The following is a 72,089-nucleotide window of genomic DNA, read 5'->3' on the forward strand; positions in this document are numbered from 1 at the left end:
GGGTAATGTAGCAATTGTAGGAGTCGAGAGGGGAGTCTGAGGAGGCGAGGTGGGGTGGGTTGGGGGTGGGTGGGGAAGACTGGGGAGAGGTGGGGGCATGGAAAGGGCGTACATGACGGTTTCTGTAGGTGCGGGGAGTGTTATTGTAGTCTATGATTACTTGGTAGGGGTTGGGAACGTGGCTGACTGTATAGGGACCCATGAAGTGTGGGGCGAGTTTGTGTGGAACAGGTAGCTTTGCCACTGGCTTGTAGGGGTTGGAGGGGGCAGCATCAGGTTGGAGGTCTAGGCCATTTTGGAGGTGGTGGAGTTGCTGCTTGAGGTGGTGGAGGGGGTCGGACGCAGGAGGAGTGGAGGGTGGTTGCGGGTGTCGCCACAGGAGAAGGAGGAGAGGCACTTCCCCAAACACACACTCGTGTGGGGAGATGCCGTCTTCCTGGGGGCAGGAGTTCATCCCCCATTGGACGAGCTTGACGTGGGCCAGCCAGTCTTCTTTTTTGTCTCCTCGATTCGGGCCCGTACTTCATTCATAAGGGTACGGTGGCTCTTTCGCAGACTCCATTTCCTTGTGGCCAATACAGGGAGGAGTGGGAAAAGTGATAGCCGACTAGGTCAGCTAGCTCTTTCCAGACAGTACTTGTGAATTCGAGGGTGTTGTCCGAGTGCAGGGCCTGAGGGATTCCAAAGTAGGGGAAGATGTGGCAGACTAGGGCGTCGGCTATGGCCACAGCGTGGTGTTCTTTGGCTGGGCACATGATGAGGAATTTGGAGTAGGTATCGACAAAGGTGATAATATGCCAGTAGCCCACCTTGGGTGGTAGGGGCTCTACCATGTCCATGGATAGCAGCTGCCAGGGTTTGTGGGCAGTGATGCTCCCCAAAGGGCCAGAGGTGTGGGTGATGTCCTTGCCCAGCGCACATGCCCAGCAGGATTGGATGGTCTGTTTGGCTAGCTTGGAGGGGTTGGGAGTCCAGTAAATACCACTAAAAACTTGGAGTAGCCTTTTCATCCCGAGGTGGATCCCGTTTTTGAAGTGAAGGTGTTTCATGGTGTCTAGGGTGGTATCGGGGGCAAGGATGATGTGCCTCAACAGGGTGAGTAAATGGTGGCCCTGCTGGTGGAGTTTGGTGAAAAAGTGGGGTGGAATCCAGGTGGCCAATCTTCGTTGCGCCACTGTACGAGGAACTCTGATCCAGGTTGGAGGGTGTGGACTGGGAGACGGGAGAACACGTCGGCGTTAGTGTGGAGTTTGCCGGGGCAATAGGAGATCTCGTAGTTGAACTCCTCTAAGGTCTCCCTCCATCTAATAAAATGAGCATTGTGAGTATCAGACTGGCGAAGCCATTGGAGCGACTGGTGGTCAGTGATAATTGTGACATGGGTCCAAGAAAGATATGCCTGGAAATGTTCCAAGACCCAGATGATACCCAGGCACTTCCTCTCGGTGGCAGCGTAGATCTTCTCCGCCTGGTTTAGGGTGCGACTGGCACAGGCAATGATGTGTTCTTGCCCCTCTTGCACTTGGGCGAGGATGGCACCGATGGCTATCAGAGAAACGTCTGTGTATAGTCGGAAGGGTAAGGTATAATCGGAGAAGGCGACGATTGGGGCGGTGATGAGTTTGCGTTTCAGTTCCTGAAACGCCTCCCGTTGTTTGTTGTTCCAGGTAAAGGGTTCTCCCTTCCAGGTCAGGTCATGAAGGGGCTTAGCGATATCAGCGAATCCCTTAATGAAGTGTCAATAATACAAAGTAAGGCCCAGGAAGGCCCAGAGTTTGTGGACGTCTCAGGGTAGGGGAATGTTGGCAATGGTGCAGTTTGTCCAGGTTGGGTGCTATTCCGTCTTTTGAGATCACATGCCTCAGTAAGGAGATGGTCCGGGTGGCAAGGACGCACTTGGAGGGGCATAGCTACAGACTGGCTTGACGGATGCGCTGGAAGACCCTCCTGAGGTAGTAGAGGTGATCAGCCCATGTCTTGCTGAAAAGAATGACGTCGTCCAGGTATGCCAGACAAATTTCCCAGGTAAGGCTGTTGAGGACAGACTCCATCAATCGGGAGAATGTGGTGGGGGCGTTGCAGAGACTAAAGGGCAGAACACTGAATTCGTAATGTTTCCTGTTGCTGGTGGAAAAAGCAGTCTTCTTTCTACCTTCTGGGTGCACCGGAACTTGCCAGTATCCCGACTGGGGGTCTAGTGTCGAAAACCAGGAGGCGCCATACATGGAGTCAAGGGAATCGTCAATCCTGGGAAGGGGGGTGGCATCCTTGATGATCACGTTATTGAGGTGGCGATAATCCATGCAGAATCGATTGGTGCTGTCCTTTTTCTTGACAAGGACGATGAGAGAGGACCAGGGGCCGGTGGACGGTGAGATCTCACCAGATTCGAGCATTTCCTGGACCTGCCGGTCTTCCTCCATCCTTTGTTTCGGGTTTTTCCATAGGGATGGCTGGCAATTTGGTAGTCCTGTGGTGTGTATCTGATGGGTCAGGTAGGTGGTGTGGCCAGTGTCGGAGGGGCCTGATGCAAAGAGGTCCTGAAAGTCCAGGAGGAGGTGGCAAAAAGTGACAGTTTGGTGGAGTGACAGATGCTTGGGTAGGGGGGGTAGGAGGTCAGGGGTGGAGGAGGTGGTTGTGGGGCATGGCTCTGCTTCTTCCATCTCTCCCACTATGAGCCCCTTTGGTAGCGTGAGTGGGGTCGTGGTAATATTAATGATCTTGACCGCCGCGATGTATGGGGGAAGGAAGGTGGGGGATAAGAAACAGGCCGAAAGCATTCCAGGCACCAGGTCAGGGGAGAAGAGGACAGATGTTCTGGTGGGCCTGTTCAACGGGAGCCAAGCTTCGTGTTGCGGGGAAATCGTCATGGTGGAGACGATGATGGCGGGGAAGGTGGGGGTGGGGGAGGGAGGAGGGGAACAAAAATGGGAGGAGGGGAAGGGGGGAGGAGTGGGGGCACAGGTGCATATTGATTGCCGAGGATCGGGGATAGGGGCTGGGGTTCTCCTGAACTGAAGTTGCCACTTGTGGCAATCGATGGTGGTTCTTAGTTTTTGCAGGAGGTCCAGCCCCAGGTATCCATCTTAGTTATGGCAGGTGGAATCAAAGTTAATGAACTTATGTTGAGTGGAGATGCGCTGGTGGGTGTCAGCACGTAGGGCATGGGTTTTTCCATGGATGGGCAGGGGGCCATCCCCAGCATCTACAAGATGAGTCGACGCAGGAAAAACCGGGCCGAAGGCCAACTTGTGATGGGAGTAGAAGTGGCTGTAGAGGCAGGATCTGGCTGCTCCCATGTTGACCAGCAGCCTCACCTTTACCCCATTCAGTCTCATCTTGTCATAGACTGGGGGGCGGTATTCGTGGGAGGTGGCCCCCGCCACCGTGGCGAAGTGCAAGGGTGGGCCTCAAAATCCAGCTGTTGGGGAGTTTCCTCCTCCTCTGGCTCTGGTTCCCCGGGGTCGGTGTTTTCTACTGGTGGGGCGTTGTCTTCAGGGCCCTCGTCCTCCAGGGATGAGACTTTGCGTTGGCCTGGGGTGTTTAATTTTTGCCTGGCAGTCTTGAGTTGCTCACGCATGTCGTGGAGTAGGCATCTGTGGCTACATGTGGAGAACTCCCAGGGGTTGATTGAGATGAGGTTTTGGTTCTCCTTCTGGCTGGGGCATTTGCTCGAGGGATAAGCCCTGGGTTGGTGGGGTGCCGGTGTGGGGCTGATGCGGGCTGGTGAGGGTCGAGGCATGCCTTGCGGTGCTGGTTTATTTTTCGGAAACTTGCTAACCATGCTGATTTGTTGGGGAGTGGAGTGGAAAGTCAGGAGTCATCGTATCAGCTGGGTGTCCCTGTCTAGATCCCCTGTTGGGTCGTGTATGGTGAAGTGCTCCTTGACCATGCTGGGGAGGATTCTGAGCAGGGTACTGAATGTATGTTGCTCCCAGGTCTCTGTGTCTGGTTCTGGATATGTGGCGGTGACAAGTTGCCATGCCTGGATAAGTGTATTGTCCAGGTTGCCATTGTATGTTAAGTTATCCAATTGTGATAGTGCCACTACTTTTCCCAGGGAGGGTGTGATGGCTTGGGTCACTATTTTCTTGAAATTCACCCATGTTAGTTCGGGGACAACTTTGGGCGCAATACTGGCTGCTACTTTGCCCAGCAGTGGTAGGGTTACAGCTATTTTCTGTCTATCATCCTCAATCCCAATATTGAGCAGTGGTTTGACGATGGATAAATATGTATGGATGTCATACTGTTCCTGGTCGAATTTGGGTAATTGAACGTGTAGTTTTGTCGCCATTTTGATATTGTCCCTGTTTGTTCCTCTCGTAATCTTAATTCTGCCCCGGTCAAGAACCACCACTGTCCACAAGTGTTATGCTAGGTGTTTTTAGGGTGGATTTCCATCCTAGAAATGCCTAGCCTGCAGTTGGGTTCATTTCTACACTGGGGCTAGACCACAAGCATAAGAGGAACAGGGCATAAAAACTCTAGGCAACAACCTACAAGTATATTCACAAATTCTTCAATACAGTAACAGGCAGACAATCTCACAATATTTATGTCACATCAATTCTTGGGCTGCTGAATCTGGTTGAGTATTTCTCGCAGGATACAAGGTAGACTATCTATCTATCTATCTATCTATTGCCAGACGCCTCAATCCCGTTTGGGGTGGCCATAAACAAATCGCCTCCAAGTCGCCCTGTCCCCCGCCATTTCACTGCCCAGCTCCCAACTCACACACCCCTCTCTCAAGGTAGACACAATAGGTATATCAGGGGAAGTGGGTGTGGCACTGTTCACTGTCTTTAGGCTCGCGCCATATTATTAGGAATGAGAATTCAGATCTGGTTATTTCACAGTACACAGTATATCACTTTAGTGGCTTTTTGTCGTGAGAGGACTTACTGCTTCACCATTCTACACTCGTTCTAGGAGTTCACTAAGGGTGGATGAGATTACAGGGGGGCAGGGGAGCTAAGGATCACTATAGGTTGGCACAATCACAAGAGGGGGGGTGTTGGTTATGGTTAGACACTGTTGCACTGGATGTCCATTTTTTCTCTCGGCACTGTCCTCCACTTTAGTTCACTTCATCACACACAGACTGGGTCACTATTTGTGGGCAAGAGTGAGTGTCGTCTCCGTCCACGGACTGTGGGTGGGGTGTGGTGAAGGGTCCCTCATGCTGGGGGCTGGGGATTAAGTCTGGCCTCCAGGATACGGGGCAAACAGCCTCTCTGGGCGTTTCCGTATGCGCCTGGTGGGAGAGCAACGTTGCTTGGGCCGGAGGCTGGGGAGGCCTCGCCCCAGGGTGCTGGGGGCACTGTCGGGGTCCCGATGGCTGCGGTCCCCTTCCTGGTGTCTCCCCGTCAGAGCAGGGCTGCAGCGGCGTCCCAGGCAGGGGGCCGTCAGGGGTAGGTCTTCTCGGGGAGCCGGTTGTAGGGAGAACAGCCCCAGGGACAATACAGGGTCTCGCCACCAGTCCACTAGCTGGGAATCCTCCGTCTGGGGGCTGCCTCAATCCGGGCAGGGATGGGGACACCCGGCTCCACTGCCAGTGGATGGGGAGGGGCAGAGGTCACCCTCACACTGCAAAGTCACAGGGGGCGAGGGGCTTTGGAAGCGTTCCTCCCTGACGCGGCTGAAGGCCTTTGCCGAGGTCCCTTGGGCTACACGAGGAGGGCGGCTAGGGGCCGTCCCTACCCTGTCGGAGTGGCTGGAGGCCATTGCCAGGGCCCGACTTCCTGATGGGGCCACAGACGGGGTTCATCTGGAGGCCGTCACTCGTCTACAGGCACAACTGGAGGTCGTTGCTGAAGCCCCATATAAAGGGCGACGTGCAGGCGAAGAGCGGCTAGAGGCCGCCTCCCGTCTATGGGCGCAGCTGGAGGCCGTCGCTGGTGTCATGCCCTCTGAGACTACTGCAGGAGGAAAGGGGACATGCCTTTCTTTTCCTGTGTGTGGCTGGAGGCCGTCACAGGTCCTGCAGGGGGGATAGGCAGCCAAGGTGGAGTGGCTAGAGGCCGTCTCGGGCTGTGAGCAACCAGAGGCCATCTCTGAGGGTGAGCAGCTAGAGGCCATCTCTGGGGCATTGCTTAGGGTGGAAAGTTCAGCTCTATCCCGATCCTGACACAGGCCGGCCTAGAGAGAGAGTAATGCGCCTGGGATGAGGTGTTCATGCCGGGCCGGTTTCGGGGAGTAGGGGCGTGCGGTTCCAAGGGACTTGCACTCATATTGCACGGACATCCCGCTCGCTCTAAGGAGTAGACTGTAGCACCAGTCGAGCAGGGCAGTACTCCCGAGGTGGATGGAAAGCTGATGACAGGGAGTGCTGGAGCTCTCGTTTCATCAGCCCTCAGGACTAGTTCCTGACCATCCCCCTTTGCTGAACTTTTTCAGTGTCTCCGTTACACAGAGAGTAGGCCAGCATGCTCTCCAGTACAAATTTCTCTAACTATCTTCACCAAACTACATGCACATTACACACTACACTTCCTATTCAAAATTCACCAAAAATGGCGTCGATTCTTCAAGCCTCAGAGTCCCCAGGGGGGGGGGGACCATAAATGCCCCCGCCATCTGCCCCTCTCCCAGTGACGACTCGAGGTGCCTGGAACCACTGTCTGACTCTCTTCTTCTTCATTTCTGCAACATTCGCGGCCTTTCCTCTAACTTTCGCTCTGTTCAGCACCACCTCTCCTCCTCTAAACCTCACCTTCTTTTTCTAACTGAGACTCAGCTGTCTGAGGCAACTGACAGCAAACCCTTTTCTGTATCCTCCTACTTTCTCTATACTCATTTCAAAGCCAAAGGTGGCTGTTGTGTATACATACGCAACGACTTATCTTGCTCTCGTGTTCCTGAACTTGATTCTTCTGAATTCTCCACACTCTGGCTTCGGCTTTCCTGTCATTCTCTGACTAAATATATCTGTGCTGTTTACTTATCCCCTAATTCTACTGACTATCAAAAATTCTTCGACTATCTTACTTCTACGATGGAACACATTCTGTCCATTTCTCCTTTCTCTGAAATCTCCATTCTTGGAGATTTCAATGTTCACCACCACCTTTGGCTCTCCTCTCCTTTCACGGATCCACCTGGTGAACAAGCCTACATCTTTTCTATCCTTAATGACCTAGAGAAGCTTGTACAGCACCCTACCCGTATCCCTGACTGCCTTGGAGAGAGCTCCAACATACTTGACCTCTTCCTCACAACTAATCCTTCTGCTTACTCTGTTAATCTTTTCTCTCCGTTGGGCTCCTCCGATCACAACCTTATTACCTTAACCTGTCCTATCACTCCGATACGGCCTGTGGACCCTCCAGGGAAACGTCGTCTGTGGCATTTTGGAGCCACGGACTGGGAGGCCCTCAGGCAGTACTTCTTTGAATTTCCCTGGAATGATTATTGCTTCCATGGCCGTGAGCCATCTGAGTGTGCCTTGCGCATTACGGAGGTTATTCTCTCGGGCATGGAAGCATACATTCCTTTCTCATATCCTTTGACTAATGCAAGAAAGCCTTGGTTTAATCACGCTTGTTCTAATGCTGTCCGCAACAAGGAGAAGGCCTACAAAAGGTACCGGAGCCAACCCACCCCTGAATCACATCATCTTTACGTTTCTGCCCGGAATCGTGCTAAGTCTGTTCTTCGCTCTACTAAAAATAATTTCATCCATACTAAATGCTCTCAACTCTCCAACTCGAATTCTTCCCGCTCCTTCTGGCACCTTGCCAAAAATCTTTCTATCAACTTTACCTCATCATCCTTCCCTCCTCTTTTCTACTCTGATGGTTCTGTAGCTATTTCTTCTAATGATAAAGCAGATCTCTTCACACAGACTTTCTCCTCCAATTCCACCTTAGACGATTCCGGTGCTGTTCCTCCATCACTTCCCCCCTCTGACTTCCTCATGGCTGACATTAAAATTTCTTCAGTTGATGTATTTTCTGCCATCACTGGCCTCAGTACTAACAAGGCATATGGGCCTGATGGGGTCCCTCCTGTTGTTCTCAAGAACTGTGCTTCTGTGCTTACACCCTGCCTAGGCAAACTCTTTCGCCTTTGTCTGTCAACTTGTACCTTTCCTTCTTGCTGGAAGTTTGCTCTCATTCAGCCAGTCCCAAAGAAGGGTGACCACTCCCAACCCTCCAACTATCGTCCAATTGCTTTAACGTCCTGTATTTCAAAAGTTTTCGAGTCAATTCTTAATAGAAAAATTTTAAGGCATCTTTCCTATCACAACCTTCTTTCCGATCGTCAGTATGGGTTCCGTCAGGGATGCTCCACTGGCGATCTTCTCACCTACCTTTCAGACTCCTGGTCATCCTCCTTTCGGGACTTTGGCGAAAGCTTTGCCATTGCACTTGACATCTCAAAGGCTTTCGATCGAGTCTGGCATAAATCTTTAATTTCCAAACTGCCCTCCTACGGTTTCTATCTTTCTATCTGTGCCTTCATCGCTAGCTTCCTTTCTGGTCGTTCTATAGCCGCTGTTGTAGACGGCCATCGTTTTTCTCCTAGATCTATCAACAGTGGTGTTCCTCAGGGCTCTGTCCTATCACCAACTCTCTTCCTTTTATTCATCAATGATCTTCTAAGCTGTACATCTAACCCTATCCACTCATACGCTGATGACTCCACCCTTCACCTTTCCATTCGGTTCCCGCAACGCCCATCTCAACAGTTACTTCAAGAAACAAGGGATGAGGCTATGGCACACCTAATGTCTGACTTGGCTCGTATCTCTGACTGGGGTAAAAATAATATGGTTGTCTTTAATGCATCTAAGACTCAGTTCTTACACCTATCAACCCGACAAAATCTTCCACAGGTATACCCACTAATGTTTAATAATATTCAGCTTAATCCTGCATCATCCTTGAACATGCTTGGGGGTTCATTTACTCGGAACTTATCTTGGAAAGATCATATTACATCTCTTGTAAAATCTGCTTCCAAGAGATTGGGTGTGATAAGTCGACTCCACTCTTTCTTTACCCCTGCACAAATGTTGACTCTATACAGGGGTTTTATCCTCCCCTGTGTGGAGTACAACTCTCATGTGTGGGGAGGCTCCCCTCATACAGCTCTTCTCAATAGGGTGGAGTTAAAGGCTTTTCATCTCATTAACTCTCCTCCTCTTACTGACTCCCTTCAACCTCTGTCTCTTCGCTGCACTGTTGCATCTTTATCTCTTTTCTATCGCTACTTTAATGGTCACTGCTCCTCTGAACTGTCTGCTTGCATTCCTCCACCTCTACGACGGGCGCGTAGCACCCGTCTGGCAGCAAACTCTCATCCCTTTTCTGTCCAACTCTCTAATGCAAGAGTTAACCGTTACTCCCAGTCTTTCATTTATGCAACAGGTCAGCTCTGGAACTGTCTCCCTCTGTCTGTATTTCCTGCTGCCTATGATCTACAGTCTTTCAAACGCAGTGTGTCCAGGCATCTCAAAATGATCGGATCTTGAATTTGGCTCTCTATTGTATTTTGTTTTTCTCTTGGAGGGAACTGTTACTGCGGGCTCATGGCCTTTGGTTCCTTCTTCCTCGCATAAAAAAAAAAAAAATCCGTTGTCGCCTCCTGGGGGTGTCGTGTTGTCGTTGGATGTCGGTATTTCAATAGGTTAATTTTTATAGAATTGTGGTAACAACCCATATCAACAGGAATGTTGATAAAGGTATGCTTTATTGAAAGGAGTAAAAGGACCTTACCAATGAAATTCATATTCCTCCAGCTTGTTTTGTTTTGTTTTTCTGACAGTTATCTGGGTTGTATATAACCTATTTCTGCTGCTTCCACTGCTTCAACCTTTACCTTACCAAGAATGTTTTTAAATGGTGTAACAGTAATAATTCAATGGTTGTATAACGCCACAACAATACTCAACTAGTATGATTAAATTTGTGAAACTAATTGGGATGCTTCAATTGTATGCACTGCTTTAAGAAACGGACAAGATGTAAATTAAAATATAAAAAAGGAAAAAAGAAGGAAAGAACAATATGGAGGTTGATCCTTACCTGTTCCAACCAGCCCTTCATTGTACGTTGCAATTCGGGCTCTTGCCTCAGCCTGCACAGTCTGCCACCTTTTCTGGCACTCCTTTATGCTTCTGTCTGTGCCTGGGTATACGGAATTAAGATTGTCACATATGCTTTTCCAAGCATCCTACCTGGCACGGTGTGTACTCCCCGCTGAAGTGAAGCTCCATTTTAGGATTTTTACATTATCCAAGAACAGTTGTGCTAAAAGCAGTGTGCTGTCCGGTGTCCAGTTTTGTTTTCGGTAACGTTTCTCCTTTTCTTGCCCTCTCTGCTGGGTTGTATTGGCCTCCATTGTGTCTGTTGCTCTTCTCCCCGAATCGCACACAGCAGTGATACTTCCTAATACTGAAATTATTTCCCTATGTTTTTAACAAAAAATTAATTCATATATTACCTAATACCTTCATATGTTTTACTGCCTATTTTCTCTGTTGCTATTCGGATTTTAATCAAAGCTCCACCGAAACCAGTTGCTACATTTAGCACACCTCTGGCTTAGCGACACTTAGCTAAGACTCAAGTTTATTACGAAGATTTTGTACTTAAGACTCGTTTTTAGGACGTCGTTCTAACTAAGACAAAATTCATGATTAATTTTATTAGTACGGATTCTTGGTTTCCCGGCCACGGCATCGACAAGGCCCGGATACTTTCTTTGGATAGTGTGTATGCGTCATAATGACGGAAGGGATAAAGATGAATGAAATGAGAGTGAAGTTAGTATATCTCTATGCATGGCGGGATGGTGATGAGATTCACACACACACACACACACACACACACACACACACACACAAATAAATGATTCAACACCCAGCCACCTATTTTCGTCTGGTGCGGGATGCTGAGTGACCTTTTAAGCTGTCTTATCCAGGCTGTGGTGGTGAGAGACGTGGAGACAGCAGAGAAGGAGAGAGAGAGAGAACACAGTGAAAGAAAGTGAGACAGAAAGAGAGAAGGAGAGAAGAGAGGGGAAGAGAAACTGAATGAATCAAGGAGAACGAGTTAGGTGGCAGACAAACTGATAAATAGGCGAAGATTGTGTGTGTGTGTGTGTGTGTGTGTGTGTGTGTGTGTGTGTGTGTGTGTGTGTGGAGAGAGAGAGAGACAGACAGACAGACAGACAGAATTGAGTAGAATGATCTATGTACTCTACATCTGTTTGGCATCCGAACATGGTTTAGAAAATTAACTGCAGTTTTTGAGAGACAGACAGACAGAGACAGAGACAGACAGATAGACAGTGTGTGTGTGTGTGTGTGTGTGTGTGTGTGTGTGTGTGTGTGTGTGTGTGTGTGTGTGTGTGTGTGTGTGTGTGAAAGAGAGAGAGAGAGAGAGAGAGAGAGAGAATTTTGTAGAATGATCTATGATTACATACCCTAAATCTGTATGCCATTCAAACATAGATTATAAATCTACATGAAAAATTTGAGAGAGAGAGAGAGAGAGAGAGAGAGAGAGAGAGAGAGAGAGAATGCAGAGGAACATCAGCAAACCGAAGTGAGCGAGGGGAAGTGAGGAACAATGTTACCAACACTACGAAGGCTATCAGTGTTGCCATTTTGGGGTGAGTAGCTTTATTCATTTCCTGGCTGTTGCATCTCTCTCTCTCTCTCTCTCTCTCTCTCTCTCTCTCTCTCTCTCTCTCTCTCTCTCTCAATTACTTCCCCTTTACAATGTCCGTACCAAAATCTTAATGGGTTAGTTATCAGTGCACTTCTCTTCTTTTACCCCAGAAAAGGAAAGAACCAAAAACTGCAAGCTTGCAAGAGCTTTGCTTCCCTAGGAAATGTGTAAAAAAAAAAAAATCAAGATTCATTCATATCGACATCTCACGAGGCCAAGAATGATGACATGTCGGGCGGACATGTAACTAACTGGGTGTGAAAATCTGTCCTACATGTACAGTTAGGAAAAGTTCCGCATTACCCACCTCTCGAAGCACTGGTGTGAAACAGGTGAATGTGAAGCAACAGCAAGACCTTATGTGTCTGGTAACTGTGAGTGTGAAGGAGGGGGAGGCGGGGGATTGGGAACACAGGAGGGTTTGGTAATAGGTTGAAAATCACATGTAAGTCTGCAATGTATGACTTGGACAGTGTGCTTGAGTTACTTTAGTACGGATAGATGACAGTATGACGCTTGCATTCTATTTAAAGAATTACATAGATATCTGCAGAGTCAATATTGTCAGGAAAGATACTGAAGTTTGCTGGGTTCGAACAGAAGGTTTGGATGCTTTCATTCCCTCTCGACTTTAACATCAGACGTTTCCCCAGGAGATACTCGTAACGATATGACAGAGATTTATATTTTGTTTCGACTCGAAAACAAAGCCACTATATTATCTCTCTCTCTCTCTCTCTCTCTCTCTCTCTCTCTCTCTCTCTCTCTCTCTCTCTCTGTCTTCGTGTAAATTTGTTATCCTCTGTCATCCACCACAAACATCCGCCTGCGAACATTCCTAGTGTTATTCTGGTAATTATTAATCTCAAACTAGAGTCTAGGGTAGTGTGCAAGAATAATATAAAAAAAAAATCTATATGAGCAATTAACAGACATTTCGTTTTCCTTTTGACAGAATGACATGGGAAGTCCTAATTATATGATCAGTCTCTGTAACTATCATCCTATCGAACATTACGAAACGAAGGTAAAGAAGCATACCTTTGACAATAAACCTGTATTATATATGCAGTAATCTAGACAGACTCAGAGAACAGTGTGATACCATACAAACAACATAACCTCTTTTGCACTTTGAGAATACGTCGGACGCATTATCATTGGCTATTGATACTGCGGCGTGAGCAACTCTCCAAACCCTCCCACTGCCGGCCACCCTTCCTCCCACTAACAGTTACCAGACATGTGTGGTCTGGCTGCTGCTTCGTGACTCTTCGTCGACCACCAATGCTCCGAACAGAGGGTAATGCGGAACTTTCCCTGACTGTACATGTATTTTGGCATGTTTATGGTGGTAGGTGGTGGCGACCATCATCCACTCACTTGATGTAGTGCTGCCTACTTCTTCCTTAGCCTTTATCATTCTTTTTCTGTGCCTCCCCTCCTCTCTTCCTATTTCTTGCATCTTTCCTGTCACTTCTTATTGCTTTTCTTTCCTTTACAGGTGGCTTTACATTGAGTGACAAGCCAAATGGTTTCCTGTAAGCCAAGAAACCATTTACAACGCTGGGTGGTAACCATATAACCAAACCATACGTGCTCCCTACGTGTGAACAAGTGGGTTGGTGGAGGGTTAGTGCCCCTCCCCTTAAAACAAATAACTCAAAGTCAAATGGCCACCCCTTTAGGGATTATGGTGTCTGGCAATAGATAGATAGATAGATTGTACCCAGTCAGCCTTCCTTCAGTGATGTAAACACGTTGTCTCACTCATAAGCATCACCATTGCAGCACAGTTCTATTCCGCATGGTTCACCTGTGTGCCAGACTGAATGCCTAACCTCAACTCTTACCCTGGTCTGAAGGGAAATCCTAGCCACAGAATTGCACCCAGCCAAGATCAGTTGCATAATGGTGAGACAGGAACTGGAAGCCATGGTAGACTGCAGGAGGAAGTTCGCAATGACTGTTGCCCGTGGAGTGTGGAATAACTTTGAATTAATAACAGCAGGTCTTCATTTGGTATGAAACCTAACCTCCGACTTCCTTTCAGCAGGGGTTAAGATCAATGAAAACAGCTTCCCTTGCCTATGCCCGTGGACACTAGAAGGGTGGAGGTTGGTCGGTTCTCCAACATTACATAATCAGCAGCACGTCAGGCTCTGTAAAATAGGGCTTAAATGTGTCCTCATTAGACGAGTGAGCATGTGAAAACCGACACACACACACACACACACACACACACACACACACACACACACACACACAAATAATTTTGTTTTACTTTCCTGTAATTCTCTCTCTCTCTCTCTCTCTCTCTCTCTCTCTCTCTCTCTCTCTCTCTCTCTCTCTCTCTCTCTCTCTCTCTCTCTCTCTCTCTCTCTCTCTCTCTCTCTCGCCATATAAAAACAGAGATACTGTAATCTTCCTATACAAAAGCATAGTCAGGCCACACTTAGACTTTGCAGTGCAATTTTGCGCGTCTTACCTAGTCAAAGACCCAAATACTCGAAGCAGTCCAGCGTAAGGCTACCAAATTAATCCCGTCCCTGAGGAATAAACCATATCTCGAGAGGCTCAGGAAATTAAAATTATTCGCTCCTAGAAAACGGAGACTCAGGTGACATCTAATTGAATGTTTTCAGATTCTAAAACGGTAATTCTGGTTTAAACAAGTTATTCACAGTTATTGCCGAGACTGTAACTCGTGGAAATGGTATGAAGTTGCGAGCAAAGAGGGCTAATCTTGATACAACCAAAAACTTCTTCGTTTACTCTGTTGTAAGTGAATGAAATAAACTCCCTGGGAATGTGATTGAGAGTGGTACCATAAATATCTTTAAAAAGAGACTGCTGGACATGTATCTCGACGCGATTGGTATCGTTTAGTTAAGATAGAGCAATTATTGCATATTCGCGTCTACATTCATTTATTTATCAAACGCAATACACTTAAACCAGTAATCAACATAGACTAATATTTTAGGGCAAATATAATAGATAAATATACTATTCATCTGTTTGATATATAAAAATAAGTTTAAAAAGTTCATGCAACAGTAAATATGTGGCTCTATGCCAAATTCTCCATTTCCATGTTATTCTACTTTCTGCCGATCCTATAAAATTCCATCAGGTTTATCAGTCCTGCAGTGTATTATTTCCTCTTTTGTTTCCTGTACGGCAAATGCCGGAGGGTGGGAGAGAGATACTGCTTTGCTATCGTATTCTCCTATTCCTATAATTATAGCACTGGATTAGTATTAAGGTCGGACCGCCTCGTAGGGACCGTAAGGTCTGTGTGGTCTGTTTATCTCTGTAACACTATCTCTCTCTCCCTCCCTCCCTCCCTCCCTCCCTCCCTCCCTCTCTCTCTCTCTCTCTCTCTCTCTCTCTCTCTCTCTCTCTTTATCAACCTATCTATCTATCTATCTCTATATCTATATATCTGTCTGTCTCGGGCGATAAGGAAATTGCCTCTACTTTAAATAATTTTTTCAGTTCAGTCTTTACTTAAAATAATTTTTCCAGTTCAGTATTGACAGTAGATGCCAGTGACACCACCGAAGGGCAACAAATGTCAATCCAAAACGTATTAAGTAATATGCATATTATCAGTAATGAAGTAAGAAAAAAAATAAATAAATAAAATGAACAGTAACAAAACTCCCTGCCCAGAACATTTCTACCATAAAATACTGAAAAATATGGTGGACGTAATATGCAGTACTCTAACATCTATCTTTAACAAGTACCTGAACAAGGAAAGGTCCCAGCAGACTGAAGACTGGCTAATGTGAATCCTATATATAACAAAGGCAGTAGAGATCAACCAGGTAATTATAAATCAATTTAGCTTAACCCCTGTCCTGGGAAAGATCCTCGAATTTTCAATTTGACTTACGATAGTCGAGTTCCTAGAAACTAATAACGTAATTAGGAACAGCCAGCTTGGCTTTAGAATGCGAAGATCATACGTGACAAATTTAAGTGAGTTTGATGATACACTTTTTACAATGAATGATTGTACCAGGTATCTTGATATAATCTGCTTAGATTTCCAGAAAACCCTTGACAAGGTGCCGCATAATAAATTATGGACAAAGGTAAGATCACTTGGGGTTGACGGAGTATTCATAGGTGGATAGGTTGTTGGCTGAGTAATGCCCCAGTCACACTGCAGGTACGACTTGTCGCAAACCTGAAAATGACGAAACCACTCCCCGACCACGGAGATCTCCGAGCAGTCGTGCCACCGATCGGCTACCGGTGGTCGTCCAGTGTCTGTCCAGCGTCCGTCCAGTGGGCAGCCGAAAGGCGACCTTGGCCAAGTTCGCACAGGTCAAGACGCCGACGGGTGGTCAGCCGGTCGTCGCCAGGCCACCGACAAACGGCGGCCAGTCCGCATCCTGTCGCAGTTTAGACCATGACCTCTAGGCCGCCACTAGACCAACACCTGCCGCGGATTGGCCGGCGGCTGGTCTCGGTCCAGCCCCACCACCTGTTGCTCGACCAATCACTAGCTGGACGGCGGCCGGACTTCAACCATCACCCCGGACAGGAGGCTTGTGGACGGCGGCCGCCGCAGTCCAGTCGTCACCTTGACGGAGTGCGGACGGCCACCACACAAAGCGGGCGGCGACTGGCCTCCGTCCGGATGGCAATCACCGCTTAAAAATCGGGAGTCGCCGACCAGTCACAGTCCGTAAGCCGGCCAGACGCAGTCCAGCCGCCCACCGGGCAGCTTCCGTGCCACGACATCGGTGGTCGCAGGAAGGTTTTTCGTGTAGCACGAAAAACCTCGCAACGATTTTTTGGTCGCCATGGTGGCCTGCGGCTAGACCGAGACATATGAAGACTGGTCGTAAACCTCACCAAAACCAACCACGACTTGCAGATTGAGGGTGGTTTGCGATAAGTCGTACCTGCAGTGTGACTGGGGCCTAAGAGAAAACGAGTCATTGGAAATGGAGTGGAGTCAGACCGGGCTCCTGCGACCGGTGGTGAGCCTCATGGATCGGTGTTGGAACAAGTCCTATTTATTATGTAGGCTATATTAACGATATCGATGTTGGCCTAAACAACATCATTTCTATATTTGAGGACGATACAAAAATTGGCAACACTATACTAACAGATGAAGACAAAATTAGCCTTGAAAATGACCTTCACAAAATTGTCAGCTGGTCAGAAAAATGGCAAATGCCCTTCAGTGTAAGTAAATGTCAGGTACTGCAATGTGGGAAGAAAAACAAAAGGTATGATTACGAAGCGAAGCGCCAAATCACTAGGAAATCCTCACTAGTTTAGGATCTAGGCATACTAAATTCGGACTACCTACAATGTTCAAATCAATGTATCTCTGCCGCCATCAAAGTCAACAGGGCCTTACTTCATCAAAGGACATCTTACATATATATATATCTATATATCTATCTATCTATATATCTATCTATCTATCTATCTATCTATCTATCTATATATATATATATATATATATATATATATATATATATATATAAAGATACTTCAATCCATCTACACAAAAGCATAGTCAGGCCACACCTAGAATTTGCAGTTCAGTTTTGGGAGCCTCACCTAGTCAAAGATATGGAAATAAAGCAGTTCACCGCAGGGATACCAAGTTAATCCCGTCCCCGAGGAATAAACCATATCTCGAGAGGTTCAGGGAATTAAATTTATTCTTTCTTAAAAACCGAAAACTCAGGGGACAGCTGATTGAATGTTTTAAGATTCTGAATGGTTTCAGTAATATTGATTCAAGTAAGCTATTCCCCGTTATTGCCGAGACTGTAATACGAGGAAATGATATGAAGTTGCAAGAAAGGAGGGCGAATCTTGATACAACCAAAAACTACTTCACTTACTCCATTGTAAGTTAATGGAATAAACTCCTTGGGAATGTGATTGAGAATGGTATCATAAATATCTTCAAAAACAGACTGGACATTAGTTTTATCTGGACACGATTGGTATCGTTTAGTTAGAATAGAGCGATTATTGTATACTCGCTTCTATATTCGTCTATTTATTAAACACAATACACCTAAACTAGTAATTAAAATAGATAATATTTAAAGGCACATATAAACATTCTGTTCATCCGTTTTATTAAAAAAATAAAAAATAAAAACAGCGCATGCATAGATTAGGTATATGGCTGTATGCCTAGATTCTCCATTTCAATATTATTCTATTTTCCGCCGATCCTAGAAAATTCCTTCAGGTTTAAATCCTGCAAGGTATTAATTTCTCTCTTGTTTCCTGTCTGACAAATGCCGGAGTGTCTGGAGGATGGAGGCAAGAGAGCCTTTTGCCTTGCTATTCTTTTCTTCTTCTCCTATTATTATAGCACTGTATTAGTATCAAGGCTGGACCACATAGTAGGGACCGTAAGCTCTATGTCATCTGTGTATCTACATTCTAACTCTCTCTCTCTCTCTCTCTCTCTCTCTCTCTCTCTCTCTCTCTCTCTCTCTCTCTCTCTCTCTCTCTCTCTCTGTCTAATATATCTATCTATCTGTCTATCTTACTGGAAGAGGACACGCATAAGTCTCCCTCTCTCTGGAACAGGACAAGCATGAATCTCTCTCTCTCTCTCTCTCTCTCTCTCTCTCTCTCTCTCTCTCTCTCTCCCACCCCTGTTCCGTCTTCCACTCTTAGCAGTTCTCTTTCCTATGTCCTGGCTTTTCACTGTACCAGCAACTCCTTCAATTTTTTCCACTTCACGTATCTGCCACTTTCTGGCCTTGAATCCCACACTACGACCTGCCTGAAAAGTGGACGTACTGGACCTGACCTAAGACTCAAATTCTAGGGCCCTGGCTAGTGCTTCTTGCATGCTTCTTGGTTGTGCATCTTTCACGTGCTCTTTTAACTCTGCACTATCAAGAGCACCGATGAACTGGTCCCTCAAAAGAAAAGCCAAGAGGTTAGGTTGTGCTCCAGGATACGCCTTGTATGCCGTACTCTCCTGGTCATGAACAAGCTGATATATTGATTTGCCTCGAGCCCTTACACGGGTCCGGAATCTTGCTCAGTAAACCTCAGTCTGGTAGATGGTCCCTTGTCTGTGCTCCAGTACTTCTACTAAGGATTTATAAGTGTTCCTCTGCTCCACTAACATCTGGCCCATTACCTCCATCGCTGTGCCCTTGAGGCTAGTAGCCAGCTGAACTGCCCTCTGCCCATCATCCCAACAATTCTGATCAGCAAATAACTCAATCTGCGCACGGTATACTTCCCAAGATACACTACCATCAAATTCCTGAGGTTTCATTTTAATTGGACCCCCATTATAGTCATGCACTTCACTGGTTTGGGGCCTAAAAACAGAGGCATCATCATTTTAAAGCCCAGAACTCAAAACTCCTACATTATAATTATTAAGCCCTGTAATGCTACCTTTAGATGCTTGGTATTAATCAAGATTCACAATACACTATCCATTTTTTTTTTTTTTCAAATCCTCCTTGTACACTAATCTATGATCAGCAGTGCAATACTTTTCTATTGCCTCATTTCTCTCACAGACGATCTTCACATGGTCGTCTACATACTTCAATCACTATTCCATCAATAATATACAGTGGTTGTCCACATGCTGTCTGCACTCCAGCACATTATTGCTCACCTCATACTTATTCTGCTCTAGCTTGGCAACTATTTTCTCCTTAAACTGTTGCTGTTCTTCCTTCATTTCCCCCATGAAAGCATCTTGCAGTCTTTGCATATTCAGTTGTAATTCCCTCTGTTGCTCCTGTAACGCCTCATCAAGCTGTTCATATTGTTCTTTCTATTCTTCACTGTGTTCCTCTAGTTGTTCACTCTGTGCTTGCAATTGTTCTTTGATTTCTTTCCGTCCTTCATTTTGTGCTTGTAGTTGTACACTTTGTGCTTGTAATAGCATCATGATTGCTGCCAGACGTGCCTCCTCTAGCCTAGCGTGACCTCTTGTCTGCACACCTTCTGCCACCATGTCGAAGGTTTGACTCACTGCAGCACTTCTCTAATGATTCCACACTCCTGACACCACTGTTACATCCCCGTCCCACACTGCCACAGCTCCAACAGCAGTAGTTCAGTATAGGAAGGACCGTACCAAGTGAGTTGTTCTTCTTATTGTCAGCCTTTCGGTGTGCAACAACGAGATCAGCTCAGGCATTGTAAAGAAACAGTGGCTTCTTAAGTTCGCTGTCATCAGAGGTGCCCGATAGCCTGCTATTTGTGTGTAGAGGTATTTTGTGAGTTATACATTAATTTCTGTGCTCTTTTTCTCTGTAATGTTTTATTAAATGACTGTCTGTTAAATTATGTAGTCTTATCTCAGTTTCTGTGCTAAATAACTTACAGTGTTATGTAGTGTCAGAAAGCTCTGGTATGTTATGGATGTCTCTGAGTTGGCAATTGTTGCCCGTTGAGAATGTACTCAAAGACTGAAGTATAATGCAAGCTTATTTAAGGATGGGGAAGAGAATATGGCAGTTTCAGTGAGTTTCAGTTCAGTTTAAGTGTACATCAGTGTCAGTGCAGTGCAGTTAGTGAAGATTATCTCCCGTACTTGTGAAAACAGTAACGTGTTGTTGGCAAGCATTAAGTGTAATTGCAGTTAGTGATGTTTGTATATCATCAGTACCTGTGAAAACAGTGAAGTGTTGTTGGTAAGCATTAAGTGTAATTGCAGTTCGCGAAGTTTGTGTATCTTCGGTACTTGTGAAAACAGTGAGTGAAGTTGGCAAGCATTAAATGTAATTATTTGGAGAATAAAGACAGTGAACTTAAGAAGTCAGTGTTTATTAACTGCCTGTGCTGCTGAGTTGTTGTACACTTAAAGGCTGCCTCTAGGAAGAACAACTCACTGGGCAACGTCCTTCACATACTGAACTACTGTTGTTCAGTGGCAATGTGAGACAGGGACATAACACTAATGTCAGGATTGTGGATGAAGTGCTGCAGTGAGTCTAACCTTCGACATGGAGGTAGAACGTGTACAAACGTGTAAGGCCAAGCAAGGCAAGAGGAGGCATCACTGGCTACAGTCATGAAACAATTGCAAGCACAAAGCATACAACTACAAGAACACTTATATACAGGTACAGAATGAAGGACAGAAACAACTCAAAAGACAATTACGAGCACAAAATGAAGAAATAAAAGAAAAATTGCGAGCACAAAGTGAACAGCTGGAGACATTACAGAAGCAACAAAGGGAGTGACAACTGAGGATGCAAGAACAACTACATGCTTTCTTTGGGGAAATGAAGGAAGAACAGCAACAGCTGAAGGAGGAAGTTTACACTGAGCTACAGCACCAGAAGTGTGAGGTAAGCAATAATGTGATGGAGTGTCAACAGCATATGGACGAGCAGTTGAGGCATGTAGACGGCCATTTGAAGATAATTTGTGAGAGAACTGAGGCTGTAGAGAAGTAATGTACTGATGAGCCTTAAGCTACTGTACAGGGAGCATAAAAAAATATATATATATTGTATGGTGGATCATGACGAATCCCAAGCATCTCAAGGTAGCATGAAAGAGATGAATAATCAGAATGCGGAAGTTTTAAGTCCTGGACTTAATTATGATGCCCCTTTTTAGGCCCCAAACTAGTGAAGCGCATGGCTATAATGGAGGTCCAAACAAAAAGAAACCTCAGGAATTTGATGGTAGAGTATCTTGGTAAGCTTACCGTGCACAGTTTGAGTTACTTGATGATCAGAATGGTTGGGATGATAGGCAGAGAGCGGTGCAGCTTGCTACTAGCCTCTAGGGTTTGGTAATGGATATTCTGGGCCAGAAGTCGGTAGGGGGGAGGAAAAGTTATCAGTCCTTAGTAGCAGTACTGGAGTGCAGATATGGAATCATGTACTGGACTGAGGTTTACAGAGCAAGATTCTACAGCCGTGTAAGGACTCGAGGCAAATCTCTACAGCAGCTTGCTCATGCCCTGGAGAGTATGGCATACAAGGCATACCCTGGAGCAACACCTAACATCTTGGCTATTCTTCTTGAGGGACCAGTTCATCGATGCTCCTGATAGTGCCGAATTGAAAGTGCAAGTGAAGCAGCCACAACCCAGAAGGAAGCAAGAAGCACTAGCCAGGGCTCTAGAATTTGAGTCCTACATCGCGTCCAGTACGTCCACATTTCAGGCAGGTCGTAGTGCTGGATTCAGTGCAAGAAAGGGACAGATATGTGAAGTAGAAAAATTTGAAGGAAATTGCTGGTACTGTGAAAAGCCAGGACATAGGAAAAAGGACTGCTAAAAGTGGAAGTGGGAATAGAAGACAGAAGGAGGTTGCTGGTTCTGTGGGAAGCCAGGACACAGGAAGGATGATTGTTACAATTGGAAGAAGGAGCAAGAACAGGACAGTGCATGGAAATCTACAATTGTAACAAAAGCGTGTTGGACATGTAATGAGGTGGGTCACTTCACTTCTGAGTGCCCAAAGAAGAAAAAGGAGAATAAGAAGAAGGTTGCATAAAACCAAAAAGAAGTAGAAAACTAGTGCAGACTTGTGTTAAGGGGCAACCCCCAGCCGTTTTTTCCCAATTAACCCCACCACTGAGAAAATCCAAGAGAACTGCAATCGAGAGTGTACGAGTAGAAAGAATAGACGAAAAAAAATCTTCAATGGTGACTGATTCAGCCTCAGAGCAGACTTTTGTGAGGCCTGATGTGTTACATCATTGGTATCTGCCTGAGTTATCAAAACAATTGTGTGGCGTAACTGGGCACTGTGCAGACCTGAGGAGACCCTTTGATGTCAGGATTAAAGTGGCAGGGCAAGAGGCCACGCCTCGAGTCTTTCTAACCGAGATGGAGGATCCTTGCCTTCATGGTCTGAACTATCTGATGTCCAGGGGATGTGAGCTGGACTTCAGCTCCATGAAGCTGAAAGTCCGAGGAGAGTCAGTTCCTGTCACGGCAATGAGATGTACCAGCTCTGGTGGCGAGGTGAGGGCACTCTGCACGACAGTGATACCCCGAAGGTCAGAACTATTGCTCTAGTGTAAGGTGAGTGGCTCTTTTGACTGCTGTCTAAGGGTGGTGGACCCTAACATATGGTGCAAGATGAAGGCCGGAGTGATGGTGGGGAGAACTTTGGTGGAAACAGGTCCAAGTACAGTGCCAGTTGTGGTGCCCAATTTCTCCAGTGAGCCACAGAAGATCAACGAGGGAGATACGAGTATTGTGGGGCTGTGCTAGGCACTGGACCCTGATTGGTATCAGGCCTGTAAAAGGAATGTAGTCAAAGAAGATGGGTATCTGCCAGACAACTTACAAGACCTATTTTCAAGGAGCTGCCAGTGCCTGGATAGCTCACAAGTGACGAAGTTGAGGCAGCTGCTGACGAAGTTAGCTGATGTCTTCTCTACCGGAGACTAGACCTGGGATGCACTGATATGGTGGAGCATTGTTGTATAGACACCGGGGATCACCACCTGATTAAACAGCCAGCGCAGGGGATGGCTCCAGCCCAACGGCAAGAGATGGGGAAGGTGATGGAGAGTCTCCAAACGGAAAGAGTGATAGGAAATTCCTGAAGTCCTTGTAGATCAGCAATGGTTTTGGTAAGGACGAAGGATGGCTCAGTGAGGTGCTGTGTTGATTATCTAGCCCTGAATGAAGTGGCAGTGAGAGATGCATACCCCTTGCCAAGAACTGATGACACCCTGGATGCTCTGTCAGATGCCAAGTGGTTCTCCACCCTAGACATGAAGGCAGGATATCATCAAGTCAAGGTTGCAGAGAACAACTAGGAGAAAACAGCCTTTTCGTATGAGCGGGGTTTATGGCAGTTTAACGTGATGCCATTTGGCCTATGCAATGCCCCAGCTACTTTTGAGCATCTCATGGATTGCATACTTGAAGGCCTGCACTGGCAGACAGCTCTCATCTATCTGGACAATGTAATTGTGTTTGGACAGACTTTGACCAGGAATTGGAGAGGCTGTCGGAGGTGTTGAACAGGATCAGAGCAGCGCATCTCAAGCTGAACCCCAAGGAGTGCTACCTGTCCCAGAAGGAAGTGAAGTACCTTGAACACATTGTAGGTGACAACGGCATCTGTACTGATCCAGAGAATGTGACAGCTGTGGAAAACTGGTTGGTTCCAACTTGTGTGAAAGGGCCATGGAGTTCTAGGGCATGTGTACCTACTACCGGCAATTTGTCAAGGACTTTGCAACAATAGCTGCACCTCTGCACAAGCTGTTGGGCAAGTGGCAGAAGTTTGCGTGGACAGCAGTGTCCCAAAGCCTTCGAACTCAAGCATGTGTTGGTAAGCTCTCCAGCATTGCTGTACCTGAACAAAGTCAGCCATTCATCCTGGACTGCAATGCTAGTGACCATGGTATTTGTGGAGTCCTGTTGCAGAAGAAGGACGGAAAGAGTATGTGGTGACATATTACAGCATGAAGCTCAGCCACTGGAGCAGAACTATTGTGTGACCCGTAAGGAGCTCTTAGCAATAATGAAGAGCCTTGATTTCTTCCATCCCTACATGTATAGGTCCTACTTCATCATCACGAAAGACCATTTGGCACTGAAGTGGCTGAAGACGTTAAACAATCTGGAAGGACAACTGCCACTCTGGCTCAGGAAGCTAGACCAGCACAATTATGAGGTGCAGCCCCATCCTGGGCGAGTACATGGCAATGCTGACAGCCTGAGATGTCGACTTTGTGACCCAGTGTGCCGGCAATATAGTAAAAAACAATATCATAATAAGAAATGCAGCTGTTCTGCAGTGACAGGGCCAGCATCAGATGAAGAAGACCTGAAGAGGATGCAGATGGAGGATGCAGATTTACAACCAGTGCTAGACTGGCTGCAGCAGAGTAAAATCCGACCATCTTGGGAAGAGGTTTCCAGGTTCAGCCCTGCGACTAAGAGCTACTGGAGTCAGTGGGACCTTCTTCATTTCAACAATGGACTACTGGAGAGTCAATGAGAGATGCCTGATGGCCTCAGCATGTATTGGCAGCTGGTGGTTCCAAAGAAAATGACATCTGAGATCTTGGATGAGTCTCATAACCAGATCACGTGTGGGCACCTGGGAGTGAAGGAAACTCTAGGCTAGCTACAACAGAGGTTCTACTGGACTGGCATCCGTCACGACGTTGAGGAGTGGTGTCCAGCCTGTGATATATGTTGCGCCAAGAAGGGACCCAAGAAACGTAGCTGCACCCTTCTCCAGCAATTACAAGTGGGTGCAGCAATGGAAAGAACCAGGGTGGACACTGCTGGATCTCTGCCACTCACTGAAAGAGGAAACCAGTATATATGTGTCGCCATGGACTACTTCATAAACTGGCCAGAACTCTATGCCATCCCTGTCAGAAGGCTGCGACTGTTGCTCAGGTGTTGGCTGATCAGTTTCTCTGTCATTTTGGGATGCCACAGGAGCTACATTCACACCGGGATAGAAATTTCGAGTCTGCTGTGTTCCCTGAGTGCTATAAGTTCCTGAGGATCAAGAAGACTAGGACGAGCCCACTAAGGCCACAGTCAGATGGGATGGTGGAGAAATTCAACTGGACCCTGGAACAAGAACTGGCCAAGTACTGCATAGGGGGAAAACAGAATGGGACCAGAAATTACCTGCGTTGTTGATGGCATATTGGTCTGCATCCCATGAGCTTACCAGCTAAACCCCTGCAAAACTGACGTTGAGCCACGAGTTACACTAACCTGTTGACTTGTTAATGGCAAGACCACCTGGTGAAGAACTGCCTACAGACACCTCCAGCTATGCGAAGCATCTTCAGGAAAGACTGGCTGAGGTACATCATCAAGTGCGAGGAGCCCTCAGGTTTTCAGAAGAGTGCATGTACAGTACAGTGTGGTGCCAAGGCAAGTGAGGTGAGCTTCAAGGATAGTGATAAATTTGGTTATACAATCCTCAGTTGAAGAAGGGACATTCACCGAAGCTGTAGGGCCAGTGGGATGGGCCTTACGCTGTGTTGGATCACCTATCAGACGTAATGTACCGGAGTTGGGGAAGCAGGAAATCTCACCCAAAGATGGTACACGTCAATCATCTGTTTCAGTATCACGTACCAGGATAGTACAGCTGGAACATCTCTGAGGAACTGTGCTCTCCCACAGCCAAGGATGTTGAGGAGGACCAAGGACCTTAATTACAAGAGGATGGTGACAGTTTCCCAAGGGAGGAAGTTAATCAGGAACAACACCAAGTCATTCCAGAAGTAGTAGGCAGTGTGGAAGAGCAGGGACGTCGTCGGAAGTGGCCTAGAAGACCTGATATATTGACGGATAATTTCATGTACAATTAAATGTTCAGTTTGTATTAAGGATTATGTTTATATACATTCTGCTGTCTTTGTCGGGACGACAAAAGGACTAGGAAGGGGTAGTGTTAAGATGCGGGATTTCCTAGTTAGGTAGTGCTGGAGAATTCCCGATATTTCTCGTAGTTCTGCAATGCATCAGAGTTGCCAGTTAGCTTATTGTTCGTGAGTGGAGATGTTATGTAAGTTATACATTATTTTTAATGCTTTTTTTCTCTATGATGTTTTATGTATGTGATTGTTATATAATGTAATTTTATCTCAGCTTCTATGCTAAATAATTTACAATGTTATGTAGTGTCAGAAAACTCTGGCGTGTTTTGGATGTCTCCGAGTTGGCAATTGTTGCCCGTCGAGAATGTACTCCAAGGTTCAAGTATAATGCAAACTTATTTAAGGATGGAGAAGAGACTAGAGCAGTTTGTAAGTTTCAGTTCAGTTTGAGTGTAGATCAGTGTGATTGCAGCGGAGTTTGTGAAGCTTATCTCTGATACCTGTGAAAACAGTGAAGAGTTGTTGGCAAGCATTAAGTGTAATTGCAGTTTGCAAAGTTTGTCTATCTTCGGTACTTATGACAATAGTGAAGTGCTGTTGGCAAGCATTAAGTGTAATTGCAGTTAATGAAGTTTGAATATCTTTGGTATTTGTGAAAACAGTTAAGAGAAGTTGGCAAGCATTAAGTGTAATTATTTGGAAAATGAAGACAGTGAACTTAAGAAGCCAGTGTTTATTTACGACGCCTGTATGCTGAGTTGTTGTACACTGAAAGGCTGCCTCTAGGAAGAACAACTCACTGGGCAACGTCCTTCTAATACTGAACTATTGCTGCTGGACCCTGCGGCAGTGTGGGATGGGGACGCAACAATATTAGAACACGAAGAAGCACATAATTATACATCATGCAGAAAAATGGGAAAGAATGTTGAAAGTAGCCTTAGTGACTACGTTCCTATAGAGTGAAAAATGAAAGTGTTGTTGATTAAGGGCAGTGATAAAGAGATGTGAAAGTGTGTCTGATCATAATGACTGTCATGCAAAGAAAAATCGAGAGGAGGTTGGAGGATGAGGAATGAAAGGAGTATTAAGATTAAAATACTGAAACCAGAGGCTTAGAATTAAAGCCATGGCAAACTAATATGAACAAAAAGACAATGGAGTTTGCGTCACTGAATCGGGAGAAAATGGATTTGGAAGTTTCGAAGTGTATACAAGTTGTGTCGGTGTGTGATGTTACAAGATCAGTAATTAGTAACAGTTAATAAGAAAGGTACGTACATCTTAGTGGGATAAGAAGGTTGATGTGGATAAGGCAGATACATGGAATAACTACTAATGAACGAAGAAAGGAATATGGTGAGACTGGCTAAAACACACACACACACACACACACACACACACACACACACTTATGCACTATGACACTACGGTACATTAGAACCAGGTGCAAAAAGGGCGGATGAGCAATTTATGCTAACGGCCATCTACAGTAGTAAGGTAGGCGAAGCTCGTTAGCCTTGGTTGGCAATCCACCTAGAAGGAAAACTCTGAGGTAAAACCTGGATAGCCAATGTCAGGGATTCCATGCCCCTGTCCATAGGTTTGTGAACCTTCTCCTGACTTGGAAGGCTGGGATAGGGTTTGCATCCTTTCCCTGTAAAGAACCAACCTCGCGGAAAACAAGATAAGGAAGAAGGATAGGGGTCAGTGCCTGTTGTCTTACCATGTCCCAGTTTTGCTGGGGGGTCCCCCCTCTGATGCCGGCCTGGCGGGACTTTCGGGGCCCGGTTCCCATTATGATGGTTGCTGGGTAAATCTTACAAGACCCTAACAGCCGGATGATGGGGAGGGGGACTACCTAGCCCAGACTCTGCTGTCGTCGTGGTGCAGAGAACGTGCGAACCTGAGGCTCCAAGAGCAGGTTTAAACTTTGGAAGGCACTGCAGGTGGGGCCATGGAATGTTCTACACCCTTCAAAGGATGATTAACTGCCTTTGTTGTCATGAGAGTTAGGGCAATTGGAGGTCACCATAGCTGCACTCTCTGAAGTGAGGCAACTTGGTCATGGTCAAATCAGTAGCGATGGTTACACAATACACATGCTACTGGTCTGGCTGTGACGATGGTGCGCATCTTAGGGGTTTTGCTGTGGAAACTGTTTCTCACTTTGTCTGTTGCGTCGACAGGGTTACTCTGGTTGATGAGCATATAATGCTGGTGAGACTGAAGCACTCCTTGGGCTTCATCTCTCTTATTGCAGTATATGCTCCGAAATGATTGATTTTGAAGAGAAAGAGCAATTCTACACCAAACTTGACTATGTTGTGGAACAGTGCCCCTCGCGGGATATGCTCCTGGTCTTGTGCGACTTTAATGCAGTTACTAGCATTGACAGGGAGGGCTTCAGGGATTGTATAGGTCCCCATGGCTCCGGAACCAGAAATTCCAACAGTTCTTACCTTCTGGATTTTACAAAATTACTTAAGTTAAGAATTGCTGGATCCTGGTTTCAGCAGCCAAATATTCACCGCTGGACTTGGTATCCCAACATTGGAGGGGTTGCTAAGGAGATTGATCACATTCTTGTTAGTACTCACTGGAAGATCCTTCAGAACTGAAGGGATTCCAGGAGTTCAGAGTTCTTTGCTACTGATCACAGACTTCTTGTTACTATTCTAAGGTTACAAATTAAAACCGAGAGATTCTCAAGATGCCACCATAAAAGGTTCCATCTTGAAAAACTCAGGGATGAGAAGTTTGCACATGAGTATGCAGTGGTAGTCTCAGACCGGTTTGAAGTCCTCAGTACTGTTCAGGATCCTGTTGAACGATGGGATACCTTTCAGTGTGCTACCCTGGGAACAGCTGATGAGTGTTTTGGAGAGCACCCAAGATCATGGAGGGGCTTCATCTCGTGGGGATGCTGATCACAAATGAGGAGAGACATGGTGCCAGACTGGCCGGGAATCTTGAAACTCATGCCCATCGAGACAGACTTCTGTCTCAATGAGCACTAGTTTCACTGAGAAGAGACAAGGAGAGGTATGTCAGGGAAATTGCTGAGGAGGTGGAATGTCTTTTTCATGCAAGGAGAGTGGAAAGGTTACAAGAGGATGAGAAAAAGGCAGAGTATAAGAGAGAAGTGGAGGAACGATTCGGTAAATATGAATTGGAGCAGATGGGGGACGTGGAAGGTGTGTGCAAGATATTCACAGAAGAAATATGTGTAACATGTGAGGTTGTGTGTGGGGTGAAGCGAAGACAAAAGGGGATGCAAGGAACAACATGGTGGAATGAAGTGGTGAGACAGGTTGTGGCAGAAAAGAAGAAAGCATATAATGAATGGATGAGAAATTGAGGCGTGGAAGAAGTTGAGAAACGGAAGAGGGAGTTATGTTAGAAGGAAGAGAGAGGTCAAAAGATTAGTGAGAGAGAGTAAGAAGAGAGTGGATGAGGAATTTGGAAGGAATTTGATTGTAAAGTGGAGGGACTGTAAGAAAATGTTCTGGAAAGAGGTAAAGAGAGTTAGACAGGGTGGCAATGAAGTTAGTAGAGGAGTGAAAGATAAAAATGGTAGATTACTAGTGGAGAAGGGAAAAAAACTGAGCAGATGGAGAGAACACTTTAAGGAATTGTTGAACATAGAGAACGAAAGTAATGTGAGTATAAGTTGCTGGGGAATGGCTGGGAGAAGGAGGGATGTGAGAAGACAGGAAGAAATCAATAGGATGGAAGTTGTGGAAGCTATGAAGAAAATCAAAATGGGGGAAGCCCCAGGAATTGATGGAGTGTGTGGTGAAATGCTGAAGCATGGGGGAAAGATAGTAGTAGAATCGATGTGGAAGATGTGCAGACTGACCTGGGAGGAAGGTAGAGTCCCGGAGGATTGGAAGTCAGGTATAATTATTCCCTTGTACAAAGGGAAAGGGGAAAAAGAATTGTGTGGTAATCATAGGGGCATTTGTCTTCTTAGTGTAATAGGAAAAGTATATGGTAGGATATTTATTGACAGAGTTAGGGATATAACAGAGGAATTATAATTGGAGAAGAACAGGGAGGTTTTAGGAAGGGAAGAGGTTGTGTAGATTAGATATTCATTCTTAGATCTTTAGTGGAAAAGTGTCTAGAGAAGGGAAAAAAGTTGTATACGGCCTTCATGGATTTGGAGAAAGCATATGACAGGGTGGATAGACATGGACTGTGGAAAATATTAAGAACTGGAGTAGATGGGAAGTTGTTGAATGCTGTGAAGAGTATGTATGAGGGTGCTAAGGCTGCAGTGCGTGTGAATAGTGAACTGAGTGATTTTTTCTTTTTGAAGGATGGGTTGAAACAGGAATGTGTCACCTCTCCATGGTTGTTCAATCTGTATACGGATGAGGTTATAAAAGAGATACAAGGTGGGTAGCGAATGTTGGAGTGACACTAATGAGAGAGAGCAGTGTTTGGAAACTCCCTGTACTGTTGTTTGCAAATGATACTGTGTTGTTAAGTGACGATGAAGGGGAGCTGTAAGGATTGGTGGATGAGTCTGGGAGAGTGTGTAAGAAACGGAATCTAAAGGCGAATGTAGGGAAAAGTAAAGTTATGGTTTTCGAGAGAAGTGAAGTCAGTGAATGTACTGTACAGAAACTGGATGAGGAGGAAATGAAAAATGTGAGTACGTTTAAGTACGTGGGTAGTGTGATCAGTAAGGATGGAAGTTTCGAGGGTGAAGTGCTTGAAAGGGTACAGCAAGGAAGAAAGGTTGCTGCTTCCTTGAAAGCAGTGATAAGAAACTGGGAAGTGAGCATGGAAGTGAAAAAGTTACTACATGACAATATTGTGATACCAACTCTAACGTATGGAAGTGAAGGACATAAGTCAAGAGTGAGAGCTGTGGAAATTAGTTATTTGAGAGGAGCATGTAGAGTCACATGGAGAGACAGACTGACAAATGAGGATGTGGAGGAGCTTTGTGATGTGGATGTGATAGGGAGCGTTAGGAGAAACACACTGAGGTGGTTTGGCCATGTGGAGAGGATGGTGAGTGAGAGACTGACGAGGAGAGTGTATGTGAGTGACGTGGAGGAGGGGCAGGGAGAGGGAGAGGCCAAGGATGAGATGTAGGGATGGAGTGGAGAGAGTGGGGTGTGAGTTGGGAGCAGGGCAGTGAAATGGCGGGGGATAGGGCGACGTGGAGGTGGTTTGTTTGTGCCACCCCGTATGGGATTAAGGAGTCTGGCAATAGATAGATAGATAGAGAGATCTTTGACACGTCTACCGAGCCCTGAAGAAACTCCACTCCAGACCCACCTCTCAGATTAACACTGTTCGGATGGTCGGATCGTGTCAGGGGCAAGTGAGTATAGAGCACTTTGAGCAACTGTACAGTATATAGCTGAACCTCGCAGTGGAGAGCTTCCATTGGCTGGTGTACAGACATTGACTGTCGTCCCACCAATGGATGAAACCATGCCTTCTCTGGATGATGTCAAGAAGGCAGTAGCTAGGGTGAAAAGTGGTAGAGCAGCTGGTGTTTGTGACATCCCAGCAGATTTGATCAAAGCCATGATCAAGGGATTACATACGGTTATAGAAGCCGTTTGGCAGACTGGTATCATTCCTCCTGACTGGACAAAGGGTTTGGTCACCCCTATCTGGAAAGAAAGAGGAGATAAGCATGACTGTGGTAACTACCCTGGTATTACAGATCTCAGTGTGCCAGGGAAAGTTCTTGCTCACATGTTCCTGATGTGTATCCGGGACCATCTGCAAAGGTTGCAAAGGCCTGAGCAATACGGATCCATACCCAGGAGATCTACTATTGACCGTATCCTAGCTCTTGAAGTTCTTATGGAATGCTGTCTTGAGTTTTAACAAGGTCTGGTTGCAGCCCATGTGGATCTCAAGAAGGCATTTGACTCACTAAATCGGGAGGGACTATGGGAACTCCTGTGACTCTGTGGGATCCCCACAGGGATAATCCGACTGACTGATGGCTTGTACTCAAACACTGAGAGTTTCGTAAAGTGTAAAGTTGAGAGAACATCCGACTTCTTCCCAGTAAGTTCTGGTTTAAGACAGGGATGTGTCCTTGCCCCTGCACTTTTCAACACATGTATGGATTAGGAACTGGACCAGGCTGTATGTAGAAGTTTGTGGAGTATCACCTGGCAATTTCAGGGTTACCAACCTTGGCTTTGCTGATGATGTAGTTATCCTAGTGGAGTCGCTGCAGATAGTACTCAGTACCCTTGAGGGGTTTCATGAGAATGTGAAACCATTGGGATTAAAGATCTCATGGACCAAAACCAAGGTTCAGGTATGTGTTGGCTTGTTGGATGAAGCAGCTTCGTCTGTCCAAGCATGTGGTCTTGGAAAGATTCACATATCTCCGTGGCGTGGTCCATAACAACGGTAGATCAGACTGATATCTCTCGTCACATTGGTCTGGCCTACGGGGTTATGTATTCACTCACTTCAGGTGTTTGATACTGTCAGTACTTGTGTAACCTTTAAGGTGCTGGTGTTCCCTGTTTTACTTTATGGTATGGCTGCAAAACATGGACACTATACAGTGATTTGAAGTGGTGAACTGACTCCTTTGGTACTACGTGTCTTCGCAGAATCATGAGATATTGCTGGTACAACCGTGTGCGTAAGGGCTACTACTCCGTGAGAATGAATCGAAGCCTATTATCCACGAAATTCATCAACACCAACTCCAGCTATATGGGCACGTGGCCCGCTTTCCTGAGGCTGTGTCCTGCTCACAGGGTGAACTTTGAACGAGTTAACCCAGGGCAGAGGTCAAGGGGAAGGCCACGCAACTCATGGCTGAAGCAGGTCGATCATTCCTGTTGGGAGATACTTAGGGGTGGAAGAGTCACTGCATGGAGGGATGCATAGAGGGACCTGCTTGGGTGGTGTCGGAGGGTGAGTCTGCTTCCCACGGCGTTTACCCCTTGTTGAATAATTGATTGATGATCCTGTTGGCTTTATGAGTGGTAAATGTGTGAATTAAATATTATATATTTAAAAAAAAACTGCCAAAGACAAGAAATCTCCAAAGTTCCTCATCCCAGGAAAATAAATGAACAAAAGAGAGACAAGCATCAAGATTCGTTCATGTCAAGATTTCTAATGCAGGAGAAAAAAAAAGTGAAAGGTTAGAATTAGGAAAACTGGTTCTTTATACAAATTAAACCGAACAAGAAGGTCATATTCAAGAGCCATTTATTCGAGATGCCAGGAAACATTGCGTTTAAAAGACTAGACATTAGGAGCAGCGAGAAAGATAGATTTCGGAAGACAGTTCCAGAGCTCACCGCTTGCTCGTTACCTATTATTCAATCCTTTTGCCCCATCGGCATCAGGATCGTTGGGGGCCGTGGCTAGACTACTTTATCCAGACATTTAAGGCCAGAATGGCCAGTTGCTATTCCCTGATCGGTAATGTGTGAGCAAAAACCTCAGTCATCCCTCGGTTGTAAAATCCTATGGGCCACCTTCGGTTGACGGGCCTTAATTCGAAAGACTATTAAGCGTCTACTTGGTTGTGTAGTTACCACCCTACATAGTAAATGGTTTCCTGGGATACAGGCACCTACCAAAACTAGCGGCATACATTGCGTTCAGAAGACTCATAGGTCATAGGCAGAGGGAAATATGGGCTAAGGAAGACATTTCCAGAGTTGACTACCCACGTACATGAAGGACTGGAGGTATTAGTTAACTCATGCATTAAAGAGCTGGACAGAAAGGGATGGGAGTGTGTTCCTAGACTTTCCTGCATACCCGCTGTAATGGGAGAGGGATACAAGCAGATATTTCATAAAAGTAGTGAGTCCCTTGAAACAGCGTTATTATAATATATAGGGAAAGACATGCTACATCGTTGCGAAATGAGAGACGTTGAAGGAGTCAGTACGAGGAGGGGAGTTGATAAGACGAAAGGCCCTTAATTTCACTCTGTTTTAAAAGGGTTGCATGTAATGAACTCCCTCACACATGAGAGTAGTTCTCACACAGGGATGAATAAAGTCTTTGTAATAATTTAGCATCTACGCAGGCGGAGTTTGTTTAGCCCACACAGTCTCAGAGAAGTGAATCTGCAATGGGACTGCAATGTAATTTTTTCGTGATAGGTTCTTACAGCAGGTTACCCCTAAAGTTACTGAGATACTGTATAATGAAGAACTAAAATGTGTATTGTTGAGTATTAAGGAGTATTACTGGGGAAGGTTTTTGCAGGTTAAAAGATCGAAGAAGTGAGCTTTTGTTGCTTAAAAAATAACAAGATTCTTTTTACACCAACGTGAAATAATAAAGTTATAAACCAGGTTTGCCATAGCCTCATCTTGCGACTTTTGAGGTAATTACTATGATGGACATTGTGAAAAACGGGAATAAGTGAAGGGTGGAGTCATCAACGTGTGAGTGGATAGGGATAGAAATGCAGCCCACAAGAAGACAGCTGGAAGATGGATAGAACACTAAGGAGAACCCCTACTGATACTTTCAGAAGTGCGGTGGCCGTTTCCAACAGAAGCTTCAGAACGACCGAAAAAACAGGTTAGAAATGAAGATAAAAAAGGTAGGACAGAAATCGTTAGAGGAAAGTCTGCAGTAGGACAGGATACACATGAGTCGCTCTCTCTCTCTCTCTCTCTCTCTCTCTCTGGGACAGGAAATGCATCTCTCTCTCTCTCTCTTTCTCTCTCTCTCTCTCTCTCCTCTGGGACAAGACACACATCTCTCTCTCTCTCTCTCTCTCTCTCTCTCTCTCTCTCTCTCTCTCTCCTCTGGGACAAGACACACATCTCTCTCTCTCTCTCTCTCTCTCTCTCTCTCTCTCTCTCTCTCTCTCCCATCCCTGTTCCGTCTTCCACTCTTAGCAGTTCTCTTTCCTATGTCCTGGCTTTTCACTGTACCAGCAACTCCTTCAATTTTTTCCACTTCACGTATCTGCCACTTTCTGGCCTTGAATCCCACACTACGACCTGCCTGAAAAGTGGACGTACTGGACCTGACCTAAGACTCAAATTCTAGGGCCCTGGCTAGTGCTTCTTGCATGCTTCTTGGTTGTGCATCTTTCACGTGCTCTTTTAACTCTGCACTATCAAGAGCATCGACGAACTGGTCCCTCAGAAGAATAGGTGAGAGATTATGTCCTACTCCAGGATTTGCCGTGTATGCCATACTGTCCTGGTCATGAGCAAGCTGATGTAATGATTGACCTCGAGCCCATACACAGGCCCGGAAAAAATGTAAACCTCAGTCCGGTACATGATCTCGTATATGTCCTCCAGTTCTTCTACTAAGGACTGATAACTGTTCCTCTCCTTCACTAACATCTGGCCCAGAACCTCCATTGCTGCGCCGTCGAGGCAAGTCCCCAGATGCACTGCCCTGTGCCCATCATCCCAACAATTCTGATCAGCAAGTAACTCAATCAGCGCATGGTATGCTTTCCAAGATACTCTACCATCAAATTCCTGAGGTTTCTTTTTTATTGGACCCCCATTATAGCCATGTGTTTCACTGGTTTGGGGCCTAAAAACTGGGGCATCATAATTAAGCACAGTACTCAAAACTCCTATATTAAGATTATTCAGCCCTGTAATGCTACCTTTAGATGCTTGAGATTTATCAGGATTCTCAATACACTGTCCATTTTTTTCAAATGCTCTCTGTACACTAATCTCAGGCTCAGCAATGCAATACTTCTCTACAGCCTCATTTCTCTCACAAATTATCTTCAGATGGTCGTCTACGTGCTTCAGCTGGTCATCTGCGTGCTTCAACCGGTCGTTTACATGCTGTCTGCACTCCATCACGATTCCCTCACTAATCTACAGCTGGTTTTCTACATGCTGTCTGCATTTCATCACTTTACTGCTTACCTCATACTTCTTTTACACTAGCTTGGCATCTATTTCCTCCTTAAACTGTTGCTGTTATTCCTTCATTTCCCCTATGAAATCATCTAGCTGTCCTTGCTTCCTCATTTGTAATTCCCTCTGTTGCTCCTGTAATGCCGCTTCAAGCTGTTCATATCTTTCTTACTGTTCTTCACTTTGTGCCTCTTGTTGTTCACTCTATACATGCAATTGTTCTTTGATTTTTTTTCGTCCTTCATATTGTGCCTCTAGTTGTTCATTCTATGCTCACAATATTATTGTTCTGTGAGTTCTTTCTGTCCTTCATTCTGTGCTTGTAGTTGTACACTTTGTGCTTGTAATAGCTTCATAATTGCTGCCAGACATGCCTCCCCTAGCCTAGCTTGGCCTCTTGTCTGCACACCTTCTGCCTCCACTTTGCTAATGATTCCACATTCCTGACACCACTGTTTCATCCCCATCCCACACTGCCATAGGCTCTGACAGCAGCAGTTCAGTATAGGAAGAGCAGTGCCTAGTGAGTTGTCCTTCTTATGGTCAGCCTTTCGGTGTGCAACAACGAGATCAGCTCAGGTGTTGTAAATAAACACTGGCTTCTTAAGTTCGCTGTCTTAATTTTCCAAATAACTGCACTTAATGATTGCCAACTTCACTTCACTGTTTTCACAAGTACTGGAACTATACTATCTGCACTGACACTGAACTAAACTCAAACTGAACTAAGATTCCTTCCCCATCCTTATATAAGCTCCTCTTATACTAGAATGGACTACTGTCGTAAAGACTTTGCAGTTACTTGTAGAGAAGTATATTTTAGACTTGTGGTCGAGCGGCTTTTATATCTTGTAGTAGTTTCCCCACCAGATGTCATGTAGTGACGGGAGAGGTAAAGAATAGTATGGGACTATTTTTATTTGTCTTGGAAATATTAAACAGGTATAATAGTATAAGTCCTGGGTAGCTACCTCCCTGTCTCGCTATCTCTCTCTCTCTCTCTGTTCTAAAGCTAATCTCCGTCTCGACCTCTCTATAGGGTCGCTTGTCTCCTTCTAAACTCTCTTTCCTCACATCTCGTGTAGTAGGGTGTGTGTGTCACGTATCTTCCTCGTGGCAACAGAACTTTCTCACGAGAGGACTGCTGACAGCTAACTGAATCATCTTACTGGCCGCTGTCGTCAGCTTTCCCCCGTGTAAGCGTTTAGCGCTGCTCGCTTCTCGCAAACACAACACCTTCTCATCATTTGACTTCCTGCTTCTATCTGTCTCTCTATCTATCTATTTATCTATCTATCTATTATGTAGTCCTATACTACTACATTCTCGAAGAAGCAAGTTACCAACTAGAAGACATCCAGAATATCCAGTTTTCTTAAACTACATAACACTTGATTCACTTGAACTTATTTAATATTCAAAGTGAGATGAAATTACATATTTTAACGAAGAATCACATAAAAAGGAGCATGAAATTTAACGCATAACTTTACAAAATTCATCCACTAATTGGCAACTCTGACATGTAAACAAACTAAGAAAAGTACTGAGAACTTCCAGTACTTCATAACTTAGAAAATCCCACTTCTCAACAATACTTACCAAAACAATGAGCTTCGCCATATATTTGGCAAAGCTTAATAATGAGGGAAACTAAGATCTACGCCTATGGTAACAGGCAGAGATCAGTAATGCATCAGGAAGGACTATTTGCCATTAGTAAACGGTATTGTTAAGCAGAGTGCTGGAGAATTCCCAATATTTCTCGTAGTTCCACAATGCATCAGAGGTGCCAGTTAGCCTGCTATTTGTGAGAGGAGGTATTTTGTAAGTTATACATTAATTTTTATGCTCTTTTTCTCTATAATGTTTTATATATGTGACTGTTATATTATGTAATTTTATCAGTTTTTATGCTAAATAATTTACAGTGTTATGTAGTGTCAGAAAACCCTGGTATGTTTCAGATGTCTCCGAGTTGGCAACTGTTCCCCGTCGAGAATGTACTCAAAGTTTCAAGTATAATGCAAGCTTATTTAAGGATGGGGAAGAGAATAGAGCAGTTTCACTCAGTTTCAGTTCAGTTTGAGTGTAGATCAGTATCAATGCAGTGCAGTTGCTAAAGATTATCTCCGGTACATAAATTATGAAAACGGTGAAGTGCTGTTGGCAGGCATTAAGTGTAATTGCAGTTAGTGAAGTTTATATATCATCGGTACTTGTGAAAATAGTGAAATGTTGTTGGCTAGCATCAAGTATAATTGCAGTTAATGAAGTTTGTATATCTTAGATATTTGTGAAAACAGTGAAGTGAAGTTGGCAAGCATTAAGTGTAATTATTTGGAAAATAAAGACAGTGAACTTAAGAAGCCAGTGTTTACTTACAACACATGTACCGCTGAGTTGTTGTACACTTAAAGGCTGCCTCTAGGAAGAACAACTCACTGGGCAACTTCGTTCATTCACTGAATTACTGCTGTTGGAGCCTGTGGCATTGTGGGACGGGGACGTAAAACTGGTGTCAGGTGTGTGGATCAAGTCCTCCAGTGTCTAACCTTCGACATGGAGGCAGAACGTGCACAGACACGAGGCCAAGCAAGACAACAGGAGGCATCACTGGCTACGATCATGAAACTATTGCAAGCACAGAAGCCAATAACTGCAAGAACACTTATATACAGGCACAGAACGAAGGACAGAAACAACTCAAAAGACAATTACGGGCACAAAATGAAGAAATCAAAGAATAATTGCAAGCACACAGTGAACAGCTAGAAGCTTTACAGGAGTAACAGAGGGAGTTACACCTGAGGATGCAAGGACAACTAGATGCTTTCATGGGGGAAATGAAGGAAGAACAACAACAGCTGAAGGAGGAAGTTTACGCTGAGCTACAGCAGCAAAAGTGTGAGGTAAGCAATAATTTGAGTTGCAGGTTGCTGACCCTGAGTTGAAAGGTCTAGCTAACTCTGCTTGCAGTGAGGAAGAGTCAGCTGGTGCTTCTACTTGTTATTATATAAAGTCAGGAGTACTTATGAGAAAGTGGAGACCTCCAACAGCATCAGCCGACTGTGGATGGGAGGTTGTACATCAAGTTGTCATCCCTCGTGTTTGTAGGCAGGATATCATTAGAGTGGCTCATGATTCCAGTTTGGCAGGACACCTTGGAGTGAGGAAGACTGTGGCACGCATTTTTAAACACTTCTACTGGCCAGGTATCTTCAAAGATGTTTCCTGGTATTGTAAGTCTTGTCACACCTGTCAAGTTGTGGAGAAGTGTCATCAGACCGAAAAGGTTGCACCTCTAGTTCCCATTCCTCCTTTTGAGGCGCCTTTCACCCGTGTGTTGGTGGATATTGTGGGCCCTCTTCCTAAGACTTCTTCAGGATTTTCTTATGTGTTGATCCTGATTGATATGGCTACTCGTTATCCTGAAGCCATTCCACTTAGAAATATCTCAGCAAAGAACTTGGTTAAGGAAATGCTGGGGTTCTTCACCAAGTTTGGTCTGCCCAAGGAGGTACAGTCAGACCAGGGAAATAATTTCATGTCAAATGTTTTCAAGCAGTCTCTGAAAGAGTTGGGCATCACCCAGATCACGTCTTCAGCTTACCATCCCCAGACCCAAGGAGCGTTGGAGAGATATCATCAAACACTCAAATCGATGCTCAGGAAATACTGTTTGGAACATCAGAAAGACTGGGATAAAGGTCTTCCATTCGTTGTGTTTGCCGCAAGAGAATCTCCAAATGAATCACTGGGCTTCTCACCCTTTGAACTACTGTTTGGCCATGAAGTAAGAGGACCCCTTAAGCTACTCAAGGAATGCTGGCTGTTGGAAGAAGATGATGTCAACCTGCTGGAGTATGTGATGAAGTTCAAAGAATGGCTGTCCACTGCTTTACAGCTGGCGAGAGAGAATTTAGGAGCTGCTCAGGAGAAGATGAAGACTTGGTATGATAAGAAGTCCAGGTTATGCCACTTTCAGCCAGGAGATCAGGTTTTCATTCTGCTACCGGTGCATGGGCAACCTCTTCAAGCCAAGTTTAGTGGTCCTTATTTCGTGGTGAAGAAACTCAGTGATGTCAGCTATGTCATCGCCACACCAGATCGTAGAAAGAACAAGAAAATTTGTCACATCAACATGCTAAAGTTATATCACAGGCGGGACGAAAATAACCCAGTCTGCACTGTAGCTGTTCCACCCGAGTCTGCAAGTGAAGTTCTCCCATGCAGTATGAGCCTGAGTGATAGTTTGGGGAAGAATCCTGATATCATGAATGATCTCCAGACTAAGCTTTCTCATCTAGCTCCCGAGGAAAGGCAGGAGTTTTCGGCATTACTGCAGGAGTACCCGCAAGTGTTCCGTGCCACTCTAGGAAGAACCACTGTGTTGATGCATGATGTCGATGTTGGAGATGCAAAGCCAATTAAACTGCCTCCTACCGTGTGAACCCAGTGAAAGTTCCTCTTATCCAGAAGGAGCTTGGCTACCTGTTGGACCACAAGATGATTGAGCCCTGTCAGAGCGAGTGGAGTTGTCCTGTCACTCTAGTCCCTAAGCCAGGTGGGTCACAGCGGCTTTGCATCGACTACAGACGTGTTAATCAGATAACCAAAACAGACACTTACCCTCTCCCTCGCGTGGAAGATTGCATAGACAAGATCGGAAAGGCTAGGTACATAAGTAAGTTTGATTTGTTAAAGGGATACTGGCAAGTACCTATGACTGAACGTGCTAGGGAGATCTCATGTTTTGTAACACTAGGAAAGACTTTTGCATGTTCTGTAACGCCATATGGTATGAAGAATGCACCAGCCACTTTTCAGAAGCTCATGAATGTTGTAACAGAGGGTTTGGCAAGGTGTGTTGTTTATATTGATGATGTATTAATCTTCAGTGACAACTGGAAAGATCACCTATGCCATGTCAGTAAATTTCTTGAGCGTTTGGTTCAGGCTAATCTTGTAGCTAATTTATCAAAGTGTGAGTTTGGTCAAGCTAAAGTTCAGTACCTTGGGTACGTAATTGGTGATGGACACGTTGCACCACCAGGAGCTAAGGTTCAGGTTATAAGTGATCTTCCCAGACCTAAAAGTAGGAAGGAGCTACAAAGATTTTTGGAAATGGTAGGTTATTACAGGAGGTTTGTTCTTAACTTTTCAATTCTTGTATCACCACTTACAGACCTACTGAAAAAAGGAGTTAAAAATGTCTGGACTGGTAACTGTGAATCCTCTTTCAGTAAACTTAAAGCTATCCTATTAAGTCAGCCAGTGCTCGCTACTCCAAATTTTGCTAAGCCTTTTAAGATGGCTGTTGACGCAAGTGATACAGGAGCTGGGGCTGTTTTGCTGCAAGAGGATAATCAGGGTATTGAACACCCTGTATCTTATTACTGTAAGAAGTTCACTCCACCTCAAAAGAACTACACTATTGAGAAAGAGCTTTTGGCCTTGATTTTGGGTTTACAGCATTTTTCATTTTTATTTGTGTTCTGGTTTTGACCCCATAGTCATTTATACCGATCATAACCCACTGAAATTCCTTAGTAAGTTTAAAGATAAAAATCAGAGATTGACAAGATGGAGTCTACTTCTTCAGGAGTATTCATTAGACATACAACATGTCAAGGGGAAAGAAAATGTTATTGCAGATTGCTTATCTAGACTTTAGACAGATTGTTTTAGAGTAATATGAAATTTCCTTTGTAAATTTGTTTTTCTTTCTGGGGAGGTGTTACATAGCCTATGATTTCATCATCCTTTGTATAATTCTAACGTACAGTGTGCTGCATGTTTGATCACGATTCGCCTCGTGGCTTCCATTGTGACCAGGCTTGCGTGTTTTACCTCACTCCCCCCTTCTCCCCCTTATAGTAGAGTAAGTGGTTCTATCTGTTGTTCAGAGCAGGACTGTCAACTCTTCCTCCCCTGTGCCTTCATTTCCGCGTCCTTCTTGCAAGCTGAATCAAGCTCTGCCAGCCCCTAAAAATGAGCTCAGTCTCTGCATTAGTTGCCACTTAGATCTACTCCTCATTTTGTTCACATCTCTGTCCTCCCCTGTATAGTGTTCTATTATTTTTGTGAGTGCTTAGGAAGTCTCCAGCCATCTAGCTGCTGTATAATTTGAGTATAAGTGTTATTACCATTTTTCTTGTACGTATGGCCTAAGGCGTTAATTCGCAGGCCTGGTGAGGTTTTTGTGATTCGTGTACAGTTTTTAATGTCAGCCAGAATTAATAATATTTTGTATCTGTAATAATATTATATCTTACTTTAACTGAGCATTATTCGGTTTTCTCATTTTATCAGGGCTGACTTAGATAAATTTGCTCTTGCTAAATTCGTGTTAATAGAGGCTATTGCAGTTAACCATATATGTAACCTGTTTTGCCATTACATTATCCTTATGAGTCCTGAATGTTTAGTTGTTAGTTTGAGCATTAAACTTTAACTTGTAATTTTACCTAAGTCTTTTGTTTTGAACCTGGAACTTTACGGGACAGTAGTGATTTTAGTATTCTCACTTGGAGTGTCCATTATCTCTCTCTGTGTAGTGCCACACATTTGATATTCATGTATGTATTTAGTAGTACTGTAATTTTAAGTTAGATAGGGTGTAACCTGAATATTAGTTTATAAGTTCCTACCCTAAGTAGTAATTCATATATTAATAATTACTGTAGGGTTAACTATTTTTACATGTATGTATCTCTGTACCTATGCAGTGGGTGATGTAATTGTGGATGTTGAGCTATGGGAATTCCTTAGTCAAGCCGAGTAATGAAAGACACATGCCAGCAGCTTATCCCCTCCCTTTGTGCGTCATTGCCGGGCGCCGAGTTTAAGCCTTAAACAGAGTAATGATGAATATACAATGCTTTCCGTAACCTAGTTGTGAAATGCTTGCTAATGAAACTGCTAGAACACAAGTATGTAAGATTAGCAGTCCAAAAGGGCCTAAATCATGTCATTTGTGAGGATTTAAAGTTCCGTTTATCTTGGCCGTCACTAGATGGCATGAGCTGCTTTCAGATTCAAATTGAAATAGTAATAGAATCAGTATCTAAATTAAGTAAGGAATAAATCCCAAATTTTCCCCAATTCAATCAAAAGTCTTGTCGTCATGGGTACACTGCTAAATAAATTGTAAAGAGAATTGAAACCCACCATATTTCAAAAACATAATCTCATTTGAGGTAACAGTGGCGTCCTGTGGTGCCCGACAGGCCCCACTTGCTGCCCAAACATCGTATATAACAGACGTTCGTTTAGTCCCCAGACACCGGCGGCGACGTCCGTGGGAGCACGCCATTATTCCCAAGTATTGCCCATAGACTTTTACACTTACACTTGCACCACTCACGAGTTATTATTACAAACCGAAGGTATTTGATGTGTTATTAATGATTCTATCAAGTGAACTTTTTTTTTGGTAGATAAGGAATAGAAGTATAAAAGTGATATGTTCTGTAACGGAAAGAAAAATTCAAATTCATTAACTGTTCTCTTTCTTTAAAATTAGTTTATTAGAAAAATTATAATCAGGAGCGTGGAAGGGAACTTACTGATTGTGAGCAATAATGTGATATTTGAGTTGTACCTCGAGGCTAAACAAGCCCGAGTGATTGAGGTGTTCCTAGTGATTGTATTTCTTTTTTTTTAATTATTCCTCGAGGCTAGACAGGCCCGAGAGATTATGTATTTCTAGTGATTATATAACATTGTCGATGGTGAATTGTAAAAAAATACTGATTTGATGTGAGAACCGAGAAAACTATATGAGGAGAATACCTTATATGGGTGAAAGATGAATACAAATAATCATTCTTATTGATTCGAGGCTATGCCAGCCCGAACAGACAATTCATACCCGTACAAGTGTCCCTGTCTTGAGGCCATTGTTGAGCCCAAGAGTAACGGCCAAAAAGAAAGTAAAGTACAACAACTCCATACCTCGCGTGAATCAAATTGTTTCGTCTGGTAACAGTGTTAGAGGAATGATCACCCAAAAGCCTTAGTAACCTTTACAATCTTCTCTCATACTAAAAAGGGTCATGTAATTAAAAATGTTTTTGTGGAAATTAACAATTATTAAAGTAGAGTAAAGTATATAGCATTTTCTTTCTTTATTAGTATACCTAATCAAGGAAATTATGTCCTCAAGCCAAATTCACTCCCCTTCCAATTCAAGATTCCTTCGCTGAGGGAACGACAACCACCTGAGGTACCGACTAAATCTAAACTCGGCCAAAAACTACAAACGCTACCACAATTCATTCTTTTCATAAATATTTATCATCCACTATATCAAGTCGAGTACCACTTGTATATCCAGGGGTGAGTTGATCAATACCCACAACAGGTAAGAAAATACCCCCCCTATCAGCATCACACTGGTGTCAGCCAGTGGCATAAAAATTCTTAACATTACACTGGTGTCAACTGGTGGGATAAAGTTTCAGGTTTTACATCTGTTCCGTAACACATCCCACAAAGGCTGGTGACTATTGAAGTCCCCCAAGAGAAGAAAGGGCACATGTAACTGGCTAAGAAGGTTCTTAAGTTCCACCCTGCCGACTGCTGTGTTGGGAGGTAAATAAATGGAACAAACTGAATACCAATGGTGGGCATACAATCATGCAGCAACACACTGGAAGTCAGACTGGAGGTGGACTGGCCGATGAGGAATGTCAGCCCTCACCAAAACAGCACAACCCCCAACAGGACCCTGGGTTGGCACTGAGTAAAAAGCATCGTACCCAGGCGGTGCATGGGGAGTGGCAAACCCTACAAGAGTTTCCTGGAGACACACGCACAAAAGGGAATAAGTCAGGAGGGTCCACAGCTCCTCCAAATTACCACGAAGCCCTCAACAGTTCCATTGTAGTATACTGGTTGAAAATGCCATAGTACCCTTTGCGAAGGAAAAATCAAGATGAGGGGTGAGACAACCTTGCCTCCTCCAGCAGGTTTGGACTGATGCTTATGAGAGCTCTTTGGAGAAGCCAGCCCAGCACCAGAAACCCTCATCCTCTGTCTAACATCCGAAGGCAAACGTGAGGATGAAGAAGTAAGTTTTACAACACTCTTCCTTGGAGAAGGCATATCAGTTTGTTTGGAAGGTGGTTGGGGGCCGCCTTTAGAGATGTAGGGTGGCCAGTGCTCCCACCAGAAGCCCCAGAAGTGGAAGTAGAGTCCACAGGACTCGAATTTTTTGAGGAGGCCATCCCATGCTTCAGATCTGAATCACCAATGAGCTGTCCAACAACATTCCCAGGTGGGGACCAGACAAGAGCTGAACCATCAGCTTCAGCTGTCACCTGGTTAGATCCCTCAGCCTGCTGGACAGAGGGAACAGGAGAGGTGTCGACAGAAGGGTCAACAACAGAGACCTTAGATGGCTGATCTTCATGTTCAGAGGACTCTGATGAACAATGGTGATGTTTGCCAGGTACAGATGGAGCCTTGGGCATACTGGCTATGATGGGAGGAGTCCGGTCAACATGGACATCTGCCACCACCCCAGAAGTGTGCAAGTCGTCAGTCACCGAAGTGAGGGCAGAAACAGTCAGAGTAGTGGGTGGGCGAGGTTCATTTTCACAATCAGTATTAACCATGGGGACAGTATTCTGCATATCACGAGGTGAAGGAGTGAATACTAGAATGGTTCGATGCTGCCTCTGAGATACAGAGCAACACACTGGTGTTTCAGAAAAGACAGAAGCATAAGTAACCCCGAGCTGGAAGAAGAGTGTCTGGGCTCTCCTTTTTGCTTCAGAAAATGAAACCCCCTCACGTGTACGAATGGATAAAATCTCCTTTTCAAGGCAGTATCTTAGACAGTGTTTAGAAGAGACAGCATGAGGACCTTCATAGTGACAGCATTTAACCCACCGCGTCCCGTTGACGTATATATACGTCCACATGTTTGTCACTGTCAGTCCCGTTGATGTATATAAATGTGAATCAATTGCAAGGTCCCTAATTTGAACAATTTTCAATTTTTGCACGTGATTTTTGGTACGTATACACGGGACACCTTCCTTTACAAGATGCCAGGCAGGGACAATGCCTTACCCTGCATGACCTCCCCCCCCCTGCATGCCATTGTCTCAGCAATTCACCTGTTACCAGTGACCTGGCCAGTAGAGACATGTTGTACCACAGTACGAAATTCAGGGCCAGAATGATTCCCCAATCGATGACAATGTGGAGGACAAAGTTTAAGTAGCATTAGAGGAAGAAACAGTCAGAAATGATGATCAGGTAATTTTGCCAAAAAAGGTCAGGTATGTTGATGTGTTTGGTGAGTGAAACAATGCTTATATTGCCTATATTATATACTGTGTGAAAACCAAAATACTCTCGTACTATATATAAATTTGTACCAAATAAATAAATACTGTTTATGAGTGGTATGGAATAGTTACCCTCCCATAGAACTCGTTTTCTTTGGAGTCAGCCTGATAGAAAACCCAGTAAAGTAAGGGGTACTGGTACCCATATTAAGTATTTTAAACCTCAGGTGAGTGATTTCTCTATGAATTTTCGATGTTTCTCACCAAAAGTGGAGGGTTCACCCAAAACATTTTTTCTCCATAATTGGTTGGGATTGGGAGGAGTCAGTGGTGGCAAATCAGTCAGGATGGGGCAGGTTAAGGGATCCGGTACAGTTGCTGGAGTGGCTTGGTCCACCACAGGAGACACAGACACCAGGAAGGCCAGCCTGTGCACAGCGACAAGAGTGGCTAACATGGCCATACCCCTGATAGTGGAAACATCTCTTTGGGTTCAGAATATAGGGCTTCACAGAAAGAGAAAGCCAAGCAAGTTTCACAGAAGCAGGCAATGTTAATCTATCAAAGGTCAAGAACAGCATCAGAGTTGGGGTCAGAACACCATCAATTTTCTTCTGTACCCAGTGAACACTTACAACGCCAGAGGAGTGAAGTTCCTCCAATAATCAGGTCTCTGGGTATCAGAGGAGGTCCCAAGAGTAAATGACCCCCTTACTCTGGTTGAAGGTGGCATGGGATACACAGGACATATTGTTAACAGATACAGAGGTCAGATTCCGGAGACGGGAGCTTTCTGCTGGGGAGGACACCTCAATAAGTAGGCTACCATCCCCCCGGGTCGAGATCACTGGTTCATGGCCACAAGCAGAAACAATGGCTTGGTGCAGTTCAAAAATGTCTATATCCAGCACTGAACCACCAGCGGAGGGTTTCAGTACTAGATACTTTGCAAAGGTCTCAGGTACATTATCTTCTGGGCCAAACCCCGGAGCCAAACCAACCTGATGTGACCTTCTCCCATTCCCAATTGAACGCTGGGTCAGAGGAGGATAGTCCTTTGGGGCCTGGAAAGGCTCTAGAGTGGCAAGGAGGAAGGATGACTCCGAAGAATTGTCGGAGACAGATGAGGTGTCATCAACAGTATTTTTTGTTAAGAAGTCCAAGAATATACTACATAAACTTCATTTCCCCAGCCCTCCACCTACCATAGAGCCCAACGAGGGGAGATCTTACGCCAGTGACAACACCACTGGCAACCCCAGAGGTAGCAGGAGAGTATACACAGGTAACCACAGGGGGACCTGGGCAAGGGTGACTCCAGGACGATAGGAGCCACCAGGCCTCCCAGTGCCCACTTGACCCTAGCCAGAGCATGACCAGCTGATTGACCTGGTCAGGCCCGACCAGGCCACCCATCTAGCCAGAATAAGGGATAAAAGAGGTGTATTGCTAGCTGGAGGATGCATCGTGCAGCATCGCTCAACCTCCAGGAATCCCGTCTCCCTCATTACGGGACGCCACGCACAGCAAACACGTGGGAAGGCAACAGTCCTGCCCTAGATGGCAAAAGAGCAGGGACTAACATCACCAGCAGGCCTCCTCCACCAGTGATGTAGGGGGTGCTTGGTCCACAAGGCCGACAAATGCTGAACCCTACAAAGGTAGGCAGGCCTCCAAAGTAGGTGGCATTGCCAGCCACCCTTCAAGCCCCACCACCTCGTTAAAGTGACCCTCTGCAGTGGGGAAGAACATACAAGAGAGTTGTAGTAACTCTCCTTAATCATCTCTTGGGAGCTGGCTGTTCATGGCATCAGTGCAGAACAAAAGCATTTCTTCACGTAGACCATCGGGCACCCAACAAACAACTCGTCTCCAGCAGGATAAAAATCAGTTTTATACATACCTGGCCAAAGTTTTAGGAAGCACTTGAAGATTTCCACTTCAGGTCCACTGCTTGGCCCTAGAGAAACATTGAAGACAGCAGACAGCATCAACTCAGACACATGATGATGGCAGGTGATCCAGTTGAGCTCTTTGTCCAAAACTTTTTCGATTAGACCACATGCTCCCATCTTCAGGCCTGCATTAGCTGCTGTTGTATTATTAACAAGCCCCTGAATCATTGGTTTTAGATTTCATTCATCCAATGTTTTGATGCATGAGTTGCACTGCGCTTTCCCAATGCTGTGATTTATCTTGGGAACCCCAAGAAGTTGCACTGTCTCTTTGCCAGTCACCAACATAGCAACTCGGTCCAATGCAGGTTTACTGTTTCCAGAGATATCTGGAAGCATTTTACCATCCCAGTGTAGGAGAAGTGGAATGTCTGATGTGAAAGCACCCCATTGATCAGTTACTTCTTCTTCGCGAGTGGTAGTTCGTGCTCGCCGTATAGTATTTTGAGACAGTATTACCAGCTCCAGGTTATGACCAAGTGCTTGTGTGTCTGTACCCATGACGAACATGGCTGAATGATTAGGCAGTTTGACACAATCAAGCGCGGCAGCTACTTCCTTAGTTACAATGGTTTTCTTAGCTTTACTTTGCTGTCCAATTTCTTTGGGGATCAATGGCCCTTGGCATTCATCCTCAGACTCTGTCGATGAGAAAGAGCTACAGCTTTCAAAGTCAATGGAATTGGATGGTACAGTCATTACCATCTGCTGTGCAATGAGCTTACATTTTTTTTTTTTTTCTAGTCTTGGCTTGACAACTTCTATGCCACTTATGAGCCTCCATGTTTGCCAAGATTCTGTCCACCCTGGACATACTCCCGCCAAAGGGATTCTGTTCCAGTAATCGCAGGAACTGCATATCAACTTCGTTTGTCATAGTGGACAGAAAGTCCTTTCGAAAAATATCAAACAGTTTTGTTATTTTTTTCTTGAAATTTTGCTCTTTGACCTGGTACCCTGGTTTTGGTAGTGATCTGTTGTTCTTCAATACACAGAACTCTTTGTGAAGCTTCTGGAGCATGCGAATACCCAAGTCTACCCTTTGGGGCGGTATATGCACTTTAACCCAGATCACCGTTATCTTCTCAATGGTACTCTTAGCACTGCGACTGATTGTAAGAGTGTTCTGATGGTGAAACATGAAGTTCCTGAGGACATCAACATTAGCTGGCAGATAAGCACCCAATATATCTTTCTTGGGCTTGCCCAGAAGCCATACTTTTGGACTGCTTCTTGTCATGGGCATAGCCTTGAATGGAACACACTGATACATAAGGCTTTATTATAACTATCGATAATAATACTCATCAGAACATTATTTTGTTATATTAGCTTCAATTCTTTCCGCATATCTGGATACTTATAATCATATGCTGGATACAATAATTATTAAACATTGTGTTTGGTATTAGAAATATTCCATTATTATTTAATCAAATATTCATCAACAAGTGCCTGGTATGTGGAGAGTAAAAACCTACTACAGTATATCAAAGTAACTTTTTGACAAGTGTCGTTATTGGTAGTTATAATAATGATATAAATATTACTTGCCAGATCAGAGTAATTCACTGTTCATTATCAAGACACGCCAGTCATCAAGAGCACACCAATGTACGTCCTATTGTGAGGAGAAATAGTCATCCACTGAGTGATTGAGTGACCACGGAGTCATTGACGAGCCACTCAAGTTGTGCTGCAGCGTGGACATGGTGCTTTTCCGGCTGCGTCAGAGTTTCCAACAGATGGCTGCAGCCCACAGCAGTGGTAGATGCATGCTACAAGAAGTATGTCTACCGACTACTGCTCAAGCTTTATTCAGTGTTTAGTTCGATAGTTGTCGTAGTTTTAGGATAGTTACAGACAGTTCTTTCGGGACTTTGGTGAAAGCTTTGCCATCGCACTTGACATTTCAAAGGCTTTCGATCGAGTCTGGCATAAATCTTTAATTTCCAAACTACCGTCTTATGGTTTCAATCCTTCTATCTGTGCCTTCATCTACAGCTTCCTTTCTGGTCGTTCTATAGCTGCTGTTGTAGTAGGCCATCGTTCTTCTCCTAGATCTATCAACAGTGGTGTTCCTCAGGGCACTGTCCTATCACCAACGCTTCCTTTTATTCATCAATGATCTTCTAAGCTGTACATCTAACCCTATCCACTCATACGCTGATAATTCCACCCTTCACCTTTCCATTCGGTTCCCGCAACGTTCATCCCAGAAGTTACTTCAACAAACAAGGGATGAGGCTATGGCACACCTAATGTCTGACTTGGTTCGTATCTCTGACTGGAGTAAAAATAATCTTGTTGTTTTTAATGCATTGAAGACTCAGTTTTTACACTTATCAACCCGACAAAATCTTCCACAGAAGTACCCACTTATGTTTAATAATATCCAGCTCAAGCCTGCATCATCCTTGAACATGCTTGGATGTCATTCACTCGTGATTTATCTTGGAAAGATCATATTACATCTCTTGTAAAATCAGCTTCCAAGAGATATGGTGTACTAAGCCGACTCCATACCTTCTTTACCCCTGCACAGTTGTTGACACTATACACGGGTTTTATTCGCCCCCGTGTAGAGTACAACTCTCGTATGTGGGAGGCTCTCCACATACAGCTCTTCTCAATAGGTGGAGTCAAAGGCTTTTCGTCTCATTAACTCTCCTCCTCTTACCGGTTCCCTTCAACTGCAGTCTCTTCGCCACACTGTTGCCTCTTTATCTCCTGTCTATCGCTACTTCTATGGTCACTGCTCCTCTGAACTGTCTGCTTGCATCCCTCCACCTCTACAACAGGCACGTAGCACCCGTCTAGCAAAAACTCTCATCCCTTTTCTGTCCAGCTCTCTAATGCAAGAGTTAACCGTTACTCCCAATCCTTCATTTATGCAACGGGTCAACTCTGGAACTGTCTCCCTCTGTCTGTATTTCCTACTTCCTATGATCTCCAGTCTTTCAAACGCAGTGTGTCCAGGCATCTCTAAATGAACAGATCTTGAATTTGGCTCACTTTTTTATTGTTTTTGTTTTTTTTCTTGGAAGGAATTGTTTGCCGGCTCCTAGCCTTTGGTTCCTTCTTACTCACATTAAAAAAAAAAAAAAGTTATAAGGTATACTGTATATTCATTAGACGGTTAGGCGACTGTGATCAAAGATAATATTATCAGGATCACATATTTTTCCTCCATGGAAATATGAGCTGATTTTCTTGATTTTTTTGCATGAAAGCTCGTTAAATAATATGGAATAGAAGTAGTCGTCTGAAGAAGAATAAATAAGAAAAAAAGTTTTTTGGGCCACCCTAAAACACACACACACACACACACACACATACTGTACATACTATATATACCGGGTATATATATATATATATATATATATATATATATATATATATATATGTATATATTTGCAAGACGCCTTAATTCCGTAAGTAGTGGTCACAGACAAACCGCCTCCATGTAAGCCTATCCCCCGCCCTTTCACTGCCCTCCCCCCAGCTCACACATCCCTCTCTCATGTACCTCAATTCCATCCATCCGTCTCATCCTCTTACTCCCTCTTCCTCTCAAACCCCCCTCCACCTCACTCACATACACGCTCCTCGTTAGTCTCTCGAACTCCATCCTCTTCACATGGCTAAACCACCTCAGTACATTAATTTTCTCCTAACGCATTCTATCACTTCCACATCCACACCACAACACTCCTTCACTTCCTCAGTAGTCAGTCTGCCTCTCCATGCAACTCGACATGCCCCTCTCAGCTAACTCATTTCTACTGCTCTCACTCTTGACTTGCGTCTTTCCAACAAGGTCCAAGCCTCACTTCCATACGTTAGAGTTGGTATCACAATACTACCATGCAGCGACTTTTTACTTCCATGCTCACTTTCCTTTTCTTTATCACTGTTTTCAAAGAACCAGCAACCTTACTTCCTTGTTGTACCTTCAAGCACTTCATCCCTACTCATCACACTGCCCAAGTACATAACTTTTCTCTTCCCTACATTCACCTTTAGATTCATTTTCATACTGTACACACTCTCCCAAACTCATTCACCAAGCCTACCAGGTATCCTTTGTCTTCATTTAACAATACTGTTTCGTCCCCATCCCACACTGCCACAGGCTCCAACAGCAGTAGCTCAGTATAGGAGGGACGTTGTCCAGTGAGTTGTTCTTCTTATGGTCAGCCTTTCGGTGAACAAAAGCGAGATCAGCTCAGGCATGATAAACACTGGCTTCTTAAGATCGTTGTCTTTATTTTCCAAATAATTACACTTAATGCCTGCCAACTTGACTTCTTTTCACAGGTACGGTGCTATACAATCTTCACCAATTGCAATGACCCTGGACTAAACTCAGATTTAACTGAAACTCTTCTAGTCCCTTCCCCATCCTTATTTAAGCTCTCTATGTACTAGAATAATCTACTAGGTTCTCAGGAAAGCAGCAGTTGCCAACTCGGAGACATCCAAAATATCCAGTTTTCTTACATTACATAACACTCTAAATGCTTTAACGTACAAACTGAGATAAAATTACATTATTTAAAAAACAATCACATAAATAAAACTTGATAGAGAAAAAGAGCACAAAAAAATAATGTACAACATACAAAATACCTCCAGTCACAAATAGCAGGCTAACTGGCAACTCTGACACGTAACTTAAAAGTATGAGAATCGTCAGGGATGCTCATGCAATATCTACTTCGTAACCAACGATCCAGCTTCTTAACACTATCCCTTCCTTAGTCCTTCTGTCGTCCCGACAAAACTATACAGTGTAAACAAACATATCGTTAATCTAAACAAAACATTTAATTATACACAAAAAATTCCTTCAGCTTATCAGGTTTTCTCCCATGCCGCTTCCAACGACGCCCCTGCTCCTCCACACAGTCCACTCCTGGAATGTCTTGATCCTCTTCCTGATTCGATTCTTCCCTCAAGAAACTGTCATCATCCTCTTGTACTTCAGCTCCTTGGTCCTCTTCAATATCCTTGGCTGCTGGAGAGCATGATTCCTCGGAGACGTTCCAGCTGTACTGTCCTGGCCCATGGTACTGCCTCAGACGATTCACGTGTACCACCTTTGGGCAAGATTTCCTGCCTCTCTGAATCCTGTACGTAACGTCTGATATGCGATCCAACACAGTGTAAGGCCCATCCGATGGGCTCTGCAGCTTCGGTGACTGTATCATTGTCCGCTGAGGATTGTATAACAAAACTTTGTCACCATCCTTGAAGCTCACCTCACTTGCCTTGGCATCATACTTGCACTCCATGACTTCCCCTGAAAACTTTAGAGCTTCTTGCACTTGATGATGTACACTTATGATCACTAATCTCTGACCAGAGAGTTAGCCAAAGTCGTGGCCAGGTGTAGGCTACACAGTCAAACACACTCCACCATCGTTCCAGAAAGGTTTAGTGCTTCAATGAAAAGTTTTATAAGCATCACTGAAGCACTTTTGTTTCACATATTATATCGCTTTCTCAAGTAGTATATTCATGGTAAGAAGTAGACAGATTTGGTTATAGCTGTTATTTTTAGTCTATAATGAGTGCATGATGATATTTGAATTCCATACTGTGTTTTATTAATCTGTCTATTATTTCACTGACATATTTCTTGAGGCGAGCCTTTAACCGAGCTGTTGGTAGGTGACAGTAGAAAAATATTCACGATTGCCACAGCAGCCGGCGTTCACACGATATATTCTAAGTAAGAATGCTTTATAATACTTACATCATTGACAAAAATTTACTATTACTACTACTTTAAATTGAATGTTTTTCTGTAGTCATAACAGGCCCCTTTGCCCATAGATATAAATAAGCCTAGATGCCGCATGACACTACTTTAGATGGGTCTGAGCGGACGCCATCTTGGAACGGTCGAGGCAGACGATGTCGTGTTCCTGACGATGGTCAAAGTTGACCACTATTTACCTAGAAATGCAACAACACTGTGCTGCTGTTGGGTGTAGAAAGCGTCGGAATATATCTATGGTGACACCGACAGCATGAGCGGCTCAACTGTATGGTTATGCAAACGTCCCTCAGCTGCTTCACTATCCCCCGAACGGAGGATGATAGGTTGCAGAAGGGAAATTTAAGCCTGCAGTCCACCGAGATCACGTTTCAGATGAACCAGGAACCACAATCATTACCACCACAACAACAGCCACCACCATAACAGCCACCACCACAATCACCACCAACAGCCACCACCATAACAGCCACCACCACAACCACCACCACCACCACAATCACCACCACCACTACCACAAGCACCACATCCACCACCACAACCATCGTCACCACCACAACAGCAACAACATCTACAACCTTCACCATAACAACAATCATCACCACAACAACAACCACCACCATCACAAATACAACCACCACCATCACAACAGCAACCACCACCATCACCACAACCACCAGCCCATCAACCACCACCATCAAAACAATAAGCACCACCATCATAACAACAAAAACCACCACTATCACAACAACCACCATCACTACAACAACCACCACCACAACAATAACCACAACAACAACAATAACCGCCACAACAACAATAACCACCACCACAACAATAGCCACCACCACAACAACCACAAAACAACCACCGCCATCACAACGACCACCATCACTACAACAACCACTACCACAACAACCATCACAACAACAACCACAATAACCACCACAGCAACAATTACAACAACCACCATCACAACAACAACCACTGCAATAACCATCACAGCAACAACCACAACAATAACCACCACCACAACCACCACCACCACCAATGCAACAACCACAACACAACAACCACCACCACCATAACAACAACAACCAACACAACCACCACCACCACTACCACAAGAACAACCACCACCACCACCACCACCACCACCACCACCACCACCACCACAGCAGCAACAACGGCAACCACAAAAAACATCACCACAACAACAACAACCACCACTACAACCATCCCCACAACCACCACCACAACAACAACAACAGCAACAACAACTATAACCATCATCACAACAATGACCACCACAACAACCACCACCACAACAACCACCACCACAACAACTACAAGGTCCACCGCCACCACCACCACAACAGCAACAACAACTACAATCACCACCACAACAGCCACCATTACAACAACCATCACAACAACCACCTCCGCCACCACCACAACAACAACCACTAACACAACAACAACCACAATTAACACAACAACCAGAACCAACACAATAACCACCACAACCACAACAACAAAAACCACCATCACCACCATCACAACAACAACAGAAACCACCATCACCACCACCACCACCACCACAGCAACAACCACCACTACCACAACAATAACCATCATCACCACCACCACAACAATAACCACCATCACCACCTCCACCACAACAACATTCATTTTCATAGTCTAAATTCACTCTAAAACAAGCCCCACTTGCTTGACCGCTCCAACATGGCGGCGGCAAAGACGCATAGCCGCTGTACTGAAGAATGGGCGATGCGGCATCTAGTCTTATTTATATCTATGCCGTTGCCACCAAGTAGGAATGGTTGCCCTATTCCTACGCGACGTCTTGGCTGCATGCCCCCTCTGGTCAAAACCTGTGCCAATTAATGTCGTTAATTCATAAATAATTATTACGGTATATATGATGCCAATACCCACATATAATGGCACATGTTTTTTTACTTCTTGGAAATTGCTAAATTGAAGACTGATTGAAGAAATGTCGGCCCCTGTCAATAAACATACATTATATTATGGAGGAGAAACCATAAGAATATGGTAATATCAAAGGTATGAGGAACAGTACGATTCAGATCACCTGGTTACAGTTCTTTGCCCTGCCCAGTAGTGCAGAGGCTGTGTTCGAATGCGTGGCTCGTGTGTGGTCATAGCCTTGCCTGCCACGCGTGCCTGGTCAGAGATTAACAATCATGACTGTACCTCAGCCAGCTTTTCCTGGAGATGCTTCACATTTGCAGCACTCAGGGAACATGACAGACTCGAACTTTCTACCCTGGTCAGAATATAGCTCTTGAAGCATCTCAAAACGACAGAAAAACTGGTCAACCAACGCCTGAGTAACAATGGCAGCCTTTTGATCTGGGATGGCATAGGCTTCTGGCCACTTTGTGAAGTAGTCCATGGTGACACATATATACTGGTCTCTTTCAGTGAGTGGCAGAGGTCCAGTAATGTCCACCACGACTCTTTTCATCGGAGCACCTCTCTGATACAGCTGAAGAGGGGAGCAACCACGTTTCTTGGGTCCTTTTGGCACAACATACATAACAGGCCTGACACTACTCTTCAGCATCCTGATGCATGCCAGTCCAGTAGAACCTTAACAGCGGAATTAGAGGCTTCACTCTCAAATGCCCACTAGTGATCCGGTTATGGGATGCATCCAAGATCCCATACCTCATTTTCTTCACAACCACCAGCTGTCAATACTTGCTGAGGCCACTGGGTGTCTCCCACTGATGCTCCAGTAGTCCGTTGTTCAAATGAAAAAAGTCCCATTGACTCCAGTAGCTTAGTCGCAGGGCTGAATCTGGAAACCTCTTCCCAAGATGATTGCACTTTACTCCTCTGCAGCCACTCTAGCACTGATTGTAAATGTGCATCCTCCACCTGCATCCTCTCCAGGTCTTCTTCAGCTGACACTGCCCCTAATACCTCAGTATGGCTGCATTTCTTGCTACGATCTTTTTTACTACACTGCTGGCACTCTGGGTCACAAGGCCGATGACTCAGGCTGTTAGCAATGCCATGTACCGACCCAGGATGGTGCTGCACCTCATAATTGTCCTGGTCTAGCTTCCCCAGCCAGCATGCCAGTTGTCCTTCCAGATTCTTTAACATCTTCAGCCACTTCAGTGCTGCATGGTCTGTCCTGATGATAAAGTAGGACCCACATAAGTAGGGATGGAAGAAATCAAGGCTCTTCATCACATCCAAGAGCTCCTTACGGGACACACAGTAGTTCTGTTCCCGTGGGCCAAGCTTCTTGCTGTAATATGCCACCATGTACTCTTTTTCGTCCTTCGTCTGTGACAGGACTCCACCAGTACTATTGTCACTAGTGTCACAGTCCAGGATAAATGGCTGACTCTGATCTGGGTACAGCTATGCTGGAGAGCTTGCCAACGCATGCTTGAGTTCGTCAAAGGCTGAGTCACTGCGGTCCACATAAGCTTCTGCCTCATCCGCAACAGTTTGTGTAGAGGTGCAGCTATCGATGCAAAGTCCTTGACAAAATTCCGATAGTAGGTACACAAGCCCAGGAAACTCCGTAGCTCCTTTACACAAGTTGGAACCGGCCAGTTTTTCACAGCTTCCACCTTCTCTGGATCAGTACGGACGCCGCCTTCACCTACAGTGTGTCCAAGGTACTTCACTTCCTACTGGAACAAGTAGCACCTCTTGTGGTTCAGCTTGAGGTGCACTGCTCGGATCCTGTTGAGCACCTCTGACAGCCTCTCCAATTCCTGGTCAAAAGTCCGTCCAGACACAATTACATCGTCCAGATAGATGAAAGCTGTCTGCCAGTGCAGGCCTTCCATTGCACTATCCATAAGATGCTCAAAAGTAGTTGAGGCATTGCATAGGCCAAATGGCATCACTTTAAACTGCCATAATGCCCACACTCGTACGAAAAGGTTGTTTTCCTCTTGTCCTTGTCCTTCTCTGCTCCCGTTTCATCAGCCCTCAGGACTAGTTCCTGACCATCCCCCTTTGCTGAACTTTTTCAGTGTCTCAGTTACACAGAGAGTAGGCCAGCATGCTCTCCAGCACAAATTTCTCTAACTATCTTCACCAAACTACATGCACAGTACACACTACACTTCCTATTCAAAATTCACCAAAAATGGCGTCAATTCACCCAGCCTCGGAGTCCCCAGGGGGGGGGACCATAAATGCCCCCGCCATCTGCCCCTCTCCCGGTGACGACTCGAGGTGCCTGGAACCACTGTCTGACTCTCTTCTTCTTCATTTCTGCAACATTCGCGGCCTTTCATCTAACTTTCGCTCTGTTGAGCACCACCTCTCCTCCTCTAAACCTCACCTTCTTTTTCTAACGGAGACTCAGCTGTCTGAGGCAACTGACAGCAAACCCTTTTCTGTATCCTCCTACTTTCTCTATACTCTATACTCATTTCAAAGCCAAAGGTGGCTGTTGTGTATACATACACAACGACTTATTTTGCTCTCGTGTTCCTGAACTTGATTCTTCTGAATTCTCCACACTCTGGCTTCGGCTTTCCTGTCATTCTCTGACTAAATATATCTGTGCTGTTTACTTATCCCCTAATTCTACTGACTATCAAAAATTCTTCGACTATCTTACTTCTACGATGGAACACATTCTGTCCATTTCTCCTTTCTCTGAAATCTCCATTCTTGGAGATTTCAATGTTCGCCACCACCTTTGGCTCTCCTCTCCTTTCACAGATCCACCTGGTGAACAAGCCTACATCTTTTCTATCCTTAATGACCTAGAGCAGCTTGTACAGCACCCTACCCGTATCCCTGACCGCATTGGAGAGAGCTCCAACATACTTGACCTCTTCCTCACAACTAATCCTTCTGCTTACTCTGTTAATCTTTTCTCTCCGTTGGGCTCCTCTGATCACAACCTTATTACCTTAACCTGTCCTATCACTCCGGTACGGCCTGTGGACCCTCCAGGGAAATGTCGTCTGTGGCATTTTGGAGCTGCGGACTGGGAGGCCCTCAGGCAGTACTTCTTTGATTTTCCCTGGAATGATTATTGCTTCCATGGCCGTGAGCCATCTGAGTGTGCCTTGCGCATTACGGAGGTTATTCTCTCGGGCATGGAAGCATACATTCCTTTCTCATATCCTTTGACTAACGCAAGAAAGCCTTGGTTTAATCACGCTTGTTCTAATGCTGTCCGCAACAAGGAGAAGGCCTACAAAAGGTACCGGAGCCAACCCACCCCTGAATCACATAATCTTTATGTTTCTACCCGGAATCGTGCTAAATCTGTTCTTCGCTCTACTAAAAATAATTTCATCCATACTAAATGCTCTCAACTCTCCAACTCGAATTCTTCCCGCTCCTTCTGGCACCTTGCCAAAAATCTTTCTAACAACTTTACCTCATCATCCTTCCCTCCTCTTTTCTACTCTGATGGTTCTGTGGCTATTTCTTCTACTGATAAAGCAGATCTCTTCGCACAGACTTTCTCCTCCAATTCCACCTTAGACGATTCCGGTGCTGTTCCTCCATCACTTCCCCCCTCTGACTTCCTCATGGCTGACATTAAAATTTCTTCAGTTGATGTATTTTCTGCCATCACTGGCCTCAGTACTAACAAGGCATATGGGCCTGATGGGGTCCCTCCTGTTGTTCTCAAGAACTGTGCTTCTGTGCTTACACCCTGCCTAGGCAAGCTATTTCGCCTTTGTCTGTCAACTTGTACCTTTCCTTCTTGCTGGAAGTTTGATATCATTCAGCCAGTCCCAAAGAAGGGTGACCACTCCCAACCCTCCAACTATCGTCCAGTTGCTTTAACGTCCTGTATTTCAAAAGTTTTCGAGTCAATTCTTAATAGAAAAATTTTAAGGCATCTTTCCTATCACAACCTTCTTTCTGATTGTCAGTATGGGTTCCGTCAGGGACGCTCCACTGGCGATCTTCTCACCTACCTTTCATACTCCTGGTCATCCTCCTTTCGGGACTTTGGCGAAAGCTTTGCCATTGCACTTGACATCTCAAAGGCTTTCGATCGAGTCTGGTATAAATCTTTAATTTCCAAACTGCCCTCCTATGGTTTCTATCCTTCTATCTGTGCCTTCATCGCTAGCTTCCTTTCTGGTCGTTCTATAGCCGCTGTTGTAGACGGCCATCGTTCTTCTCCTAGATCTATCAACAGTGGTGTTCCTCAGGGCTCTGTCCTATCACCAACTCTCTTCCTTTTATTCATCAATGATCTTCTAAGCTGTACATCTAACCCTATCCACTCATACGCTGATGACTCCACCCTTCACCTTTCCATTCGGTTCCCGCAATGCCCATCTCAACAGTTACTTCAAGAAACAAGGGATGAGGCTATGGCACACCTAATGTCTGACTTGGCTCATATCTCTGACTGGGGTAAAAATAATATGGTTGTCTTTAATGCATTTAAGACTCAGTTCTTACACCTATCAACCCGACAAAATCTTCCACAGGTATACCCACTAATGTTTAATAATATTCAGCTTAATCCTGCATCATCCTTGAACATGCTTGGGGTTTCATTTACTCGGGACTTATCTTGGAAAGATCATATTACATCTCTTGTAAAATCTGCTTCCAAGAGATTGGGTGTGCTAAGCCGACTCCGCTCTTTCTTTACCCCTGCACAATTGTTGACTCTATACAGGGGTTTTATCCGCCCCTGTGTGGAGTACAACTCTCATGTGTGGGGAGGCTCCCCACATACAGCTCTTCTCAATAGGATGGAGTCAAAGGCTTTTCATCTCATTAACTCTCCTCCTCTTACTGACTCCCTTCAACCTCTGTCTCTTCGCCGCACTGTTGCATCTTTATCTCTTTTCTATCGCTACTTTAATGGTCACTGCTCCTCTGAACTGTCTGCTTGCATTCCTCCACCTCTACGACGGGTGCGTAGCACCCGTCTGGCAGCAAACTCTCATCCCTTTTCTGTCCAACTCTCTAATGCAAGAGTTAACCGTTACTCCCAGTCTTTCATTTATGCAACAGGTCAGCTCTGGAACTGTCTCCCTCTGTCTGTATTTCCTGCTGCCTATGATCTCCAGTCTTTCAAACGTAGTGTGTCCAGGCATCTCAAAATGATCGGATCTTGAATTTGGCTCTCTATTGTATTTTGTTTTTCTCTTGGAGGGAACTGTTACTGCGGGCTCATGGCCTTTGGTTCCTTCTTCCTCGCATTAAAAAACAAAAAAAAAAAAACATTGACCTGATGGTATCCTGCTTTCATATCTAGGGTGGAGAACCACTTGGCACCTGACAGGCACCTGACAGAGCATCCAGGGTGTCATCAAGCCTTGGCAAGGGGTATGCATCCTTCACTGTCACTTCATTCAGGGCTCAATAATCCGCACAGCACCTTACCGAGCCATCCTTATTCGCTAACGGAACCACTGCTGATGCCCAGGGACTGCTGGACTATTCTGTCACTCCCTGACTTTGGAGATTCTCCATCACCTTTTCCATTTCTTGCCGTTGGGCTGGCGCCTTCCTTCATGCTGGCTGTTTACTCGGGCATTGACCTCTGGTGTCTATACAATGCTCCACCAGACCAGTGCACCCAGGTCTATGTCTCCAGTGGAAAAGACATCAGCAACTTCGTTAGCAGCTGTCTCAACTTCAGCACTTGTGGGTCATCCAGGCATAGGCAGCTCCTCGAAAACAGGTCTTGTAAGTGGTTAAGTGGTCTGGCAGATAACCATCTTCTTTGACTACTTTCCTTTTACAGGCCTTCCTCTGATGCCACTTAGGGTCCACTGCCTGGCACAGTCCCACAGTTTCTCTCGTTGATCATCTGTGGCTCACGGGAGAAAATGGCCAACACAACAGGCACTTCACCTGCACCTGTTTCCACCAAAGTTCTCCCCATCATCACTCTAGCCATCGTCTTGCACCATACATCAAACTCCACTACCCCTAGACAGCTGTCAAAAGAACCACTCACCTTGCACTGGAGCAATAGTTACAATATGGGGGGTATCACTGTAGAGTGGAGCACCCTCACCTTGCCACCAAAGCTGATACATCTCACTGCCGTGATGGTAACTGACTTTCCTCGAACCTTCATCATCATGGAGTAGAAGTCCAGTTCACATCCCATTTACATCAGGTAGTCCAGACCAAGAAGGCAAGGATCCTCCATATTGGCCACGTAGACTGGAAGCGTAGGCTCTTGCCCTACCACTTTGATCCAGATATCCATGGGTCCCCTCAGTTCTGAGTAGTGCCCAGTTATGCCACCCAGTTGTTCTGATGACTCAGGCAGATACCGATGATGTAATACATCAGGCCTTACAAGAGTTTGCTTTGAAGCTGAATCAGTCACCAGAGAATACCTCTTGCCGTCCGTTCTTTCATCTACCAGCACGCTGTCAATCACAGTTCTTTTGCATTTTCACGGTGGTCGGACTATATCTGAAAAACCAGCTGGTGGTTTCCTCTTAACACCAGACTCCACAAGTTTTCTGCCTCATTCTAGTCTTCTGCAGCGTTCTTCTTATTCTCCTTTTTCTTCTTCGGACAGTTAGAACTGAAGTGTCCCACCTCACCACATGTCCAAAACCTTTTTTTTACAATCGTAGATTTCCCTGCACTGTTCTCATCTTGCTCCTTTTTCCATTTATAACAATCCTCCGTTTTGTGTCCTAGCGTCCCCCAGAACAAGCAAACTTCTCCAGTCTTCTGTTTTCTACTCCACTTGCAGCAATCCTCTTTCCTTTGTCCTGGCTTTTCACAGTACAAGCAACTTCCCTCACATTTTTCTGTTTCACGTACCTGCCCCTTTCTTCCCTTGAATCCCACACCACGACCTGCCCGAAAATTGGAGGTACTGGACCTGACGTAGGACTCAAATCTAGAGTCATGGATAATGCTTCTCTGGTTGTGCCTGCTTTACTTACACTTTCAACTCTACACCATCAAGAGCATCGGTGAACTGGTTCCTCAAAAAAAAAAAAAAAAAAAAAAAAAAAAAAAACAGGTTAGGTGCTGCTCCAGGGTATACTGTACCTTATATGCTATACTCTCATGGTCATGAGCAAGCTGCTGTAGGGATTCGCCTCGAGCCCGTGCACGGCTGCAGAATCTTGCTCTGTAAAGCTCAGTCTGTTACATGGTCCCATATCTGTGCTCCAGTACTTCAACTAAGGACTGATAACTATTCCTCTCCTTTACTGACACCTGGCCCAGAATTTCCTTTGCAGCACCCTTGAGGCTCGTGGCAAGCTGCACTGCCCTCTGCCTATCATCCAAACCATCCTGATCAGCAAGTAATTCCTACTGCACACGGTAAGCTTCCCAAGATACTCTGCCAACGAATTCCTAAGGTTTCTTTTTATTTGGACCCCCGTTATAGCCATGCACTTCACTGGTTTGGGACCTAAAAACTGGAGCATCATAATTAAGCCCAGGACTTAAAACTCCAACATTTTGATAATTCAGCCCTGAAATGCAACCTTTAGATGCTTGGGATCCGTTAAGATTCACCATACATTGTCCATTTTTCCACATGCTCCATATAAACTAATCTCAAGCTCAGCAGTGCAAGATTTCTCTGCAGCCTCAATTGTCTCACAAATTATCCTTAACTGGTTGTCTAACTGCTGTCTGCACTCCATCATGTTATTGCTTACTTCACACTTCTGCTGCTGTAGCTCAGTGTATACATCCTCCTCCAACTGTTGCTGTTCCTCCTTCATTTCCCCCATGAAAGCACCTAGCTGTCCTTGCATCCTCAGTTGTAACCCCCTCTGTTGCTTCTGTACTGCCTCTAGCTGTTTACTTTGTGTTTGTAATAATTGTTCTTTGAGTTCTTTGTCCTTCAATATGTGCCTGTAGCTGTTCACTTTGTGCTTACAATTGTTCTATGAGTTCCCTTTTTCCTTCATTTTGTGACTAATTGTTCTTTGAACTCTTTCTGACCCTCATTCTGTGCTTGTAATAGCTTCATAATTGCTGCTAGACATGCCTCCTCCTGACTAACCTGGCCTCTTGTCAGCACACCTGCCTACATGTCGAAGATCTGACTCACTGCAGCACTTTTCTAATGATCCACACTCTTGACACCACTGTTACATCCTCGTCCCACACTGCCACAGGCTCCAACAGCAGTAGTTCAGTATAAGAAGGATGTTCCCTAGTGAGTTGTTCTTAAGATCAGCCTTTCGGTGTACAACAGCGAGATCAGCTCAAACGTAGTAAAAAAAAAAAAAATGGCATCTTAAGTTTGTCTTTATTCTCCAAATAAATACACTTAATGCTTGCCAATTTCACTTCAATGTTTTGACAAGTACCCAAGCTATACAATCTTCCCCAACTGCACTGACACTGAATTAAACTCAAACTAAACTGAAACTTCTCTAGTCCTTTCCCCATCCTTATAAAATAATCTACTAGGTTCTCGGGAAAGCAACAGTTACCAACTCGGAGACATCAAAAATATCCAGAATTTTCTTACATTACTAAACACTCAAAATGCTTTAGCATACAAACTGAGATAAAATTACAAGATTTAACAATCACATAAATAAAACGTTACAGAGAAAAAGAGGACAAAAATTAATGTACAGTACAACTTACAAAATACCACCACTCACAAATAGCAGGCAAGCTGGGAACACTGACACATAACTGAAAAATAAGTGAATCCTTGGGAATTTCCTAGTTTAATCTAACTAGCAATCCAGATTCTTAACAATACAGTAGTATCTGTAAATAACAATACAGGAAGTTTCCAAACGCTGCTCTGTCTCATTAGGACCACTCCATCATCCACTGCTCCACTTTGTATCTCTTTTATAACCCCATTCATATACAGCTTGAACAACCATGGAAACATGACACATCGCTGCTTTAGTCCAACATTCAGATAGAAAAATTCACTCAGTTTACTATCGACACACACTGAAGCCTTAGCACCCTCACATTCTCTTCACAGCATTCAACAACTTCCAGATTACTCCATATATTCTTATCATTTTCCACATTCTTTGTCTATCCACTCTGTCATATGATTTCTCCAAATCCATGAAAACCGCATTCACCTTCTTTCCCTTCTCTAGAACCTTTTCCACTAAAGGCCTAAGGATGAATATCTGATCTACACAACCTCTTCCCTTCCTAAAATCTCCCTATTCATCCCCAAATAATTCCTCTCTTCTTTTCCTAACTCTGTCAATAAGTATCCTACCATATACTTTACCTATTACATTAAGAAGACCATTGCCCCTATGTTTGCAACACACACTTCTTTTTCCCCTTTTCCTTTGTACAGGGGAATAATTAAACCTGAATTCCATTCCTCAGCGACTCTACCTTCCTCCCAGACCAATCTCCACATCTTCCATATCCATTTTACTACCATCTCTCCCCCATGCTTCAGCATTTCGCCACATATTCCATCAATTCTTAGGGCTTTCCCCGTTTTGACTTTCTTCATTGCTTCCACTATTTCCATCCTACTGATCTCATCCTCCCTTCTTATCTCCCTCCTTCTCCCAGTCATTCCCCATCCACCTATACTCGCAGTACTTTCATTCTTTCTGTTTAACAGCTCCTTTAAGTGTTCTCTCAATCTGCTCACTTTTTCTCCTTTCTCCACAATCAATCTACCATTTTTACTGTTCACTCCCCTGCTGTCTTCTTTACCGCCCCTGTTTTTCTCTCTTTACCTCTTTCCAGAACATTTTCATACATTCCCTCCACTTTACACTCAAATTCCTTCCAAATTCCTCATCCACTCTCTTCTTTCTCTTACTAATCTTTTCACCTCTCTCTTCCTTTCTACATATAACTCTTTCTTCCATCTCTCAACTTCCTCCATGACTCTGCTTTCCATCCACTCACTATGTTTTCTTCATTTGCCCAACAGCTTGCCTCTCGTCTTTATTCCACTATGCTGTTCCTTGTTCCCCCTTTCGTCTTCTCTTCACCCCACGCACCGCCTCACATGCTGCACAGTTTTCTTTTGTGAAAATCTTGCACACACCATCCACCTCCCCCAACTGCTTTAAATCATATTTACCCAAGCGCTCCTCCACTTCTCTCTTGTATTTTGCCTTTTTTCCATCCTCTTGCAGCCATTCTACCTTCCATGTATGCACTCGCAGCCCACCTCCCGTCCCGTCGACACCTCCACACCAGTCCGTGGCGGGACCAGCCCCCCTAGCATCGCCGAGGAGGGTAGGCCTGTCCTTTCGACCTGGAGGGCTACGGCCTAGGACCTGCCGACCTGGAGGTCGAGAGAGCCGTTTTCCTCCCTCCGCCCACCTGGACCAGGGCCTGCCCTCCCTACGACCGTGTCCGGGCCTCCCTCCTTGGTCTCCATCTGCTGCTGGGGTTGGGCGAGTCGTATCGCCTTTCCACCAGGGCAAGGGGGTTGAGGGCAGCGTCGGGGCGGTATTACATCCAGCACTTGTCGGAGCCCCCTCCATCAGCGCCTGGCAGCCCACCGTGCTTTCGCCGTCCCGCCCTGCCTTCCTCGACCATCGTGTGCTTGTTTCCCTGAACCACCGCACCTTCCCCTCGCCTTGTTCGCCACCTCGTCAGCCTTCGTGTCGGCCCAGCTATGCTCTCATGAGAGAGCTTTTATTTCTGCAACTTCCGTGACGGGCTCTCCTGTTTGCCCGTTTCCCATCACGGCTATGGGGAAAATATTCACACACACACACATCCATGTATGGACTACTTCCTCCTGTCCTTCCCTCCTTCTGTTCCTCCATTGCACTTGAACCTTGACTTTCACCACCACCAAGTGTTGGTCAGAAAGTCCACCCCCCCAAACATTGTGTGTGTGTGTGTGTGTGTAAATATATATAATATATATATGTCTATATATATATAATATATATATGTGTATGTGTATATATATATATATATATATATATATATATATATATATATATATGCCAGACGCCATGTATCCCAAACGGGGTGGCCAAGGGCTTAGAGTTAATTGTTTTACAGGGAGGAGCACTAATCCTCCACCAACCCCACTATATATATATATATATATATATATATATACGTCCAGGGGTATCCACTATTGCCCTGAGTAAAACTCTATAATAATACATACTGGGAATACCTGGGACTTGGTTGGACACTCCCCCTGTGGGAATAGACCCCTGGGGTTCCATTTTCAATGGTGAATCTTTGTTCTTCCTTGGGCCCATTTCCCCAGGAATATAATCATTCCCCATGGACTTATTCCTAACATGGACCTAGTTTTCTGCTACTGAACCACCCTGCTTACCTGCCTAATTTATCCGTCCACCCACTCACCTTCCCACTCATTCTTCCTACCCACTTATTCACCCATCCATACTGCCCGTCCACTCACCCACCCTCGCTGCCCCACCACACCCATCCAAAGCTACCCACCAACTACACACGTCCAAACCTGCCCACCTACTACACCCACCCAAACCTGCCCACCTACTATACCCACCCAAACCTGCCCACCCACCCCACCCACTCTACCCTACTACATCCACCATTGCGCCTTCCCACCCACTCCATCCCTGGACCACCCTGCTCCTCCACACCCATCCATCCACTCAACCTTGCCTACCTACCAACTGCCCCACCACACCTACCCTACCCTCTCCACCCACCTCACTCACCCATCCCTACCACATCCGCCTTTCCACCCTCCCATCCATTCCAACCACCCTGCCCCTCCACACCCACCCATCCATTCAATCCTGCCCATCCCATCAATCCATCCACCCATCCGACTCACTGCGGCTAATAATGACAGAGTTATAGAAGTGAAAACCTCTATGGAAAATGGTTACCATTTTTCAACGATATTGCCTTTTTTTTTTCGCATTACAGTAGTTCTAGTCTTGATTATTAGTGGCACCACTTTAGCAGCTGTAATGTACACATCTAAATTCGCTCTTTAAAAGTTACCCCTGTCTGAGTTGCTTTGAGAGTTCTATATGCATCCCCCTCGATTTCTTAAGAAGACAAACAAATAGACAGACAAAAAGTCACATTTATATAAGTATGGATTATATAATTCATCAGTTAACCTTAATATGTTCTCTGAGCCCAATCCTCAAATTTACACATGAGTTTCTGCTTGCCTTGCATGCGCTGGGAGCCCAATGTGTTCTGTTCTACAGCGTCATTAGACTCATCGAAAAACGTAGTTTCAGTTACGACCAACAGAGGGACACAAGGAAAATCCATCTCTGTAATTTTAGCAGTTTCTCAAAATTTTGCTACTGTAATGTAAACATTTAAATTTGCCGTGAAAAATTGCACCTGTTAGAGCTGTTTCGCGATTTCTACATGCATCACCCTCGATTTCCAATATATATATATATATATATATATATATATATATATATATATATATATATATATATATATTACCAAACACAATATCAACAATCAAGCTTTTCAAGAAATGAGGAATTTGGGAAAATTTCTCAATGTAATGTAAAATCAAGAGATTCTGTTTGTCGTGAGAAGGCATTGAGTTCGTCCTGTGGAATGCTTTCTTGGCCTAATTAAGAACTTTTTTAATGAAAGTTTTTGGGTACTTTAATTAAAACGCAGTGCTATGGATATTTTCAATTTCTTCACCAATGAAATCAGGGCTGCATATACAGTACGTCAGGTGCATAAAAACATAGAGACTCACACATAATTTAGCTTTGTTTTGAAGAGCAGAGTAAAAATGAGCATTAAAATCATGAGTACGCTTTCCGTGGATACTGAAGTTATTACATCCCTTACTCTGTGAACGATGCAATCTAAAATTGATAATTTACCTGCAGATTCACATAGATTAACGTAGATGATGTTCAAGAAGAGGCTGCTACGTCTGTGACTCCACCTTATTAGTCCCGTCTCTACTTGGACAGTGGCTTTGCGTGGTAGATATTTGTGCCCTGTAATCAAATATCTGCTCTTGGACTTTCCAAAATCTGTCTAGATTTGCTTTTAAAATTTCTACTGACCTAACCCCTATTACCCATTTTCGAAGACTGTTCCAGTTGTTAATCACTCTCTTTGAGAATGAGTACTTCCTGAGGTTCAGATGTGTTTTGATCTTGATCTATATATATATATATATATATATATATATATATATATATATATATATATATATATATATGTGTGTGTGTGTGTGTGTATATATATATATATATATATATATATATATATATATATATATATATATATATATATATTGTTGCGGAGTTTTTATGAGTATGCAATATTAAAGAATAATATTCAATAATACTTGAGAACAGGACAAAGAACTGACTTGTGAAAATCAAGCAATGATTACTTTATGCCGGCTTACTTCGCCGATTCTCTAAAGACGAGAATTTATAAACTTTCTCAACAGTACACAGCAGAGACTAATTATTCACACGTGCTGTTTATTAGTACTGTTGGCCTCTGGAGAAAGTGACTCCACCCCTGACAATCAATAACTAATGCTATTAATAATAAACAGGTTCTTGCTGGTGCAATTAACTCCTGGTTGCACAACGGATTTTTAAGCTTAATACAAAAGGACTGGCCTAAGTACCAGTTATGAATAATACAATGCGTTTATGCAAACAAGAAACGATAAGTGAAATAAGTTTAATGGAGAAATAAAACATGGGTTTACATTATATTAAGCTCAAGAAAAAGAACTGTTAATTTATTGATTACAATTAGATAAATTTATTTTACATGTTTCAAAATGAATTCAAAATAAGGAGATCGCACTCACTCGCTCACTCAAAAGCTAAACTCTTAAACCTAGGAAAAACGAAAAGTAATACTGGTCAGAAAAGTGGACTACAAGCGGATGACTGGGCGTCGTTGCTGAGGAAGGACGCTGCACACGCTGAGCCTCTCGCCAAATCACGCTTGGTGGGAATTCAGGAACTGGACAACGGCGGCACTGCTACACACTGGGCCCAACCTGCTTCCATGGTGTTCAAATCCTGACTGATTCAAATTGTGGGAGAGAGGTGAGTGTCAGGCCGCACTTGCTAACGGCCAACGAGTGTGAGCGATGCACATCCGCAATATCACTCAGCGGAGGTGCTAACATCACGCATACGGACGATCACTTATGAAACAGTGAAAAATGTCTTGAAAACATTCCCAATTCAGTAAATACAGGGACGGTTAAACTGTGTGATAAATACTGGGATTCCACTAGAATTCGCAGTTTCCCACCAAAGTTTAATATCACAATAAATATAGGACGTGCCGATTCGTGATATTACGCCCCATAAAAATGATTTTTTTTTCTCAGGGAAAAAAAATTTCAATATACATTCATATAAATCCTAACTCAGTCACACAAGATTTACACTGTGGTGTGTGTGTGTGTGTGTGTGTGTGTGTGTGTGTGTGTGTGCTATCCTGCTACAGGAGAAAGTCACAGTCGCCAGTGAGCAAAACAACCTCATATTTACGTTAATAGAAGCAAGCTTGAGGAAAAAACTCCGTGACGACGGTGAAAAATCCTGTACTCAAGTCAAACTGAGCGAAAAGTTCGCTATATTTACATTAACAACTAATTGTTATGTAGCGTGATGTATGTAATACACAGTGTAGGTGTGACAGTTGTGGTGTAACTCCACCTACGTGTAAAATTACATAATGCAAATCAATAGTAAATGATGATGACAACGCAGAAGAGAAGAGGCAGCAGCATGCATCAGGGACGATCAGCTGTTCTGCACGGCAATGCTGCACCCGCCAGCTGCACCTGCAAAAGGAATCAAGATGGAGCATCAAAAGTGTCATTTCTCTCTCTCTGCCTAGCAATCAGTACTTATGTTAGAATTAACCAGGAAACGTAGTCTTTGGATTTACAAGTCTCTTAGAACCCTTGTAGTTTACTAGGAAATGTGTCAGTTCTTGAATTGCTCAAATCTCTTAGAACAGGCAGTTTACTGGTTAACCTAACTCTACACTTACGATTAATGACAGGAAGCTGAGAATCGCTATGCAATCTCGGGTAGGTCACGTTTTAACACCCACCGTGGGTGTGGATATTGTGCATTCTCCAGGAATTCTCAGAGAGGCCCACAGCTTGAGATGTTCCACAAAGTAATTCATACACAGCCTCAGACCGTCTCTGCAGGGTTCTCGAACTTCCCCCTTAACTTATGGTATACATGTATGTACAGGCCCTGGACATACTGTGCCCTGTAGGGCCAACGGGCGAGACGTCAGGTCTGCACCCACATTACCACTGCCCTCTCTTTCAACTGCTTCAGAGATTATGGGTGTGGGTTCAAAGGCACAAGAAGGACATGTCCCTGATTCGTGGTACGTGGATACACATTGCAGGAACACACAAAATTATCTATTTCTCGTCCCATCCCTGGCCAGAAAAAGTCAGCATGAATATGGCCCTGGGTTTTCCTTTTGCCCATTTGACCTCCTGAGGCTGAACAATGACCCCATTCTAGCACTGCTTGGCGGTACTTGATGGGAACGACAAACTGCAGTCGAACCTCGCCCTGGAGTGTTCATGACTCACGGTACAGCCGTCCTTGTTTGCGAAGGAACTTGGCTTGACGTCCCCGTGAATACTTTATCACTCTACCCTTTTGTTTCTTCCGCATGATAGCAAGTGTCGGGTCAGAGTGTTGTTCTTGGACAACAACTTGGCTACATATCAGATCTTGCGGCGATTCAATGGTCACCAGGGTGTTACAGTTTGGAGCCTCAGCCATGGCTTGTGTTACTGTAGCCGAAGTCTGAGTAGCATCACCTTCGGTGCAACTATGCTTGGCACTGGGAATATTGCCTATGATAAGGTCAAATAAAGGTTCTGGCATGACAACTGCGAGTGTCGTACCAGTGTAAAATGGAGATGCCACCTGGATACGTGCCTCAGGGAACAATCTCACTGATCCATCAATAAAGTTAGCATGGATCTGTCGACCTGTGTACTGCTCAGGCCGAACTAGACTCTGCCTGACAGAGCAACCTGAAGGAACCATTGTCTCTTAGGACCTTCACAAGGATGTCTCTCACAAACCCTGGCTGAACAAGGAAGGCACTGTCACCTGTGGGAGGGCCTGTGGAGGAAGCAGCCAGCCACTCATGAGGCTGCTGAATAAATGATGCGG

General features: G+C 44.7%; 1 protein-coding gene across 1 annotated transcript; it reads left to right on the plus strand.

Moving 5' to 3' along the window:
- The first annotated feature begins 28,291 nt into the window (after positions 1–28,291).
- On the plus strand, positions 28,292–28,636 carry LOC145399110 (protein CFDP2-like). The gene has a single exon (XM_080271855.1). The coding sequence runs from the start codon at positions 28,292–28,294 to the stop codon at positions 28,634–28,636; it is 345 nt and encodes a 114-aa protein (XP_080127981.1).
- Positions 28,637–72,089: the final 43,453 nt, after the last annotated feature.

This window comes from Coenobita brevimanus, chromosome 47 (genome assembly GCF_032717465.1).
Source record: "Coenobita brevimanus isolate Jiangsu-jjx chromosome 47, ASM3271746v2, whole genome shotgun sequence".
NCBI classification, from domain to species: Eukaryota; Metazoa; Arthropoda; class Malacostraca; order Decapoda; family Coenobitidae; genus Coenobita; species Coenobita brevimanus.

What these genes read in the sequence shown, in the direction of transcription:
- LOC145399110 (XM_080271855.1), top strand. Translation starts at nt 28,292, where the DNA reads ATGATTGATTTTGAAGAGAAAGAGCAATTCTACACCAAACTTGACTAT.